The following is a 70,523-nucleotide window of genomic DNA, read 5'->3' as shown; positions in this document are numbered from 1 at the left end:
GAGGGGCAGTTGTGGTTGTTGAAGCTGCAGTTGCTGTAGTTGGAGGGTCAGTTGTGGTAGTTAGAGCAGCAGTTGTGGTAGTCAGAGCAGCAGTTGTGGTAGTAGGAGCCGCAGTTGTGGTTGTTGCAGCAGCAGCTGTGGAAGTTAGAGGTGCAGTTGTGGAAGTTAGAGCTGCAGTTGTGGAAGTTGGAGCCTCAGTTGTGGTAGTTGGAGGTGCAGTTGTGGAACTTGGAGCTTCAGTTGTGGTAGTTGGAGCCGCAGTTGTGGTTGTTGGAACAGCAGTTGTGGAAGTTGGAGGTGCAGTTGTGATGGTTGAAGCCGGAGTTGTGGTTGTTGGAGCAGCAGTTGTAGAAGTTGGAGGTGCAGTTGTGGAAGTTGGAGCTGCAGTTGTGGTAGTTGGAGCCACAGTTGTGGTAGTATGAGCTGAAGTTGTGGTTGTTGGGGGGGCAGTTGTGGTAGTTGGAGCTGCAGTTGTGGTTGTTGGAGCGGCAGTTGTGGTTGTTGGAGCCACAGTTGTGGTAGTTGGGGCTGAAGTTGTGGAAGTTGGAGGTGCAGTTGTGGAAATCGGTGCTGCTGTTGTTGTAGTTGCAGCCGCAGTTGTGGTTGCTGGAGCAGCAGTTGTGGTAGTTGGATATACAGTTGTAGAGGTAGTTAAAGCTGTGGTAGTTGGAGGGGCAGTTGTTGTGGTTGGAGGGACAGTTGTAGAGGTTTGAGCCGCAGTTTTGGTTGTTGGAGCAGCAGTTGTGGAAGTTGGAGGTGCTGTTGTTGTATTTGGAGGGGCAGTTGTGGTAGTTAGAGCAGCAGTTGTGGTAATCAGAGCAGCAGTTGTGGTAGTAGGAGCCGCAGTTGTGGTTGTTGCAGCAGCAGTTGTGGAAGTTGGAGGTGCAGTTGTGGAAGTTGGAGCTGCAGTTGTGGAAGTTGGAGCCTCAGTTGTGGTAGTTGGAGGGGCAGATGTGGTAGTTGGAGGTGCAGTCGTGGAAGTTGGAGCTTCAGTTGTGGTAGTTGGAGCCACAGTTGTGGTTGTTGGAACAGCAGTTGTGGAAGTTGGAGGTGCAGTTGTGATGGTTGAAGGGACAGTTTTGGTTGTTGGAGCGGCAGTTGAGGTAGTTGGATCAGTTGGAGCTGCATTTGTGGTGGTTGGAGGGGCAGTTGTGGTAGTTGGAGGTGCAGTTGTGGAAGTTGGAGCTTCAGTTGTGGTTGTTGGAGCCACAGTTGTGGTTGTTAGAGCAGCAGTTGCTGTAGTTAGAGCAGCAGTTGTGGTAGTCAGAGCAGCAGTTGTGGTAGTAGGAGCCGCAGTTGTGGTTGTGGCAGCAGCAGTTGTGGAAGTTGGAGGTGCAATTGTGGAAGTTGGAGCTGCAGTTGTGGAAGTTGGAGCCTCAGTTGTGGTAGTTGGAGGTGCAGTTGTGGTAGTTGGAGGTGCAGTTGTGGAAGTTGGAGCTTCATTTGTGGTAGTTGGAGACACAGTTGTGGTTGTTGGAACAGCAGTTGTGGAAGTTGGAGGTGCAGTTGTGATGGTTGAAGGGACAGTTGTGGTTGTTGGAGTGGCAGTTGTGGTAGTTGGAGCAGTTGGAGCTGCACTTGTGGTGGTTGGAGGGGCAGTTGTGGTAGTTGTATCTGCAGTTGTGTTAGTTGGAGCGGCAGTTGTGGTTGTTGGAGCGGAAGTTGAGGTGGTTGGAGCAGCAGTTGTGGAAGTTGGAGGTGCAGTTGTTGAAGTTGGAGGTGCAGTTGTTGAAGTTGGAGGTGCAGTTGTGGAAGTTGGAGGTGCAGTTGTGGAAGTTGGAGCAGCAGTTGTGGAAGTTGGAGGTGCAGTTGTTGAAGTTGGAGGTGCAGTTGTTGAAGTTGGAGGTGCAGTTGTGGAAGTTGGAGCTGCTGTTGTTGTAGTTGGAGCTGCAGTTGTGGTAGTTGGAGAAGCAGTTGTGGTGGTTGGAGCCACAGTTGTGGTAGTTGGTGCTGAAGTAGTGGTAGTTGGAGTCGCAGTTGTGGTTGTTGGAGCTGCAGTTGTGGTAGTTGGAGCAGCAGTTGTGGTAGTTGGAGCAGCAGTTGTGGAAGTTGGAGGTGCAGTTGTTGAAGTTGGAGGTGCAGTTGTTGAAGTTGGAGGTGCAGTTGTGGAAGTTGGAGCTGCTGTTGTGGTAGTTGCAGCAGCAGTTGTGGAAGTTGGAGGTGCAGTTGTTGAAGTTGGAGGTGCAGTTGTGGAAGTTGGAGCTGATATTGTTGTAGTTGCAGCCGCAGTTGTGGTTGCTGGAGCAGCAGTTGTGGTAGTTGGAGATAGAGTTGTAGAGGTTGGAGGGGCAGTTGTTGTTGGAGCTGCTTTTGTTGTTGTAGTTGGAGCAGCAGTTGTGGAAGTTGGAAGTGCAGTTGTGGAAGTTGGAGTTACAGTTGTGGTAGTTGGAGGGGCAGTTGTTGAAGTTGGATTTGCAGTTTTGGAAGTTGGAGCCACAGTTTTGGTGGTTGGAGGGACAGTTATGGTTGTCGGAGCGGCAGTTGTTGTAGTTGGAGCCGCAGTTGTGGTTGCTGGAGCAGCAGTTGTGGTAGATGGATATACAGTTGTAGAGGTTGGAGGGGCAGTTGTTGTTGGAACTGCAGTTGTTGTTTTTGGAGCTGCAGTTGTCGTTGATGGAGCTGCAGTTGTGGTGGTAGGAGGGGCAGTTGTGGTTGTTGGAGCTGCAGTTGTTGTAGTTGGAGGGGCAGTTGTGGTAGTTAGAGCAGCAGTTGTGGTAGTCAAAGCTGCAGTTGTGGTAGTAGGAGCCGCAGTTGTGGTTGTTGCAGCAGCAGCTGTGGAAGTTGGAGGTGCAGTTGTGGAAGTTGGAGCTGCAGTTGTGGAAGTTGGAGCCTCAGTTGTGGTTGTTGGAGCAGCAGTTGTGGTAGTTGGAGGGGCAGTTGTGGAAGTTGGAGCTTCAGTTGTAGTGGTAGGAGGGGCAGTTGTGGTAGTTGGTGCTGAAGTTGTGGTAGTTGGAGTCGCAGTTGTGGTTGTTGGAGCTGCAGTTGTGGTAGTTGGAGCCACAGTTGTGGTAGTTGGAGCAGCAGTTGTGGAACTTGCAGGGGCAGTTGTTGTTGGAGCTGCTTTTGTCGTTGATGGAGCTGCAGTTGTGGTAGTAGGAGGGGCAGTTGTGGTTGTTGGAGCCACAGTTGTGGTAGTTGGAGCTGAAGTTGTGGTAGTTGGAGGCGCACTTGTGGTAGTTGAAGCTGAAGTGGTGGTAGATGGAGGGGCAGTTGTTGTGGTTGGAGGGACAGTGGTTGTGGTTGGAGGGACAGTTGTAGAGATTATAGCTGCAGTTGTGGTAGTTGGAGGGGCAGTTGGTGAAGTTGGAGGGGCAGTTGTGGTAGTTGGAACCACAGTTGTGGTAGTTGGGGGGGCAGTTGTTGTGGTTGAAGGGACAGTTGTAGAGGTTTGAGCTGCAGTTGTGGTTGTTGGAGGGGCAGTTGTTGTAGTTGGAGTGACAGTTGTTGTGGTTGGAGGGACAGTTGTGGTTGTTGGAGCAGCAGTTGTGGAAGTTGGAGAAGCAGTTGTGGAAGTTTGAGCTGCAGTTGTGGTAGTTGGAGGGGTAGTTGTGGTAGTTGGAGCCACAGTTGTGGTAGTTGGAGCTGAAGTTGTGGTTGTTGGGTGGGCAGTTGTGGTTGTTGGAGCTGCAGTTGTGGTAGTTGGAGCCACAGTTGTGGTAGTTGTTGCAGCAGTTGTGGAAGTTGGAGGTGCAGTTGTGGAAGTTGGAGCAGCAGTTGTGGAAGTTGGAGCTGCTGTTATTGTAGTTGCAGCCGCATTTGTGGTTGCTGGAGCAGCAGTTGTGGTAGTTGGAGATACAGTCGTAAAGGTTGGAGGGACAGTTGTTGTTGGAGCTGCTTTTGTTTTTGTAGTTGGAGCAGCAGTTGTGGAAGTTGGAGGTGCAGTTGTGGAAGTTGGAGTTACAGTTGTGGCAGTTGGAGGGGAAGTTGTTGAAGTTTGAGGTGCAGTTTTGGAAGTTGGAGCTGCAGTGGTGGTGGTTGGAGGAACAGTTGTAGAGGTTAGAGGGGCAGTTGTTGTTGGAGCTGCAGTTGTTGTTGTTGGAGCTGCAGTTGTCGTTGATTTAGCTGCAGTTGTGATGGTAAGAGGGGCAGTTGTGGTTGTTGGAGCTGCAGTTGTTGTTGTTGGAGCTGCAGTTGTCGTTGATGGAGCTGCAGTTGTGGTGCTAGGAGGGGCAGTTGTGGTTGTTGGAGCTGCAGTTGTTATATTTGGAGGGGCAGTTGTGGTAGTTAGAGCAGCAGTTGTGGGAGTCAGAGCTGCAGTTGTGGTAGTAGGAGCCGCAGTTGTGGTTGTTGCAGCAACAGCTGTGGAAGTTGGAGGTACAGTTGTGGAAGTCGGAGCTGTAGTTGTGGAAGTTGGAGCCTCAGTTGTGGTTGTTGGAGCAGCAGTTGTGGTAGTTGGAGGGGCAGTTGTGGTAGTTGGAGGTGCAGTTGTTGAAGTTGGAGCTTCAGTTGTGGTGGTAGAAGGGGCAGTTGAGGTAGTTGGTGCTGAAGTTGTGGTAGTTGGAGTCGCAGTTGTGGTTTTTGGAGCTGCAGTTGTGGTAGTTGGAGCCACAGTTGTGGTAGTTGGAGCAGCAGTTGTGGAAGTTGGAGGTGCAGTTGTTGTAGTTGGAGGTGCAGTTGTGGAAGCTGGAGCTGCTGTTGTTGTAGTTGCAGCCGCAGTTGTGGTTGCTGGAGCAGCAGTTGTGGTGGTTGGAGATACAGTTGTAGAGGTTAGAGGGGCAGTTGTTGTTGGAGCTGCAGTTGTTGTCGTTGGAGCTGCAGTTGTCGTTGATGGAGCTGCAGTTTTGGTGGTAGGAGGGGCAGTTGTGGTTGTTGGAGCTGCAGTTGTTGTAGTTGGAGGGGCAGTTGTGGTAGATAGAGCAGCAGTAGTGGTAGTAGGAGCCGCAGTTTTGGTTGTTGGAGCTGCAGTTGTGGAAGTTGGAGCCTCAGTTGTGGTTGTTTCATCAGCAGTTGTGGTAGTTGGAGGTGCAGTTGTGGTAGTTGGAGGTGCAGTTGTGGAAGTTGGAGCTTCAGTTGTGGTAGTTGGAGCCACAGTTGTGGTTGTTGGAACAGCAGTTGTGGACGTTGGAGGTGCAAATGTGGTGGTTGAAGGGACAGTTGTGGTTGTTGCAGCGGCAGTTGTGGTAGTTGGATATACAGTTGTTGAAGTTGGAGCTACAGTTGTGGTAGTTGGAGGGGCAGTTGTGGAAGTTGGAACCACAGTTGTGGTAGTTGGAGCTGTAGTTGTGGTTGTTGGGGGGGCAGTTGTTGTGGTTGAAGGGACAGTTGCAGAGGTTTGAGCTGCAGTTGTGGTTGTTGGAGGGGCAGTTGTTGTAGTTGGAGTGACAGTTGTTGTGCTTGGAGGGACAGTTGTAGAGGTTGGAGCCGCAGTAGTGGTTGTTGGAGCAGCAGTTGTGGAAGTTGGAGAAGCAGTTGTGGAAGTTTGAGCTGCAGTTGTGGTAGTTGGAGGGGTAATTGTGGTAGTTGGAGCCATAGTTGTGGTAGTTGGAGCTGAAGTTGTGGTTGTTGGGGGGGCAGTTGTTGTTGTTAGAGCTGCAGTTTTGGTAGTTGGAGCCACAGTTGTGGTAGTTGTTGCAGCAGTTGTGGAAGTTGGAGGTGCAGTTGTGGAAGTTGGAGCTGCAGTTGTGGAAGTTGGAGCTGCTGTTATTGTAGTTGCAGCCGCATTTGTGGTTGCTGGAGCAGCAGTTGTGGTAGTTGGAGGTGCAGTTGTGGAAGTTGGAGTTACAGTTGTGGTAGTTGGAGGGGAAGTTGTTGAAGTTGGAGGTGCAGTTTTGGAAGTTGGAGCCACAGTTGTGGTGGTTGGAGGAACAGTTGTGGTTGTCGGAGCGGCAGTTGTTGTAGTTGGAGCCGCAGTTGTGGTAGTTGGATATACAGTTGTAGAGGTTGGAGGGGCAGTTGTTGTTGGAGCTGCAGTTGTTGTTGTTGGAGCTGCAGTTGTCGTTGATGGAGCTGCAGTTGTGGTGGTAGAAGGGGCAGTTGTGGTTGTTGGAGCTGCAGTTGTTATATTTGGACGGGCAGTTGTGGTAGTTAGAGCAGCAGTTGTGGTAGTCAGAGCTGCAGTTGTGGTAGTAGGAGCCGCAGTTGTGGTTGTTGCTGCAACAGCTGTGAAAGTTGGAGGTACAGTTGTGGAAGTTGGAGCTGTAGTTGTGGATGTTGGAGCCTCAGTTGTGGTTGTTGGAGCAGCAGTTGTGGTAGTTGGAGGGGCAGTTGTGGTAGTTGTAGGTGCAGTTGTGGAAGTCGGAGATTCAGTTGTGGTGGTAGGAAGGGCAGTTGTGGTAGTTGGAGCAGCAGTTGTGGAAATTGGAGGTGCAGTTGTTGTAGTTGGAGGTGCAGTTGTGGAAGTTGGAGCTGCTATTGTTGTAGTTGCAGCCGCAGTTGTGGTTGCTGGAGCAGCAGTTGTGGTAGTTGGAGATACAGTTGTAGAGGTTGGAGGGGCAGTTGTTGTTGGAGCTGCTTTTGTTGTTGTAGTTGGAGCAGCAGTTGAGGAAGTTGGAGGTGCAGTTGTGGAAGTTGGAGTTACAGTTGTGGTAGTTGGAGGGGAAGTTGTTGAAGTTGGAGGTGAAGTTTTGGAAGTTGGAGCCACAGTTGTGGTGGTTGGAGGAACAGTTGTGGTTGTCGGAGCGGCAGTTGTTGTAGTTGGAGCCGCAGTTGTGGTAGTTGGAAATACAGTTGTAGAGGTTGGAGGGGCAGTTGTTGTTGGAGCTGCAGTTGTTGTTGTTGGAGCTGCAGTTGTCGTTGATGGAGCTGCAGTTGTGGTGGTAGGAGGGGCAGTTGTGGTTGTTGGAGCTGCAGTTGTTATATTTGGACGGGCAGTTGTGGTAGTTAGAGCAGCAATTGTGGTAGTCAGAGCTGCAGTTGTGGTAGTAGGAGCCGCAGTTGTGGTTGTTGCAGCAACAGCTGTGAAAGTTGGAGGTACAGTTGTGGAAGTTGGAGCTGCAGTTGTGGAAGTTGGAGGGGCAGTTGTGGTAGCTGGAGGTTCAGTTGTGGAAGTTGGAGGTGCAGTTGTGGAAGTTGGAGCTGCAGTTGTGGTAGTTGGAGGGGCAGTTGTGGTAGCTGGAGGTTCAGTTGTGGAAGTTGGAGGTGCAGTTGTGGAAGTTGGAGCTGCAGTTGTGGTAGTTGGAGGGGCAGTTGTGGTAGTTGGAGCAACAGTTGTGGTAGTTGGAGCTGAAGTTGTGGTAGTTGGAGGGGCAGTTCTTGTGGTTGAAGGGACAGTTGTAGAGGTTGGAGGGGCAGTTGTTGTTGGAGGTGCAGTTGACGTTGAAGGAGCTGCAGTTGTGGTAGTTGGAGCCACAGTTTTGGTAGTTGGAGCAACAGTTGTGGAAGTTGGAGATGCAGGTGTTGAAGTTGGAGCTGCAGTTGTGGTAATTGGAGGGGCAGTTGTGGTAGTTGGAGGGGCAGTTGTTGTAGCTGGAGGTGCAGTTGTGGATGCTGGAGCAGCAGTTGTGGTAGTTGGATATACAGTTGTAGAGGTTGGAGGGGCAGTTGTTGTTGGAGCTGCAGTTTTTGTTGTTGGAGCTGAAGTTGTCGATGATGGAGCTGCAGTTGTGGTGGTAGGAGGGGCAGTTCTTGTGGTTGAAGGGACAGTTGTAGATGTTGGAGGGGCAGTTGTTGTTGGAGGTGCAGTTGTCGTTGATGGAGCTGCAGTTGTGGTAGTTGGAGCAACAGTTGTGGTAGTTGGAGCAACAGTTGTGGAAGTTGGAGGTGCAGTTGTGGTAGTTGGAGACGCAGTTGTGGTTGTTGGAGCAGCAGTTGTGGTAGTTGGAGGGGCAGTTGTCGTAGCTGGAGGTGCAGTTGTGGATGCTGGAGCAGCAGTTGTGGTAGTTGGATATACAGTTGTAGAGGTTGGAGGGGCAGTTGTTGTTGAAGCTGCAGTTGTTGTTGTTGGAGCTGCAGTTGTCGTTGATGGAGCTGCAGTTGTGTTGGTAGGAGGGGCAGTTGTGGTTGTTGGAGCTGCAGTTGTTGTAGTTGGAGGGACAGTTGTGGTAGTTAGAGCAGCAGTTGTGGTAGTAGGAGCCGCAGTTGTGGTTGTTGGGGGGGCAGTTGTGGTTGTTGGAGCTGCAGTTTTGGTAGTTGGAGCCACAGTTGTGGTAGTTGGAGCAGCAGTTGTGGAAGTTGGAGGTGCAGTTGTGGAAGTTGGAGCTGCAGTTGTGGTAGTTGGAGGGGCAATTGTGGTAGTTGGAGCAACAGTTGTGGTAGTTGGAGCTGAAGTTGTGGTAGTTGGAGGCGCAGTTGTGGTAGTTGAAGCTGAAGTTATGGTAGTTGGAGGGGCAGTTCTTGTGGTTGAAGGGACAGTTGTAGATGTTGGAGGGGCAGTTGTTGTTGGAGGTGCAGTTGTCGTTGATGGAGCTGCAGTTGTGGTAGTTGGAGCAACAGTTGTGGTAGTTGGAGCAACAGTTGTGGAAGTTGGAGGTGCAGTTGTGGTAGTTGGAGACGCAGTTGTGGTTGTTGGTGCAGCAGTTGTGGTAGTTGGAGGGGCAGTTGTCGTAGCTGGAGGTGCAGTTGTGGATGCTGGAGCAGCAGTTGTGGTAGTTGGATATACAGTTGTAGAGGTTGGAGGGGCAATTGTTGTTAAAGCTGCAGTTGTTGTTGTTGGAGCTGCAGTTGTCGTTGATGGAGCTGCAGTTGTGGTGGTAGGAGGGGCAGTTGTGGTTGTTGGAGCTGCAGTTGTTGTAGTTGGAGGGACAGTTGTGGTAGTTAGAGCAGCAGTTGTGGTAGTAGGAGCCGCAGTTGTGGTTGTTGCAGCAGCAGCTGTGTAAGTTGGAGGTGCAGTTGTGGAAGTTGGAGCTGCAGTTGTGGAAGTTGGAGCCTCAGTTGTGGTTGTTTGATCAGCAGATGTGGTAGTTGGAGGGGCAATTGTGGTAGTTGGAGGTGCAGTTGTGGAAGTTGGAGCTTCAGTTGTGGTAGTTGGAGCCGCAGTTGTGGTTGTTGGAACAGCAGTTGTGGAAGTTGGAGGTGCAGTTGTGGTGGTTGAAGGGACAGTTGTGGTTGTTGGAGCGGCAGTTGTGGTAGTTGGATATACAGTTGTAGAGGTTGGAGGGGCAGTTGTTGTTGGAGCTGCAGTTGTTGTTGTTGGAGCTGCAGTTGTTGAAGTTGGAGCTGCAGTTGTGGTAGTTGGAGGGGCAGTTGTGGTAGTTGGAGCCACAGTTGTGGTAGTTGGAGCTATAGTTGTGGTTGTTGGGGGGGCAGTTGTTGTGGTTGAAGGGACAGTTGTAGAGGTTTGAGCTGCAGTTGTGGTTGTTGGAGGGGCAGTTGTTGTGGTTGGAGTGACAATTGTTGTGGTTGGAGGGACAGTTGTTGAGGTTGGAGCCGCAGTTGTGGTTGTTGGAGCAGCAGTTGTGGAAGTTGGAAAAGCAGTTGTGGAAGTTTGAGCTGCAGTTTTGGTAGTTGGAGGGGTAGTTGTGGTAGTTGGAGCCACAGTTGTGGTAGTTGGAGCTGAAGTTGTGGTTGTTGGGGGGGCAGTTGTGGTTGTTGGAGCTGCAGTTGTGGTAGTTGGAGGGGCAGTTGTCGTAGCTGGAGGTGCAGTTGTGGATGCTGGAGCAGCAGTTGTGGTAGTTGGAGGGGCAGTTGTCGTAGCTGGAGGTGCAGTTTTGGATGCTGGAGCAGCAGTTGTGGTAGTTGGATATACAGTTGTAGAGGTTGGAGGGGCAGTTGTTGTTGAAGCTGCAGTTGTTGTTGTTGGAGCTGCAGTTGTCATTGATGGAGCTGCAGTTGTGGTGGTAGGAGGGGCAGTTGTGGTTGTTGGAGCTGCAGTTGTTGTAGTTGGAGGGACAGTTGTGGTAGTTAGAGCAGCAGTTGTGGTAGTAGGAGCCGCAGTTGTGGTTGTTGCAGCAGCAGCTGTGGAAGTTGGAGGTGCAGTTGTGGAAGTTGGAGCTGCAGTTGTGGAAGTTGGAGCCTCAGTTGTGGTTGTTTGATCAGCAGATGTGGTAGTTGGAGGGGCAATTGTGGTAGTTGGAGGTGCAGTTGTGGAAGTTGGAGCTTCAGTTGTGGTAGTTGGAGCCGCAGTTGTGGTTGTTGGAACAGCAGTTGTGGAAGTTGGAGGTGCAGTTGTGGTGGTTGAAGGGACAGTTGTGGTTGTTGGAGCGGCAGTTGTGGTAGTTGGATATACAGTTGTAGAGGTTGGAGGGGCAGTTGTTGTTGGAGCTGCAGTTGTTGTTGTTGGAGCTGCAGTTGTTGAAGTTGGAGCTGCAGTTGTGGTAGTTGGAGGGGCAGTTGTGGTAGTTGGAGCCACAGTTGTGGTAGTTGGAGCTATAGTTGTGGTTGTTGGGGGGGCAGTTGTTGTGGTTGAAGGGACAGTTGTAGAGGTTTGAGCTGCAGTTGTGGTTGTTGGAGGGGCAGTTGTTGTGGTTGGAGTGACAATTGTTGTGGTTGGAGGGACAGTTGTTGAGGTTGGAGCCGCAGTTGTGGTTGTTGGAGCAGCAGTTGTGGAAGTTGGAAAAGCAGTTGTGGAAGTTTGAGCTGCAGTTTTGGTAGTTGGAGGGGTAGTTGTGGTAGTTGGAGCCACAGTTGTGGTAGTTGGAGCTGAAGTTGTGGTTGTTGGCGGGGCAGTTGTGGTTGTTGGAGCTGCAGTTTTGGTAGTTGGAGCCACAGTTGTGGTAGTTGGAGCAGCAGTTGTGGAAGTTGGAGGTGCAGTTGTGGAAGTTGGAGCTGCAGTTGTGGTAGTTGGAGGGGCAATTGTGGTAGTTGGAGCAACAGTTGTGGTAGTTGGAGCTGAAGTTGTGGTAGTTGGAGGCGCAGTTGTTGTAGTTGAAGCTGAAGTTATGGTAGTTGGAGGGGCAGTTCTTGTGGTTGAAGGGACAGTTGTAGATGTTGGAGGGGCAGTTGTTGTTGGAGGTGCAGTTGTCGTTGATGGAGCTGCAGTTGTGGTAGTTGGAGCAACAGTTGTGGTAGTTGGAGCAACAGTTGTGGAAGTTGGAGGTGCAGTTGTGGTAGTTGGAGACGCAGTTGTGGAAGTTGGAGGTGCAGTTGTGGAAGTTGGAGCTGCAGATGTGGTAGTTGGAGGGGCAGTTGTGGTAGTTGGAGGCGCAGTTGTGGTAGTTGAAGCTGAAGTTATGGTTGTTGGAGGGGCAGTTCTTGTGGTTGAAGGGACAGTTGTAGATGTTGGAGGGGCAGTTGTTGTTGGAGGTGCAGTTGTCGTTGATGGAGCTGCAGTTGTGGTAGTTGGAGCAACAGTTGTGGTAGTTGGAGCAACAATTGTGGAAGTTGGAGGTGCAGTTGTTGAAGTTGGAGCTGCAGTTGTGGTAATTGGAGGGGCAGTTGTGGAAGTTTGAGGTGCAGTTGTTGAAGTTGGAGCTGCAGTTGTGGTAATTGGAGGGGCAGTTGTGGTAGTTGGAACCACAGTTGTGGTAGTTGGAGCTGAAGTTGTGGTAGTTGAAGTCGCAGTTGTGGTTGTTGGAGCTGCAGTTGTGGTAGTTGGTGCCACAGTTGTGGTAGTTGGAGCTGAAGTAGTGGTAGTTGGAGGCGCAGTTGTGGTAGTTGAAGCTGAAGTTGTGGTAGTTGGAGGGGCAGTTCTTGTGGTTGAAGGGAAAGTTGTAGAGGTTGGAGGGGCAGTTGTTGTTGGAGCTGCAGTTGTCGTTGATGGAGCTGCAGTTGTGGTAGTTAGAGGGGCTGTTGTGGTAGTTGGATCCACAGTTGTGGTAGTTGAAGCTGAAGTTGTGGTAGTTGGGGGGGCAGTTGTTGTGGTTGGATGGACAGTTTTGGAAGTTGGAGCCACAGTTGTGGTGGTTGGAGGGACAGTTGTGGTTGTCGGAGCGGCAGTTGTGGTTGTTGGAGCGGCAGTTGTGGTTGTTGGAGATGAAGTTGTGGTAGTTGGAGGCGCACTTGTGGTAGTTGAAGCGGAAGTTTTGGTAGTTGAAGGGGCAGTTGTTGTTGTTGGAGGGACAGTTGTTGTGGTTGGAGGGACAGTTGTGGAAGTCGGAGCTGCAGTTGTGGTAGTTGGAGGGGCAGTTATGGTAATTGGAGCCACAGTTGTGGTAGTTGGAGCTGAAGTTGTGGTTGTTGGGGGGGCAGTTGTTGTGGTTGGAGCGGCAGTTGTGATAGTTGGAGCTGCAGTTGTGGTAGTTTGAGCTGCACTTGTGGTGGTTGGAGGGGCAGTTGTGGTAGTTGGAGCTGCAGTTGTGGTTGTTGGAGCAGCAGTTGTGGTTGTTGGAGCCACAGTTGTGGTAGTTGGAGCTGAAGTTGTGGTAGTTGGGGGGGCAGTTGTTGTGGTTGGAGGGACATTCGTAGAGGTTTGAGCCGCAGTTGTGGTTGTTGGAGCAGCAGTTGTGGAAGTTGGAGTTGCAGTTGTGGAAGTTGGAGTTGCTGTTGTTGTAGTTGGAGCCGCAGTTGTGGTTGCTGGAGCAGCAGTTGTGGTAGTTGGAGATACAGTTGTAGAAGTTGGAGGGGCAGTTGTGGTTGTTGGAGCTGCAGTTGTTGTAGTTGGAGGGGCAGTTGTGGTAGTTAGAGCAGTAGTTGTGGTTGTAGGAGCCGCAGTTGTGGTTGTTGCAGCAGCAGCTGTGGAAGTTGGAGGTGCAGTTGTGGAAGTTGGAGCTGCAGTTGTGGAAGTTGGAGCCTCAGTTGTGGTTGTTTGTTCAGCAGTTGTGGTAGTTGGAGGGGCAGTTGTGGTAGTTGGAGGTGCAGTTGTGGAAGTTGGAGCTTCAGTTGTGGTAGTTGGAGCCGCAGTTGTGGTTGTTGGAACAGCAGTTGTGGAAGTTGGAGGCGCAGTTGTGGTAGTTGAAGCTGGAATTTTAGTAGTCGGAGGGGCAGTTGATGTGGTTGGAGGGACAGTTGAAGAGGTTGGATGGGCAGTTGTTGTTGGAGCTGCAGTTGTCGTTGATGGAGCTGCAGCTGTGTTGGTTGGAGGGGTAGTTGTTGTAGTTGGAGGGGAAGTTGTGGTAGTTGGAGCAGCAGTTGTGTTAGTTGGAGCCGCAGTTGTGGTTTTTGGAGCAGCAGTTGTGGAAGTTGGAGGTGCAGTTGTGGAAGTTGGAGCTGCAGTTGTGGTAGTTGGAGCCACAGTTGTGGTAGTTGGAGCTGAAGTTGTGGTAGTTGGGGGGGCAGTTGTTGTGGTTGGAGGGACAGTTGTAGAGGTTTGAGCCGCAGTTGTGGTTGTTGGATCAGCAGTTGTGGTAGTTGGAGGGGCAGTTGTGGTAGTTGGAGGTGCAGTTTTGGTTGTTGGAGCAGCAGTTGTGGAAGTTGGAGGTGCAGTTGTGGAAGTTGGAGCCACAGTTGTGGTGGTTGGAGGGACAGTTGTGGTTGTTGGAGCGGCAGTTGTGGTGGTTGGAGCTGCAGTTTTGGTTGTTGGAGCGGAAGTTGTGGTGGTTGAAGCTGCAGTTGTGGTAGTTGGAGCCAGAGTTGTGGTGGTTGGAGCCACAGTTGTGGTAGTTGGAGTCGCAGTTGTGGTAGTTGGAGTCGCAGTTGTGGTAGTTGGAGTGTCAGTTGTGTTTGTTGGAGCTGCGGTTGTGGTAGTTGGAGCCACAGTTGTGGTTGTTGGAGCCACAGTTGTGGTGTTTGGAGGGACAGTTGTTGTGGTTGGGGGGCCAGTTGTTGTAGTTGAAGCTGAAGTTGTGGTAGTTGGAGGGGCAGTTGTTGTGGTAGGAGGGACAGTTGTTGTGGTTGGAGGGACAGTTGTAGAGGTTGGAGCCGCAGTCGTGGTTGTTGGAGCAGCAGTTGTGGAAGTTGGAGGTGCAGTTGTGGAAGTTGGAGCTACAGTTGTGGTAGTTGGAGGGGCAGTTGTGGTAGTTGGAGCCGCAGTTTTGGTTGTTGGAACAGCAGTTGTTGAAGTTGTAGGTACAGTTGTTGAAGTTGGAGGTGTAGTTGTGGTGGTTGGAGGGACAGTTGTGGTTGTTGGTGCGGTACTTGTGGTTGTTGGAGCGGAAGTTGTGGTAGTTGGAGAAGCAGTTGTGGTTGTTGGAGCTGCAGTTGTGGTAGTTGGAGGCGCAGTTGTGGTAGTTGAAGCTGAAATTGTGGTAGCTGGAGGGGCAGTTGATGTGGTTGGAGGGACAGTTGAAGACGTTGGTTGGGCAGTTGTTGTTGGAGCTGCAGTTGTCGTTGATGGAGCTGCAGCTGTGTTGGTTGGAGGGGTAGTTGTTGTAGTTGGAGGAGAAGTTGTGGTAGTTGGATCAGCAGTTGTGGTAGTTGGAGCCGCAGTTGTGGTTTTTGGAGCAGCAGTTGTGGAAGTTGGAGGTGCAGTTGTGGAAGTTGGAGCTGCAGTTGTGGTAGTTGGAGCCACAGTTGTGGTAGTTGGAGCTGAAGTTGTGGTAGTTGGGGCGGCAGTTGTTGTGGTTGGAGGGACAGTTGTAGAGGTTTGAGCCGCAGTTGTGGTTGTTGGATCAGCAGTTGTGGTAGTTGGAGGGGCAGTTGTGGTAGTTGGAGGTGCAGTTGTGGTTGTTGGAGCAGCAGTTGTGGAAGTTGGAGGTGCAGTTGTGGAAGTTGGAGCCACAGTTGTGGTGGTTGGAGGGACAGTTGTGGTTGTTGGAGCGGCAGTTGTGGTGGTTGGAGCTGCAGTTGTGGTTGTTGGAGCGGAAGTTGTGGTGGTTGAAGCTGCAGTTGTGGTAGTTGGAGCCAGAGTTGTGGTGGTTGGAGCCACAGTTGTGGTAGTTGGAGTCGCAGTTGTGGTAGTTGGAGTCGCAGTTGTGGTAGTTGGAGTGTCAGTTGTGGTTGTTGGAGCTGCGGTTGTGGTAGTTGGAGCCACAGTTGTGGTTGTTGGAGCCACAGTTGTGGTGGTTGGAGGGACAGTTGTTGTGGTTGGGGGGCCAGTTGTTGTAGTTGAAGCTGAAGTTGTGGTAGTTGGAGGGGCAGTTGTTGTGGTTGGAGGGACAGTTGTTGTGGTTGGAGGGACAGTTGTAGAGGTTGGAGCCGCAGTCGTGGTTGTTGGAGCAGCAGTTGTGGAAGTTGGAGGTGCAGTTGTGGAAGTTGGAGCTACAGTTGTGGTAGTTGGAGGGGCAGTTGTGGTAGTTGGAGCCGCAGTTTTGGTTGTTGGAACAGCAGTTGTTGAAGTTGTAGGTACAGTTGTTGAAGTTGGAGGTGTAGACGTGGTGGTTGGAGGGACAGTTTTGGTTGTTGGAGCGGTAGTTGTGGTTGTTGGAGCGGAAGTTGTGGTAGTTGGAGAAGCAGTTGTGGTTGTTGGAGCTGCAGTTGTGGTAGTTGGAGGCGCAGTTGTGGTAGTTGAAGCTGAAATTGTGGTAGCTGGAGGGGCAGTTGATGTGGTTGGAGGGACAGTTGAAGAGGTTGGTTGGGCAGTTGTTGTTGGAGCTGCAGTTGTCGTTGATGGAGCTGCAGCTGTGTTGGTTGGAGGGGTAGTTTTTGTAGTTGGAGGAGAAGTTGTGGTAGTTGGATCAGCAGTTGTGGTAGTTGGAGCCGCAGTTGTGGTTTTTGGAGCAGCAGTTGTGGAAGTTGGAGGTGCAGTTGTGGAAGTTGGAGCTGCAGTTGTGGTAGTTGGAGCCACAGTTGTGGTAGTTGGAGCTGAAGTTGTGGTAGTTGGGGCGGCAGTTGTTGTGGTTGGAGGGACAGTTGTAGAGGTTTGAGCCGCAGTTGTGGTTGTTGGATCAGCAGTTGTGGTAGTTGGAGGGGCAGTTGTGGTAGTTGGAGGTGCAGTTGTGGTTGTTGGAGCAGCAGTTGTGGAAGTTGGAGGTGCAGTTGTGGAAGTTGGAGCCACAGTTCTGGTGGTTGGAGGGACAGTTGTGGTTGTTGGAGTGGCAGTTGTGGTGGTTGGAGCTGCAGTTGTGGTTGTTGGAGCGGAAGTTGTGGTGGTTGAAGCCACAGTTGTGGTAGTTGGAGCCAGAGTTGTGGTGGTTGGAGCCACAGTTGTGGTAGTTGGAGTCGCAGTTGTGGTAGTTGGAGCGTCAGTTGTGGTTGTTGGAGCTGCGGTTGTGGTAGTTGGAGCCACAGTTGTGGTTGTTGGAGCCACAGTTGTGGTGGTTGGAGGGACAGTTGTGGTGGTTGGAGGGCCAGTTGTGGTGGTTTGAGCTGCAGTTGTTGTAGTTAGAGCTGCAGTTGTGGTTGTTGGAGCTGCACTTGTGGTAGTTGGAGAAGCAGTTGTGGTAGTTGGAGAAGCAGTTGTGGTTGGAGCCACAGTTGTAGTAGTTGGAGCTGAAGTTGTGTTAGTTGTAGGGGCAATTGTTGTGGTTGGAGGGACAGTTGTAGAGGTTGGAGGGGCAGTTGTTGTTGGAGCTGCAGTTGTGGTGGTTGGAGGGGCAGTTGTGGTAGTTGGAACAGCAGTTGTGGAAGTTGGAGGAGCAGTTGTGGAAGTTGGAGCTTCTGTTGTGGTAGTTGGAGGGGCAGTTGTGGTAGTTGGAGCTGAAGTTGTGGTAGTTGGGGGGGCAGTCGTTGAGGTTGGAGGGACAGTTGTAGAGGTTGGAGCCGCAGTTATGGTTGTTGGAGCAGCAGTTGTGGAAGTTGGAGCCGCAGTTGTGATTGTTGGAGCGGCAGTTGTGGTAGTTGGAGCCACAGTTGTGGTAGTTGGAGCCGCAGTTGTGGTTGTTGGAACAGCAGTTGTGGTAGTTGGAGCCACAGTTGTGGAAGTTTGAGCCGCAGTTGTGGAAGTTGGAGGTGCAGTTGTGGAAGTTGGAGCTGCAGTTGTGGTTGTTGGAGCTGCAGCTCTGGTTGTTGGAGGTGCAGTTGTGGTAGTTGAAGGGACAGTTATAGATGTTGGAAGTGCAGTTGTGGACGTTGGAGCTGCAGTTGTGGAAGTTGGAGCGGCAGTTGTGGTAGGCCAAGCTGCAGTTGTGGTGGTTGTTGGTGCAACTGTCGTTGTTGTCGGGGCTGCAGTCGTTTCTTTCAGGACAACGGTTGTTGTCGTCGCAGCCATCGTTTTTGTTGTTGAATTCCTTCCTGTTGTTTGGGCAGCTGTTGTTGTAGTTGACAGGCAAAATACTTCATTAATGATGATCACATCTGAAATTCTATTATTTCATTTTGCAAATTATTTATAAATAACATGCTGCTATAATCGTTCGCAATGGATTATTTTTTATTTATTTAACTATTTGACTCTTTACCTCTGCTCTTACATTAATAACGTACAAAGTCTAGTCTAGTCATGTCTAGATTTAAATGTAAATTTATTTATTTAGCATTTATTTGTATTTAATATCTTAAATTGTCCTTATCTGTAAATTACATAACAAAACAATGTAGCCGGGTCACAGAGGTTTTCTATATATATATATATATATATATATATATTGGCATTTTTATGCTTTATTGATAGTGTAGAGACAGAGTTGAAATGGGGCAGAGAGGGGAGTGACATGCAGAGAACGACCGCTTGCTGGAATCAAACCCGGGTCCGCTGCTGGCCGAGGCCCATGGGGGGGACGCCCTACCAACTGAGCTAAGGGAGCCCCCTGGGTTTTCTATTTTTAATTGATTTTATTCAAGAAAATGTATATCTCAGATATTCTCTGAGAAAAAAACTCTGAAATATATTGTTTTTCCGTCGGTGAAAACATCTGTTAATTTTAAAAGGTTTGATCAACATATTTGGGGTTTGATCAACATCATCAAACCCCAAACGTGGAGTTGGCCTACCATGGATGACCTAATTTAATCATACTTTGACATTATATTACTAAACGTTCCCGGTGCACAAATGAATCACTTTATCCAAGCAATGGTGTGGTGTTTTCTTTTAAAATAGAATCAATTTATTTCAAAGTGTATTTGATGTACTAACGCTTATTACCATTATGTAGCAAGCTGACATGGTAAATTATGTGTCAGGAGACAGATATCTTGTTCACAGATCACTTGGATATGTAACAATATGAGTTTTTTCTGAATAAAACAAAGAAAATCCATCACCGCCTCCATTTTTCTCTCTCACACCATCGTGGTAAACAGCTTCTTTATACTGCTGTACCATACCATTGTAATTTTTACAACATCAAAAAAAAAACTACTTATACATTTTAGATTAGGCTTTCTATTGCCTCAGAAAACATGGACTTACCTATGCTGGAGAATGCCCAGATAAGGGACAAGGAAAGGATAAACTTCATGGTGAACAGCCAAGCACAGCAAATACGTTTTCCTTTATAGTGATACTACACTTATTTGGGCAGCTGTACTTTATATACTGCAGAGGTATTACATAAATGACACATGCATGCCTACAAACATAAGAGTTTGGGTGTGATCCCGGTTTTACAGTGTCACCATTCAGTGTCCTAAGAGCCAGTTGGGGGTTAATTGCTGAATTGTTCGAAGTAATGCACCTGTGAATTATCAGGATTTATTTTTCTCCACCCATGTATTCAGGTTTTTCCTAGGGCAGGCCTGTTGGTATATTTTGCCATGAATGATGCAATAAAAGCAATGAAAAACCGGCCTAACTAGCTTCTGAGACGAGAAATTGTCTCATCTCATATTCAACCGCTTATCCGGGTTCGGGTCGTGAAGGCAGCAGCTCAAGCAGGGAACTTGTTCTTCCCATTTTAGAAATACAATTTTAAAATCCCAGAACCAAGGTCAGCTATAACAAATATAGTTTTAACTTCTGAGGTTAGGATAGACTCAGCATTGGCCCCTCTCATCTGCCTTCATATGTTCTTATCTATACCAAAGTTTTCTTAGAAAATAAATTATCCTGCCACGAGCAATATAAATTAAGATTTTGAGTAGAGTTCACAAGAAATGAAAACACTAAGAAGGTTTTGCTACAAAATGCCCTTGAATAATAGGATCAATATGCTGGAGAAGGATTGACCAGTTTTACATTGCCTCACTCTCCTTGCCACTCCTAAAATGTTGTTCAGCATTCAGTAGAAGTAGAGGGGTGACGCAGGGGTGATACCAGGGAAAACAATGTCTGTCCTCACAAGTAGTCATTTAGGCCATTATGCAGAAGGGGTGTGAGATAATAGGTCATACCTTTGCTTTGGTAGGCTATAATCTAGGGCATTCCTTTCTGTAATTATTACTATTGAAATCGTGTGTGCTGCCTAGGGTGCCAGCAGCTGAACGTTTGCCAAAGACAAAAGAGATATTTTTAGTAATTAGTAATGTCAGACACCGAATATTACAGTATTGATTTCCAATGAATGCATCACACAGTTAAGCTGCACTTTTCACTAAACACCTAATGCTGAACAAAGTATACAGAAAAACGTGCTTGCTGTTGTGAGCTGACTGTCACAGAACCTACTCACTTCTTTTTCTACATGTTAATAACGTTTGAATAACCAGATTACTTATTTCCCTTCAAACATTATTATTATTATTATTTTTTTAAAGATATTTTTGGGCATTTTTATGCTTTATCGATAGTGCAGAGAGACAGGTGAAATGGGGCAGAGAGGGGAGTGACATTACAGGGCTGTACAGTGCGACTGTTTTGATCGCATTTGCTACTGAAATTGATCACGTGCGATGATGAATACAAGTACACTCGCACGAGTGCTAATGAGCAGATGCTGTATGTTTGAGACACAGAGGAGTGCTGCTCAACGCAGTGCTTAGAGGGCTCTACATTAACACTCTCCAAATTCGGGTAAATGTAGTCTTAGGCAAGTAAGTTATTGAGTCCACCCTCCACTTTGGCTGGTGAAAGATGTGTGCTCGGGACCTGTGCTTGTGCGGAGATTCTAGCGTCTAATACACTTTACCAACGGTAATAACCGGAAGGAGACGGCATGCAGTTAAGTTAGCGCGTGTGCAAACAGAACATTTCCTGTGCGCCTTCACATTAAAAGCATGTTACTAGCCAAACGTGAGTTGACTTTTTTGAAGCCGGTAAGAACAGGAAGTTCGCACTTCACAGCCCTGCAGTGCGCTAGCTTGAAAATCAACTGCTTCAGCTGCAGAGAGCAGTCAACAACAGTAGTCTATGTAAACAAAGTTTGAAATAACTGATAAGCCACTGAAGAACTACTCCCAACACATTCACAACAACCTATTTAACTTATCCTAAATTGTACCAATATGTATACTTATTTATTTAATAGGCTATATGTTTTAAAGTTATAGGTTTTAATTAACAGAAGGACATTTACCAAAAAATTTTATTATTATGAATATAATAATGATATGTATATACAAAAAATATATAGATATTAATTTTATGGGGAGAAATAATTCTGAATCAGCAAAAAATTGCAATTGGCAGGCAGGTTAGATTATTTTGTCTAAATTACAATCAGTGCACCCCTATTCATTTTTCTACAATTATTACTGCACACACTAGGATATGACATTAATTGAGAATTTCAAATGAGACCAAGATGACAGGCTAAAAGGTAATTAGAGCTAAATGCATGGGTTAAGGTTATGAAAGTTTTCGATCATACTTTGTGTGCTACTGAATTTATTTTTGTGCTACTGATTTTTTTTGCTTGCTAGCACCAGTGCTACCACCTAAAAAAATAAGCGTACAGCCCTGGACATGTAGAGAACGATCGCGGGTGGGAATTGAACCCAGGTCTGCTGCTGGGCCCGGCCCGGGAGGGGGACGCCTTACCAACTGAGCTAAAGGCGCCCCGACCTTAAACATTATTAAAAGTCCATTCTCAACTCAGCTCCAAAAGATCAAGACCACCAATTCAGGCATTCTTTTTATTGATAGATAGCTGTAAATCCAGAGAAAAAAACATATACAAACACATGTCAGTAGTTTCAGTTAAATACAAGTACAGTAACAGTGAACAAACAAGCAGAGCAGTTATTTGATCTTTTACTGTGCTATTTTGTATGTGGAGCATCTGTCTGTCTAAATCATGTTTACATTACTGCAATAGAGCAACACTGACTGACACTGTATGAATATACTTATATATCATATCTTGAACATCATCAAAACCAGGATAAGACATAACATGGACTAGCAGTAACGTAAAAGCTAATAATTGACTGATGTTCATGAGAAGTTGTGTGAAGTTGAAAAAAGTTAGTCCCAAGAAAATGTAGGGTGCAGCATTGTTTCAATATGTGATAGATCATTAAGTTCATGATGTCAACCTTGTTTGTTTTAATTTTTGTATGTATTAAAGACAATTATAAAAGGGTTTATATTATATAATATATGATCATAGTGTAATTGAAGGATACGAGACATTGACTCTTGTTAAGGATCACCATTGTGTGTTGAATGCATAAAATAAGGTGTAATACGCTGTATGGGGAAAAATGTTATTCACAGGAAATTTGAAGGTAATTAGACACGCAGGAAATTGTTTACTCAGAAATACTGTTTGATGACTGTTGATAACTGCAGTTTTTTTTACAGCTTTTAAGGCCAGTCACAGCATTTGCAGCTTTCCCGGAAAACCAAAGTAGCTTGACAGTTTTGGATCCAGGTGATGCCATTGGCACAGTTGTAAAAAGAACCTGGAGCATCTGGTTTGGCATATAGCCCCCCGGTCTTTTTAGCACAGAAGTTGTCTTTGTCTGGGATTTCAGATGGAGCGGTAGTTGTAGGTCTGGGAGGAGGTGAGTTGGGCAAATTTGTGTCTGTAGTCGGTGTCACTGGAAGATCTTTGGACATAAGTAAATCATTAGAATTGTATACAATCAGAATGAACAACAGGTCAAAAAGTGAATGCTGTGGGGATTATGACAAAGTATTTTAACCATCAGTATATGATTTCTACTTACCCGAGGCTAAAAGAGAGCGGAGATAGCTGATGAGGGGGTAGTTTCCTTCTTCACAGAACTGACCATTAAAGTCATCTAGATCCAGAGCCCAGATAAAGGCTCCACCAAATTGGTTGTCTTTTAGGTAACGCACCTTAATAAACAACAACAGCAATGTGTTAATTTTATCATTGTATTTAACTTAACTTTAGAATTGAGTCGCATTCTTATAAAAGAAACACATGACTACCTTAGCCTCATAGCTGTCCTTGTTATCATATCCGACCCACTCATTTTGTTTGACGGCATATGGAACTTTTTGGTCCTCAATCAAGTGGATACTTGCCCCTTGAAGAAAAGGGCATATCTAAAAGAGACAATTAAAGTTTAAATTGCAATCAAACAATGTATTAAAGTTCCTTGTGATAACAAAACAGTTTTTATTTTCATCACTAACTAATAGTTAGAGAGCGAGATAAATGGTTGCACCTCATAATAGGACCAGAAGCCAGCCTCCTTTGTAAACGCACCAGCAGCAGCCGGACCACTGGCTGGTGCTCCAACCTGACTGGATTGGGTAGACAGTCGAAATGTTCTCCCATATGTAGCAAAGCCCATATTCAGCTTCTCTACAGGTGTTCCCTTGTCCCGCCAATACCTCATGGCAAAGTCCTGAAATTTGAAAAAGAAAGAGATCAAACTTCCTTTTAAAAGTAGTGCAGAGTGCAGAACGAAAATGCTCATAAATTCACGATTCAATCCATACTTTTTAAAGCTATAGTGCGTAACCTCTGTTGCCCCCATGAGGAATTCTGAGGAATTACAACAACACTGTCGTCGGCGCATCTACATGAGGCAAGCCGTTGGTGATCATGCATGGTGATCGTTGATATTTATCAACAGTAGAAACAATGTAGTAACATGCTTCATGAACATTCTGATACATTTTCTAAGTCTGTGTCCATTGCACTTTTTTGCATGTTGCAAGTATTCATACATCCACTTTTCTACCTCAGCTGAGCATAAAATGTTTTGATTTTTTTTTCTTGGATGTATTTTTCTTGAACAAAGCAAAAAGTTTGCAATCGCGGAAATGAGGGAAGCATTTTTTTTATATTTGTTATGCAGCTAAATAAATTCCTCCCTATACTCACAGTATTTAAGTAAATGTTGTCCCCGGTGTCTTGGGGTCCATTGTATAAGGGGCTTTGATGTCCTGTCACACTCTCCCAGGAGCCATGAAAGTCATACGTCATCACATTAATGAAGTCCAGGTACCTGACAAAATGCAAGAATCAAGTTCACCAAAACATGATGACATCTAATCATGGGGATTATGTTGAGCAAAACATTTTAGTGTACTTTGCCATCTCTGCAATTTCATAACCAGCATCGATGGTTCCTTTGCCAGCAGGCACAGCAGCAGCAATCAACAATCTGGGCCGCCCAGTTGCTGTTCCCTCAGCCTCGTAGGCCTCTAGGAGTTCCTGTGCAACACAGAGTTGTTGAAAAGTCACGTCATGGCTCATGTTAATCATAAGTTCTAAACTAGCAAAAACAACTCTGAATCAAACCTTGCATAGTAGAGTGAATCTTTGCTTGTCTTCCGCAGTACTTCCTCTTGCAGCAGGGTATTCCCAGTCCAGGTCTAGTCCATCAAAACCATATTGTCTCAGTAGTTTGATAGAAGACTGGATGAATGTATTTCTGTTGGCCTTTGTCGACACCATTGAAGAAAACCTGGGTAACATTTTGGGGAAAGAAAAACACTATTAAAAAACATATTTTATACGTATGTATCTTTATTGATAGTTTTATTTATTTTTTAAATCTCACTTTGGGGATCCAAAGTTCCATCCTCCGACTGCCAACAGTGTTTTAAGTTTCTGATTCCTGAGGGAATTTTAAAAATTAAGTTTGCGGCTGGTATTATTTTTTATACCATTTCGGAAGAGATAATGTTAGAAAATCTTTGACTAACCTTTGTTTGAGTCCATTGAATGATTTATAGAGTGTGTCATCGTTCCATTCTATCTGGACCAATTCATTTGCCTCGCTGATCCCAGAAAAGGCATAGATAAGGTGGGTACACAGGTTTGGATCAATATTAAGAGGCATAAACTTCCCATTGCCAGGTCGGTACTGGGACCAGTTAGTGAAATAACAAACCAGTCTGGTAGCCGAGACTTAAAACAGAAGAACAGAAATTGTTTTATTCAAGGAATCCTCATCAACTCCACAAACATAACACACATAAACATATGATCGTATTTGATGGTCTGTTCAAAAGAGTATTTATATAACTTGTGAACTCACCCAAACTGCCAAGGTAAAGACAGAGACCTACAAAGTTAGGATTTAGTTAGTGTAAAAAATTAGGTAAAAACACATCAATCAATCAAGATCAATTCCATGCTTTTAAATTGTGCCATACCTGCAATTAGAATTAGCTTGCTCATTGTCGTTGTGTTGGGTGGGATCTTGCCTTGCTCTCAATAGCCCCCTTTCCTTGTAGAGGGTTAGGGGTACAACCAAGGTAATCATTTACCGGGGATAAATGACCGAGAGTATAGGTCACAAAGCTGTTTCCTCATCCAAGTAAGTCAAATAAGAGACAGACTAAAAAAGTAAACATTACTTAACATATTGAGTTAAAAAAAAAAATCTATACTGCATAGTAACAAAAACGTTTGAGTAACCCTTTGAAATACATACATTCCATCAGTGCCGGCTCATACCATATTAGTGCCCTAGGCTAAATTGGGATTTGGCATATATACTGTCATGGCAATTACACATTATCAATCAAAATGTGCTACATGAGCCCAATTCAGTATACTTTTTTTTACTATAATTTTCAAGTAAGCATGACCATATAAACTACTAAGTAATTAACTGATGATGTTGCTGACCAATGTCTGTTTATCCAACTTGAAACTAAGTTCACCGCTGTAGCCAGTTCTATCTCCTCACCGGTGAAGTCTCCTCAATACTCTCAGTCCTGCTGCCACTCAAAAATAATATGTAGATAAATAGTGAAAACAGCATTTCAACTTACACAGTTTGGTCTGAAGAACAAGTCTAAGGTGTTTTGCCTCTTTCTGGTTGGTTTACTGGTTGGTGTCTGAAGAGGACAGAAGCAAAACGTACTAGTTGGTAAGGTGAATTATGCATGAGCTATTTCCATTGTTAGAAATGATACCGACACTATTCAACAGGACCAACGCATTGTCGCCACCCCTGAATGGTCTAGCATGGCCTCATGAGTATAAAAAGACAAAACAAAAGATCAGCACACAGTCATGTGCATTTAACAAAGCAACATTTCAAACTAAAGTATTTGAAGTTTGGTGTCTCAATCACGTACGAAATAGACTATTTGCTGTTTTAATGTGGTCCATTTAATTTCTGAACCTTGGTTTGGATTCAACCACTCTGGACGAAAGCAGTAATTAAATTCCCAATTTATTATATTCTACATTATATTACTGAGCTCCAACATATTTTGCATTACAATTTAAAAAACCTAGTTGAATCGTCATCATAAGGCACCAGTATATGCCTTTAAATCGACACATGCAATGGTTATATTTTTTCAAGTTAGAGTGCCACCTTCTGACCAGTCTACGGTACTGTAGTAAACATTGTTGCTGTTGAGTGCAGCTTCATCATTATCAGCTAGACCCAGTGGGCGTACTAATATAGGAAGCAAATATTGACTGACAGCTGGCAAGAAGTGATAGTGATACACTGCTTTCATCTTTTTCATATTATCTCCATAAAAGTAGATGTGAAGGGTAATATTTATTTTATTACCTTGACTTCAAAGCTCTGCCTGTTATCAGACTCAACCCACTAAATTCCCTCTACAGGCATATGACACCATTTGCTCATCAAACCAATGACTAATGCCTCCTTGGAGAAAAAGTGCAAATCTGTAGAAACGGAAGGAAAATGACTATTGAACTATCCTCAATGCGATTTGTGATTTTTTAGTTTGAAAGATCCTTCTATGTTGGGTTTGTGTTGATTAATAAGTCTACATCAAATTCAATTTTGTGTTGTATTAAACTGTCAGTGTTGCTCTCAGACATTTATGGTAGTTGACATGCGGATGGACTGAATTTGGGGTATATCTCACCACATGAAAGTAGCCACCAAACTTTTATCCTGCAATATGTAAACCCCTTAAATAGGGGTGTGAGATATTCATCCTCTACGATAATATCTTAAAAAATATTGCAAAATAACAATATCGAGGAGGCTAGGCTTACATCACTCATTTAAAAGAAACAACAACAAAAACATTTTAAAGCCAATATTATCGGAGGGACTTTGCAGTGAATGGAGGAAGGAGACAGACTAACAGAAAGAGGGAGGGAGAGAGGGCTTTGCTTCATAAGAGTTTTTTTTTACTCACCAACAGAAACGCTCTCATTAATCCCTGCTGCTGTCTGCTCCACTACGTGAGAGTCTTACCCAATTAAGATGAGCTGTCTTAAGGTGGAGCAGCTATCAATAAATGGATGGTAAGCTACTTAACACAATGTGCTGCCTGACTCGCGTCAGGAGAGTAGCCTATCAGCGCAGTAACCCCCGCCCCCAACATTGCCCAACCCTCAAGTTAATAAAAGAGACCTGTTTTTCTTGAATAAGTTGTTTCTGTTACATAAGTACTGATATCTAACATGCTTTACACTAATTGACTGCACCAAATATTGCACTTTTTTGTATTTCTGCACATGACATTAAATAATTTGAAATCTTTTGGTGGTATTGTTGAAATAAATAACACTTAAAAAAAACATCAACAACACATTCGTCACACACAAATGAAAAAAATTCTCTACATGAATAACCAAACCAACCTACCCTCAAAACTATAAAGTTGGCCTATGTTTGGTTGCAACATTTAGGCTTAGTTCATTCTGCTCTCATCACTGCAAAAGCACTGAAATCATTACAAAAAAAGTTCTTAATCTTTGAACTAAAATCTGTTCCTTCAATTATTTCCAACTTCTTTGTGCCTTGTGTCTTTCTTTGCATTAACTTTTTTAGGTCTATTTTTATTTTTTATTTTTAGAAACAATACAGAAAGCAGGACCTTTAAGGCACACATTGAAACAGGATGCTGCTGCTCCTCTTTATAAGAATGTAGAAGAACTACAAAAGGTACCCAACCTGTTTTTTCATGGGGTCCAAATACTTTTCACAGCCACACCCAGACACAAGTAGCAGGTGCATATGTTTTCCGTGAGCAGGAACGACCGAGGAAATATAATCCAGCCAAAACTGTTTAATATCAAAACCCAATCTTGTCACCATTTGGCACACAAAGGGTTTATAGGATGGATTATGTTTGAAACAGTAACATTCCGCTGTGCTCAATCTGAAACATTATGAACATTTCTGCTTTTCTACTGCTTTTGAAATGGCCATAAGCGGAGCCGCGGCTCTGTGTAAACACCCAACTTTGAATAGATATTGACATAAATATCTAAAAATCTAAAAAAAAAGTTTAGCTTAGTTAGGTTCTTGGCTTCCAAAGACCATGGGTCCCCCAAGTGGCTGGGCCCTAGAAAGCCTTCCCACTTTCTACCCCTTGTGGGCGGCCCTGGGTGTAACTGATGCTTAAAGATCTCCTATTATACTACTTTTCTGGTCTTAATTTCTTTTTAAAAACTGCTATAGAGCAACCTGACACGAATCACATCACAAAAAACCATGTAGATTTTCGGGAAACGCTTCCTCTCATCTGGGCGATTCAGCATGCCCTGTCAACACTGTGCTTCGGCCATCTCGTGTTTGTGCAACATTTAGGGTCATAAAGGTCAATCCTACACAAAGTATTGTTTGATGAATGATAAAACAGATCATCATCATCTGTCTTTTCTCTCAAGCAAAGGAGCATGTTAGTACAGGCATTTTGTGAGAAAATATGGGTAGACCTCTCAAAAATTGCAACAGAAACCATTTCAACTGTTTTTGACTCATGATGAATAATATTATGTAATTAATAACATACTAAAAGTCTTAAGGAATCCAAGTGGTGGAAAGTTATTTTCTAAACCATACCTTTATGTCAATTTTCGGCTTCCTAAAGTACTGTTTTATGGTAGAGGGGATATGTGCAAAATTGTTAACCTTTTCAGAAAAGCTTGAAACTTGGTACACTTATACAGTTTGGGGCTCTGAACATTTTCAGATATTAAGCCATTGCAAAATTTAATCATGGTTGCCATGGAGACCATTTTACTTTCCGCCATAGCCTAATTATGCATTTTTCATCATAACTCCTGAACCAAACATAATACCACATAACTAGTGATGTCTAACCCTATTTTCATGTTCAGGGATTACTATGATACCACACAACATCAGAAACAGTTAAGGTCAATAGCTAAGGGTGAATCCAATGTTAATTTTTATTTATTTATACATACATTCTTTTCTGATATCCACACAAATCGTTCATTACTGTCCATATCAACCGACAACTTTGTTTAACAAGAGATGTGGTACAATGCATGTGAAAATAAATGATCAACTATGAAGTCATAATATTTATTTGATTTAATTTTCTTGCCATAAATGTATTAAACGTTTTCAAGATAACAATGTCAAGTTATTTTTAGGTAATTTTTGCTTTTATTAGTTAGAGAGAGAGAGATCAGAACCATATGACCCGACAGCAGACCTGGAACTCATATGGAAAACTGCTGTAAGTTGTTCCAGGAGTCAGGTGCACTGAAGCTAAAAGCTGTCTTTCCCAGCTCAGACCGGGCTTGTGGGACATAAAGCATAAGCATGTCAGTGGAGCGGGTCTGATAAAGCCCATCTGAAACGAGCAGCATTTCTGTTAAATAACGAGGAAGCTTCCCAGTCAAGGCTTTGTAAATAAAAACATGCCAATGTGCATCACGTCTCTCTTTAAGGGAGGGCCACCCAACCTTCTCATATAAAAGACAATGGTGTGTGTCATAAGCATCTCCTGTGATGAACCTTAAAGCAGAGTGAAAAACTGAGTCTAGGAGTTTAAGACATGAATGTGATGCATGCCGGTAGACCACATCACCGTAATCAAGGACAGACATAAAAACTGCCTCAATAATCCTTTTCCTACTGAACAACGGGAAGGTGGCTTTATTCCTATAAAAATATCCAATCTTTTGTCGCAGACGACAGACAAGATTTTTTATGTGAAATGTAAAAGAGAGTTTTTCATCTATCCGCGGCTCTGTGTAAACACCCAACTTTGAATAGATATTGACATAAATATCTAAAAATCTAAAAAAAAAGTTTAGCTTAGTTAGGTTCTTGGCTTCCAAAGACCATGGGTCCCCCAAGTGGCTGGGCCCTAGAAAGCCTTCCCACTTTCTACCCCTTGTGGGCGGCCCTGGGTGTAACTGATGCTTAAAGATCTCCTATTATACTACTTTTCTGGTCTTAATTTCTTTTTAAAAACTGCTATAGAGCAACCTGACACGAATCACATCACAAAAAACCATGTAGATTTTCGGGAAACGCTTCCTCTCATCTGGGCGATTCAGCATGCCCTGTCAACACTGTGCTTCGGCCATCTCGTGTTTGTGCAACATTTAGGGTCATAAAGGTCAATCCTACACAAAGTATTGTTTGATGAATGATAAAACAGATCATCATCATCTGTCTTTTCTCTCAAGCAAAGGAGCATGTTAGTACAGGCATTTTGTGAGAAAATATGGGTAGACCTCTCAAAAATTGCAACAGAAACCATTTCAACTGTTTTTGACTCATGATGAATAATATTATGTAATTAATAACATACTAAAAGTCTTAAGGAATCCAAGTGGTGGAAAGTTATTTTCTAAACCATACCTTTATGTCAATTTTCGGCTTCCTAAAGTACTGTTTTATGGTAGAGGGGATATGTGCAAAATTGTTAACCTTTTCAGAAAAGCTTGAAACTTGGTACACTTATACAGTTTGGGGCTCTGAACATTTTCAGATATTAAGCCATTGCAAAATTTAATCATGGTTGCCATGGAGACCATTTTACTTTCCGCCATAGCCTAATTATGCATTTTTCATCATAACTCCTGAACCAAACATAATACCACATAACTAGTGATGTCTAACCCTATTTTCATGTTCAGGGATTACTATGATACCACACAACATCAGAAACAGTTAAGGTCAATAGCTAAGGGTGAATCCAATGTTAATTTTTATTTATTTATACATACATTCTTTTCTGATATCCACACAAATCGTTCATTACTGTCCATATCAACCGACAACTTTGTTTAACAAGAGATGTGGTACAATGCATGTGAAAATAAATGATCAACTATGAAGTCATAATATTTATTTGATTTAATTTTCTTGCCATAAATGTATTAAACGTTTTCAAGATAACAATGTCAAGTTATTTTTAGGTAATTTTTGCTTTTATTAGTTAGAGAGAGAGAGATCAGAACCATATGACCCGACAGCAGACCTGGAACTCATATGGAAAACTGCTGTAAGTTGTTCCAGGAGTCAGGTGCACTGAAGCTAAAAGCTGTCTTTCCCAGCTCAGACCGGGCTTGTGGGACATAAAGCATAAGCATGTCAGTGGAGCGGGTCTGATAAAGCCCATCTGAAACGAGCAGCATTTCTGTTAAATAACGAGGAAGCTTCCCAGTCAAGGCTTTGTAAATAAAAACATGCCAATGTGCATCACGTCTCTCTTTAAGGGAGGGCCACCCAACCTTCTCATATAAAAGACAATGGTGTGTGTCATAAGCATCTCCTGTGATGAACCTTAAAGCAGAGTGAAAAACTGAGTCTAGGAGTTTAAGACATGAATGTGATGCATGCCGGTAGACCACATCACCGTAATCAAGGACAGACATAAAAACTGCCTCAATAATCCTTTTCCTACTGAACAACGGGAAGGTGGCTTTATTCCTATAAAAATATCCAATCTTTTGTCGCAGACGACAGACAAGATTTTTTATGTGAAATGTAAAAGAGAGTTTTTCATCTATCCGCGGCTCTGTGTAAACACCCAACTTTGAATAGATATTGACATAAATATCTAAAAATCTAAAAAAAAAGTTTAGCTTAGTTAGGTTCTTGGCTTCCAAAGACCATGGGTCCCCCAAGTGGCTGGGCCCTAGAAAGCCTTCCCACTTTCTACCCCTTGTGGGCGGCCCTGGGTGTAACTGATGCTTAAAGATCTCCTATTATACTACTTTTCTGGTCTTAATTTCTTTTTAAAAACTGCTATAGAGCAACCTGACACGAATCACATCACAAAAAACCATGTAGATTTTCGGGAAACGCTTCCTCTCATCTGGGCGATTCAGCATGCCCTGTCAACACTGTGCTTCGGCCATCTCGTGTTTGTGCAACATTTAGGGTCATAAAGGTCAATCCTACACAAAGTATTGTTTGGTGAATGATAAAACAGATCATCATCATCTGTCTTTTCTCTCAAGCAAAGGAGCATGTTAGTACAGGCATTTTGTGAGAAAATATGGGTAGACCTCTCAAAAATTGCAACAGAAACCATTTCAACTGTTTTTGACTCATGAATAATATTATGTAATTAATAACATACTAAAAGTCTTAAGGAATCCAAGTGGTGGAAAGTTATTTTCTAAACCATACCTTTATGTCAATTTTCGGCTTCCTAAAGTACTGTTTTATGGTAGAGGGGATATGTGCAAAATTGTTAACCTTTTCAGAAAAGCTTGAAACTTGGTACACTTATACAGTTTGGGGCTCTGAACATTTTCAGATATTAAGCCATTGCAAAATTTAATCATGGTTGCCATGGAGACCATTTTACTTTCCGCCATAGCCTAATTATGCATTTTTCATCATAACTCCTGAACCAAACATAATACCACATAACTAGTGATGTCTAACCCTATTTTCATGTTCAGGGATTACTATGATACCACACAACATCAGAAACAGTTAAGGTCAATAGCTAAGGGTGAATCCAATGTTAATTTTTATTTATTTATACATACATTCTTTTCTGATATCCACACAAATCGTTCATTACTGTCCATATCAACCGACAACTTTGTTTAACAAGAGATGTGGTACAATGCATGTGAAAATAAATGATCAACTATGAAGTCATAATATTTATTTGATTTAATTTTCTTGCCATAAATGTATTAAACGTTTTCAAGATAACAATGTCAAGTTATTTTTAGGTAATTTTTGCTTTTATTAGTTAGAGAGAGAGAGATCAGAACCATATGACCCGACAGCAGACCTGGAACTCATATGGAAAACTGCCATCCTGTTTGTCTCACAAAGGCCAGCATGGTCTAGTATGATGCAATTTGAACAGCATGGCAATCACCCTGGGTAAACATCCTTTGTGTTTACCCCATTGGTTGATATGAGACGTAGTGACCCTACATGCATCTACTCTGCATGTAAGTTCCTATGTGAACATGCCCACTGCCACAATTCCACCCCAATCATCAAATTTTATCAACCATTGGTGGAAGGCATTTTCTTATGAAAGCAGCTAAGCCAGAGGTTAGTGACTTGGGGGCTTCCACACTGATATTAGTTGTTGGGGTCCATTGGGCATGTTATGGTTGATGCTGGGAAGAGGAAGTGATAATGATTTTCTATGCAGCCGTTGTGCACATTATGACAGGGAAGATGTTTGGATGGGATTTGCATTGAAAGAGTCCCTAATTGACTGATTCTGCCTGATGCACTTGTTGTAACTCCCCATTAGCTACAAGGAGATCCAAAATACTATGATGAAGAGATGTCATCAGCAGATGATACCTGCTGGAGATCGTTTATAAAACTCTGGTGTCAATTAAGTTGCTGCAATATATGCAAAGCTGATAGACAATGTCTGCAGAGAAGGCATGCCATTCTGATGTGATTCTCAGAATAAGATGACTTCTCAAATGCAAAACTGAATCCTTAAAATCCATTGGTAGACATATTTTGCAAGTTTCTGAGAATCGGGAACTTCACCTTGAAACAATATCAGAAATGCTTCCTTTCATGGCAGTATCAGGGCATAATCTCTACACAAAATCAGCTCACATCTACAGTATGTGCAGTCTGTGCAAGGTCCATTAGCACCATCCAGATATTAACCAGAGATCTGTAGGGGGATTCCATGTGGAGTGATCGCCTATGGGCTGGCATGTCCATGGATCTTGAGCTTGTTCTAATGACAGTATGAAAACCAGTGGTGGCATCACAAGATTGCAAGGTATGACATGGCTGCAACATCTGACATGGCTTCACTCCATGCCAGTTTGTGCTGAAGTTAACAACGCACACAGTTCCGAACTATCTCCAAGAAAGACACAATTACAGGGGGTGCTCATGGCACAGTGGTTATGCCGCAGAGGACCCGGGTTCAAATCCAGCCTGGTTAAGTTCTCTGCATGTCTTCCCCTCTTTGCCCCATGTTAACTCTGTCTCTCCAAATCTAATGTAGAAAAAAAATATTAGAAAGACACAATTACTGCTTGGATCCAAGCGTGTGCAGTGTCTCGCACCTTTCTATGGCAAAAGCCATCAGAAACACCATTTTGGTTAGCATGGATGGACAAACTACTGCTGAGAACACATTCAAGAAGAGGGGTCGGGTGATCACCATCAGTACAAAGATCCTCAGTGAAGATCGATTGTGAAGCAGTGCAGGTGGATCTTCACCTACTTTTCAAGCGACACATAATTGCTGCAAAAGGTTCACAGGAACTGGGATCCATGTTAAGTATGAACTGTGCAGTCCTCCTCCAGCCCTGTTTGAGACCTTCTTACTGCTTCGACAGCCACATAAGCCACTATTAGCAGATGCCATTTGGGCGCTCCACACACCTGACCTTCCAGGAGGGTAAGGTCATATTTAGTATGCTCGATGGTGGAGCACTTGTTATGCGCATCGCCTGGACACGATGATTTACATACAAAGACAAAGCAGCCGACGTCATAGGTGAGAACATGCTGGTTACCTTGAAGAAAAACAAGTTCCTTTCCAATCAAATCAACAAGCAGCTGTTCATCAACATGCTCAGTGGTCACCAACAGAAAAGGAACTGTCAGACGTACCTGTGAGGAAACGGTAGATTTCAGCCCTGTGAGTCCACGGAATCTTTCGCCTCCGTGAGAATGGTGACTGATTTCCTCACTGCAATCAGGTGTGTGTGCACTGATTGGCTGATTGAACCCAGGTGTGAAGAGATTATATATGCCCTGAGACCCCAGTGCTCTGTGCTGCTCATTGTCTCACCTTAAGAGGTAGTGAGAGGTTGTATCCTAGTGCCCTCTGAGTTTAAGAGAAAATAATTGTTGAAGTGTTTGTCTGTCCGTTCAGCTGCTTGGCAGTGATGGTTTTGTTCTCACTTTAGTTTGGTATTTTAAAGTAGCCTGTGTGGCTTTTTGCTTTCTCCCCCTCCCCTTCTTCGCTTTAGCGATTCAGTGGTTATCCCTCTGGGGATAACTTTTAGAAACCCCTTGGTCCGCACCTGTGTCCCAAACCCCCTCCCTCCCCCCAGTCCTCACAGTACCATGCCACAAGTGATGCTGATTGGCTCATAGACAGGCCCGGTTCTAGAAAGTCAGACTTGGGTGGGCCTGCAGAAATTTTGGGTGGGCACACTGGGCAGGGAGACCGAAGATGCGAGTGCGCGCAGAGCGCGCGAGCCGAATTTTTTTGCCGATGTAAGATCTCTGCGTCTTCTTTTTGGCGCATTTACTGTGAATTGTGTAGAACACAATATGCAAACAAACTTTGAGTGTTGTTGTGTGGGAGATTTGATTCTTGGATATTTTTTTTCGAAAATGTTTATGAATAACATATAATAATATACATTATATTCAACATAATGTATCTTTTTTTATTATTATTATTTTAGTATTAACTGTAGGCAGCCTGAGCTGATAGAAGAGGAAGCTTTGGGACTGGGCAACCTGGATTGTGGTAGTCCAGAGCTATATACTACACACTATATAGATAAAAAGTCCACTATTGTGATGTCCAGCTAGGTGAAAATAGTAGCCAGCCGAGGTCACAACCCTGCTAGGGGGGTCCGGGGGTATGCCCCCCCGGGAGATTTTTTTTTACCTTTTTAAAGTGAAATGCATGAATTTGGTAGCCTGGCATTCCCAGACCTGCCACTAGGCGCAGGCAAATTAAATTTGCTGCGCGTGTTGGTCTGGACACCCTCCGTTGAAGCTTATCAAGAATACCAGAAATCTGGTATAACGTTTCAATTGGTTCTATCTAATATGGGCGCGCCAGAGCCCTTTATATGGTGCTCTGGGGAGGACGTAACCGGATGACGACAGTGACGTGCATGCGACGTCGAAGCTGTGATAGTAAACATCAAAGATGGCTGCGGATATGTTGTGTGAGTTTGAGACTGCTTTGGCCTCGACCCTTAACGAATTGGAAGACGGGACTCATAGCTTTCACTAGCAAGTAAGTGGAATGTTCTGTTTTGCCGACCGACAACGGCAAACGTTTAATTGAACAGTTTAACAGCTGTTCGCTAAACGAACGGGGCTTACGTCACTTGTGCATCGCTCTGATTGGTTGTAGTGCTATCCAACTGCGTGCAGTGGCATTTGAAATGCACGAGTAGGAGCCGCCCCTAGAGTTGGAAATTACTATTGATCGTCGCCAGACCCTCTATCGTTCAAGATATCAGGGTCAGGATTTCCAGGCTATGAATTTGGTGCACTTTGAGAGGAAAATTAAGAGGCTACATCTGAGGAATTTTGTGTGAACAAATAATTTGGAGACACTGGGTCGGATGAATTAGAAGCTATTGAAGAAAGACACATGGATTTTCCATAGAAATATAAATTAGAAATAAAATATTATGCAGGGTCCTCTGGGATGGGCTTGGTGCTCTTTTTCTTTTACGGGACATATTTTTCTGTAATATAATGAATTCATTTAATGCAGTGAGAGGAACGAAGCAGAAGAACTCTGTTGTCCAGTTATAATTTTTTCCACAGACGAGGCTCAAATAGGCTATAGACTATACACAGTGCATGGGCAACTGAGGGCAGCCCCATTTTCAAATATTTTTAAATAAACTCAATACACACTGTGCATGCCATGGACTTGAACGTGACGTGATCAGTTAACCTCGGATTACCTCCCAGATGAACTGATTCAATCATTAAGATATTAATCTACCAAACCATTGTATTCCTTTTATTGTATGATAATTTACATTTACATAATATGATGTTGGTATCAAACATACAAACTAAAAAAAAAAAAAACTAAAAAAAAAATTGGGGGGAGGGGGGCCTGGCAGTGGGGACCCTAAGCAACCGCTCATTTCGCTTATGCCTCGGGCCTAGTGGGTCTGGACGTCCACCTAAAAAAAAAAAAAAAAAAAAAAAAAATTTGATAGGGGGGGCACAGCCCACATTTGGGGGGGCACGGCCCACCCTGGCCCCTGGCTACAACCGGCCCTGCTCATAGAACAGAAAGCAGTGGAGTTTGCCACACAACAAACGCTGTGCTCAATAGGAAAGGAGCTCCCCTCCAGAAATTAGAAACCAGTTAGTTTTAAGCCCTTTTGTGAGAAGCTGGCCTCTATAACCTTCTCATGTATAGTATAGCTACTGGGTCCGCCACCTACGTCAGCAGGAGCAAAGTATCACAGTCAGCGTCCAACAATGGAAGGGAACAATAGATAAACAAACTCCTCCTCACAAATAGGGATTGTGGGGTGCTTGTCCATATCAAAACTGTCCCACTAACACCTCCACAGATACTCTTATGGGTCATCTGATGCACATGCAAGACGGACTGTGACAACCGAAAGTGCATATGCAAGAAGCATGGCATTGAGTGCTCTGTTGCATGTGGTACCTGCAAAGGATCTGGGGGTGCAAAATCATCTCAGGTTGGAGATGATTTTGAGGAAGATGATGAGGAAAACCAGACTATGTTTGAGAAAACTTGCTCCAATGCTTCATTCACTGGTTTGAATATGAAGGTGTATTGAATTCTGAGATCCTATGTAGTATAAATGTGTGAAAAAAATTAAAATCGGTTCATCCTAGCCTGAGAAAAGGCAGAAAGAGTGTTTTTTTAACCCTATATTTCTCTTTCTCGTGACATCACAGAAAGAGAAATATAGGGTTAAAAAAAACTTACTTTGTAAATATTACTGTGATGTCACAGTAAAAGACATCACAGTAATATTTACAAAGTAAGTTTTTTTTTTAACCCTATATTTCTCTTTCTGTGATGTCACGAGAAAGAGAAATATAGGGTTAAAAAAAACACTCTTTCTGCCTTTTCTCAGGCTAGGATGAACCGATTTCAATTTTTTTCGCACATTTATACTACATAGGATCTCAGAATTCAATACACCTTCATATTCAAACCGGTGAAGTAGGCCTTAAAAGTAAAAGTCGATCTGAATACTAAGTTGAGTTTTTTTATTAGTCAATTACAAAAGGCTACATTGAAATATGTCTTTTCACATTTCCTCTCTCAAGTTACCACACTCCAGAGGGGGTCAGAGGGCAATGCATAGTCATGGTATGCATTGATTTACCCCTTTCACATTGCATTAGTACTGCTCTGGCTGCACTTTGGATTAGTAGTTCTTCTGTGCACCAAAATACTTTCATATTAAAATGTATGTTTATCAGTGCAACAATTTATGTTAATTTGTGCCAGTTTAGCATTCACAAATAGTTGTGTTTTTTATATTGTTATAGTATTTTACATACATTTAAGCCTATGTCTTTGTTAGAGAACACAATTAAAACTCGATACACAATGTTTATGCAACATAGGCCCCAATTGTAAAGTCACAGCGATGTTTTTAGATTTTGGGCTTATATTTTTGGAAAAACATTGGATTCACCCTTGACTATTGACCTTTTTTTTTTAAAGATATTTTTGGGCATTGTTATGCTTTATTGATAGTGCAGAGAGACAGAGGTGAAATGGGGCAGAGAGGGGAGTGACATGCAGAGCACAACCACGGGCGGGAATCGAACCCGGATCTGCTGCTGGGCCCGCCCCGGGGGGGGGGGGGGGGGGACGCCCTACCAACTGAGCTAAGGGCGCCCAACCTTAACTGTTTCTGATGTTGTATGTGGTATCATAGTAATCCCTGACCATGAAAACATAGGGTTAGACATCACTAGTTATGTGGTATTATGTTTGGTTCAGGAGTTATGATGAAAAATGCATAATTAGGCTATGGCGGAAAGTAAAATGGCAACCATGATTCGATTTTGCAATGGCTTAATATCTGAAAATGTTCAGAGCCCCAAACTATATAAGTGTACCAAGTTTCAAGCTTTTCTGAAAAGGTTAACAATTTTGCACATATCCCCTACCATAAAACAGTACTTTAGGAAGCCGAAAATTGACATAAAGGTATGGTTAAGAAACCCCTAAGAAAATAACTTTCCACCACTTGGATTCCTTAAGACTTTTAGTGTGTTATTTATTACATATTCATGAGTCAAAAACTGTTGAAATGGTTTCTGTTGCAATTTTTGAGAGGTCAGGTTATATAATGCCTGGACTATGTGGAACCGGAAGCTTTTTATAATTCCTGATTGTTCCATTGAGTAAGAAACTGAGGAGGGTAGTATGATGTGGCTTTCCAGTGATGTGTGTTCTATAGATGTATAGTGTTGTACTGGACTGTAGATTTTTGTTCTTGATTTGATCTATGGATAAATTAATTAGATACATGATACATGATACATCTTCAATTTGAAGCATGCCACCTGTGCACAAAACCTTAATAAAATAAATTAATGTTGATTTCTGCAAAGCTTAGACTAGAAAGCTTATAACATTGATCTATATACCCATTGACTCTTGTGAAACAAATCAAATAACATAATATTTGTAAAGACACTGATTTCTTTCTATTTTTGGTCTTCATCATAAATAGCACTGTTTGTTGCAGCCAGTCTTTACCTCCTGAAGACTTTGCATCAACTGGGAACTCAACAAGGGAATAGCCTTTTATGTTATTCTATATTTGACACAACTTTGTCTTATATTCAAGTGATTGGGGCGGCAGTGGCGAAGTGGGTAGGGAGATCGGCTCTGGAGTGCAGGGTCGGAGGTCGATTCCCCGCCTACCCGCCACATGTCGAAGTGTCCCTGGGCAAGACACTGAACCCCAAATTGCTCCCTATGGTTCAGAAAGCGCCTTGCATGGTATTTGAGTGTGTGTTAAGAGATATGTAAAGTGCTTTGGAAGCGCATTGTGAAGCGCCTTGTGACCCTGGTCTGTGAAGGGCGCTCTATAAATAAAGCTTACTTACTTACTATTACAGAGGTGCAATAGTAAAAACTCAATATCAGAGTGCATTGTTTAAGCTTAAACCCAGACAAATTGTGAATGGTTCAAACAAATTATAATATTCATATTAAAAAAATGGGAAAAGGCCCAGCAAAATGTAAGAATTCAGAGTGATATCAAACATACTAAGAATAAATATGTTTACTTTATTTACATGTAGGACATAACTGTGGTTATACACAGATGATGTTAAGGGTCAAATAAACTAAAGCTGTTACAACAAGATTAATAATTTATTTAAATATTCGTGGTGAGTGAAAGGGGGAGACAGCTAAGCCAAGTTGATGGAGAAACATGAGAACTTTCTGAGTTTACAGTTGGCTGCTTGCTGTTGCGCCGATGGTTTGAAGCTTGCCTGTTGGCTGTGCAGATGAATCGTTAGTCCCTGGGGATCATGTATCATCCTTCAGCCATCACCAACAACCCTTTATACTCCAACACTGTACTTTCAACACTGGTTGTCCAAAGAGGAGATTATCTAAGTTCAGGGTCTATACATTGTTACTCCTCTGTACCTGAAAGTATAATATGCAACCCTCATTTCAAACAGCCAACATACAAAAATAACACAAATGTCATTATTGAAATTAGCTAAAAGAAAAACAAAACATGTAATAATATTAGTTAAACTGGCCTTGCAAATGCTTTTATCAACATGATAAACTGATCCACTTCTGTCTGCTCTGTTGTACAACCTCTCTTGACAGGATAACTGAACATGTTTGTACTCGTGCATAACAAACAGCATTTTTATTTACAGGAAATGCAGTACTAAAAGTAAAGCTTGCTTTTCATCAGATGAATAGGCAAATCATCTCTATTCCACCATGTTCCCCTTTAAATGCATGAAGGTTGTTGGCCTGCATGGACACAGAGGGTAACAGCACCTCAGGCTCCAGCTGTTTCCTCCAGCACCACAAGGTCCTAAGTTAAGGTGGAGGGCATAATTAGGGTAAAGTCACATGGAAAATAGCTGAGCTGAACTCAGGGAGGCAGATTGATGTTTGTCTTTATGCCAGTGAGTAAATAGTATTCATTGGAGAGTGGATCTCCAGAGTTCCACCAAAGTCCAAATCCCTGACATCTCTCCTGGTTCCTGTGTACTGGCCAATGAAAGAGCCGTCCTCGTTGAACGGTATCTCTCCTCCTTCACCATAGTCAACTAGACTGTCATCACTGTCTGATCGCTTCATTATTGCCTCGATAGATGGCTGGCTTCTTTGAAGCCCTCTTTCCTCCTCTCTTGAAAATTATGCAAAAAAAGAAAAACTAGATATTAGATGTATATTATTTCACCGATAGAAGACTGAAAGTTTGGAGGATAAAACTAAACCTGATGTATCAATAAATTCAAAATGTTCATGTACATACCGCCGGGGGTAAGGCAGAGTAGAGACACGCGCTATCCTAAAATTAAAAAGGGAGTTCAGGATAAACTCGTATTACTGTTTATTATATTACATTTCATTGATCATCCACTCTTACAGTCTCACAACAGTTCAAGTATTCAGTTGAATATACTCTTTATAGCTCCACACATCTGTCAGTTACTTACTGTATAAGCCAGATAGCACATAACAACCCGTATAGGATCATATAGTTTATACGTCAATAATGTCAATGTGTCAATATTTATTCATACCTTTCAAGAGACCTTGAGTGGTTCAGAGGGAAAAATCACGGTTGAGTTTTTTTTGGGGGAGGGGGGGGGGGGGGGGGGGTAAAGGTTTAGATAGAAAAGGTAGAGTAAACAGAAAAAAAAAGAAAATAATGTAAGTTTTATCAAAGAGTTATCATAAATAAATTCAAAAGTGCTGTAACCAGATTTGATTTGTACCTGTGCAGAATCAAGCTTAAATTGAATTTGAATTAAAGGCACCCTGTGAAGTTTTTAACCACTAGTAGCGCTGTGGAGCAATGTTTTATGAGTGTTTGCAAGCATGATAAACATTCTTACTTCGGATTTCGAGCTGTTCAAATTATCCATAGTGTGTGGTGAAAATGTGCGAAGACACATAGCAATGCACCAGAAAAGGCAGCAAAGAAAAAATTGAATCTAACAATGCAGGATTTTAAATGTTCTAAAAATATCAACTTGAAAATGAAAGAAATGGGCACAACATTTGTGTCAGGCCTCAATGCACTTTCAGCTTTTTGCTGAGTATGAATGTAAACTTGAGGTTTGTTTGTTTCCAAGAAAACTTCACAGGGCAACTTTAACTCCCCAAACAGAGTCATTATGCACAGCTACAGAGCAAACAATGGATGTAAATACATGGCTACTGTTGTTACAGTTTTCAACAATGATAGTTACTGTTATTACCATACGATTATATAAAGTCTAGTACGATGTAAAAAAACTAAAATCGACATTTGCTCTGGTGGCAGCAGCAATGTTTGATATGGGTGTGTTTTTTAAATAGATTTTTCACCAGCTGTCCACTGTAACACTTACCTGTAGTCAAATGAACCCTCCTGATCTTTGTCATCCACCAGCTCCAATGAAATATCTTTTTTTTCCCGTACTGGAATTAAAACAAAATATACACTGTTATAAGAGATACCATGTTGTGATTTTGGACATCATCACATATGAGGGACCACGACTGCACCTGGGTATTTCCCTCCTCGGCTCCTCTTGATAAAGCAGACTATGAGTAGGATGAGCACGATGAGAGCGACAGCACACATAATCCCAATGAACCAGCCTTGAGTGGTGATGTCCACCTGGTCCTGAGCATACGCTGTGACAAACACAAGAGCAGGTGCACACTCATATAAGTAGACACATAATCTAGATCAACATTCAATTAGTGCTTTAAAGTGTTTATTAAGCGGACAACCAAATGTGTTGATGTGAGGAGCATGCAGTAGATTACTTTCAGTGGTGTAGTGGGGAGACTCCTCTGTGTACCATTCCCCTATCCCGATCCGAGTTCGTGCTGCCACGGAGAATCTGTATCTAGTGTAGCGGTCAAATCGCCGGACTGAGAAACTTGTTGTATTTGGAGGGAACTCCTCAACTTGCAGCTCCTCTCCCCTGGTGGCATTCACTGTGGAGAGAGTGCAAACTTCAGTGTGCAAGGAGGACTCTTGATGCCGGAAGAGTGCACACATCTGAGCTATTAAGTACCTTACCTGCTGGGACAGTGCCCACACAAGTGTTCATTACCCTCTCAAGAACACACTTCAGTTGTATTTTGGTCTTTGAGTGCCTATTTAAGTGCGCTATTATGTGCTACTGGGGATGTGGACTTAAGTGTCCATGTGGAAACCTTTGCCTGCTTCAGTGAAATAAACCTTTTCCTTTGCTGCTTTATGCTTTGAGAGTGTGAAGGCAGGGGAAAATCTATAGAGGTATATGGGATTGTTGCAGAAGTTGGGCTGGCATACCCGTCCGGTACTTGAGGGAATATCCAGTAATGACTCCGTTGGGTTCTGCTGGCAGGTCCCAGTCGACATAAATACTGTCTAGATGACGCTGTTGGATCCTGAAGGATGACGGAACAGATGGTACTGCAGATAAAAGGAGCACAGTAGGAGACAACACACATAAACTTAGGAAATAAATGTTAATTTGTGATTTGCTTGTGCTCGGTAGAGGACACAGATGCTCTCTTGTTCCTCAGATGGTAAATGAGTGACTTGACTTACCTCCTTCAGGTGTTGAAAACTGTATGTTATTACTTGCTGGTCCTTCAAATCGATTGTTTGTAACTACTATATACATCTTATAGTTGCTATAGGGAAAGAGCCCATCGACGACCCCAGAGGGCTCTGGACCATTTTCTGTAAATTGTTTCGACTTCAGCCCTCTATTGACCCACAGCCACCTCAGCTGGCTGCTGTCCCTCCAGAAGTAGACCTGAGAAAAGGGCAACAGCACACCTTGCATCTTGATTCATTTTCAGTAACAATATTCCAAGAAAAGGTTAAATTCCCCCACAATACCAAATTATGCTTATAATATTTTCTTACTGGTTGCATTAAATTCAGCTGGCCAAATGACTGCCTGTATGAGCGGGTACATGTTACTGCATAATGTATTGAGAGGAAGTGGGGGCTCCTAATAGGACGAAACAGGACGTGTTGTTGTTCTTGCCTTTCATCCATTTTCCTTCACATGATTTCATTTACCTATGCTGTTTACAAGGCGTTAATTTTTTCGGTACCATTTGTTCAAATTGACTTGTACTGTTCTCATATCTCTGTCGACTTCTTAATCCTTACAGTTAATAAACAATAAATTAAAAGTGAACTCCTTTCCACGCTGTCTCTGTCTATTTTTAGCTCATAATAGTCTTTTGATTGTCGGAATGGACCAGGGATACTCCCTGTACAGTATGTCCTCTTTGTCTATTGTGTCTATTATGTAATGTACGTCCATTATCCCATTATATAATTATACAACTAAACAATGGACACACCTTGTATTCCTTCAGTTCTCCCATAAGAGATTCACGTGTCACTGGGTCCCAGTGCGCAGTCACCTGAGTGCTTTCGATGTCGGACACTCTCAGGTTCAGGGGTGCAATTAAGGGACCTGGGGGAAACAGAGCTTGTGTTTGCTATCAGTGAACACAAAGACAGGTTTTGAGAAGGACTACCCTTGTACTTAAATCAAGAAGGGGTTTGTTCAAAACACTTTTTTGTCTTGATTCCCAGTGCAATACTATTCAGGTTACAGCAGAACTGTTAACAGAACAGTGTGTTCTTTGCTTTGTATCACTGCCGACCAACTTAACTAGTTATCACAATGTTTGACAAATATGAAAATAATTTGAGTCAAATGCTACGGCCTTTGCAGTCCCCACAAAGTGTATAATCCATTCTCTTAAAACATCAATACAATATTATTTTTAAACCCCATTCCTAAATATCTAAAGGTAAATGTCTCCCTTTTTTGGATTTGGAGAAAAAGGCACATGAAAAAAAAAACTATGACAAAAGATACATTAGAAAAAAGGTATGAGAGATTATACTGAAACTGTAAAAAGCAAAACTTGTTTTTAAAAAGAAATGTTCTCACTTCATATAAGTGGCTAGGAGTGCATCGTTCTTGCAGTTAATTCCCCAGTGCTATTAAACCATATTGCTATTTAATGATGTAATCAAAAGAGTGCCAGTCAAATTCTAAAAAAAATATGTTTTGTTCAAATGTGGAGGCAAGTGTTTTGACATGCCTTGGGAAGTAGAGCACATCTAACATGAATATTTTTGATAGTATACGTTTAAATAGACTTTAAGACTCTTCATGTTAGTTTTCCCCTCCATTGTTACCCATCAATGTATTATTTCATTTTCATTTCATTTAACTTTTATTTATCCTCGAGAGACCAATTGAGGGGTGACCCTCATTTTCAATGACGTCGAGTCAAAACAAATTCAAAACAACAATACAAACAAAATATTCAATGCAAAAACATCAAATACACAACAAGTGAAGAGAAGAAAAAACAAAACGATTGAAACATTTACAGAGTGGGGAAGAGTGGCAGCAATTAAAAGGCATAAAGTACAATATAGTCTAATTAAAACAGTTACAAGTAGAGTTTGGCAGATCCAAGATAGTCTGTTTAAATTGGCCAAAGGATATGAATGTATTTAGTTTAATTTTTAGCTGTAAGTTGTTCCAGGAGTCAGGTGCACTGAAGCTAAAAGCTGTCTTTCCCAGCTCAGACCGGGCTTGTGGGACATAAAGCATAAGCATGTCAGTGGAGCGGGTCTGATAAAGCCCATCTGAAACAAGCAGCATTTCTGTTAAATAACGAGGAAGCTTCCCAGTCAAGGCTTTGTAAATAAAAACATGCCAATGTGCATCACGTCTCTCTTTAAGGGAGGGCCACCCAACCTTCTCATATAAAAGACAATGGTGTGTGTCATAAGCATCTCCTGTGATGAACCTTAAAGCAGAGTGAAAAACTGAGTCTAGGAGTTTAAGACATGAATGTGATGCATGCCGGTAGACCACATCACCGTAATCAAGGACAGACATAAAAACTGCCTCAATAATCCTTTTCCTACTGAACAACGGGAAGGTGGCTTTATTCCTATAAAAATATCCAATCTTTTGTCGCAGACGACAGACAAGATTTTTTATGTGAAATGTAAAAGAGAGTTTTTCATCTATCCAGATGCCAAGATATTTATATTCAGTGACTCTTTCAATATGAGATCCATTATTTGTGTGAATAATAAGATCATTAAAATGTGTAGTTTTTGCTCTGGAGAAACACATATATTTGGTTTTGTCTGTATTAAGAACAAGCCTGAGGTCCACTAGACAGTCCTGCAGGGTGTTAAAAGAGCTTTGTAGGTTCTCAATAGATTGGTGCACCGAATCGGAAATGCAATACAGTACTGTGTCGTCAGCGTATAGATGGGCGTGACAGTTTTTTAGCGATGAAACAATGTTATTTATATAAATTGTGAAAAGAACTGGACCTAAAATTGTATTATGATACAGTGGATTCAGGTACTCACGGTCTTCTCCAGAGTAACCTATGACAACTGGAGACTCTGGACCCAGCCCAAAGTCGTTGACAGCCTGAACCTTGATATCATAAGGAGTGAAGGTGTCGGCATCATAGATGTAGTATTTTAGCCATTTTGTGGTTGCGTTCTTCCATTCCTCTCTGGAATCTCTCCTTTTCCACCACACCAGATACTTCAGATGGGGCCCGTTCCACTCTCTGTAGGTCAGAGGCTAAACCCCATGGTTAACAGTGATCAGCATTGTTTAATTATATTGTTATAAAACATGTATTATCCAACATCCAAGAGAGTGTTACAATGATGGGTTTAACCCCAATTATTACCTCCCAGCTGATGGCCATGTTATTCCTCCACGTTCCCACGCCCTTTACATTCTTTGGGACAACATCTGGGGCTGTAGAGAAATACAGATATAACATCATTAGCTTTAAAGGGATATATCAACATTTTGGGAATACACTTATTTGCTTTATGGTCAAGAGTTTAATAAGGATATTGATACCACTTATTATAACAGTTAAATATGAAGCTATAACCAGGAGATGTTAAAATTCCTTGGTATAAAAATTGGAGCCAGGCTTGCTATCTGTCCCTGCTTCCTGACGTTATTAAAAGCTAAGCTAACCGTCTTCTGGCTGTTATCTTTCGTATCAGCGAAGAACATGAGAGTTGTATAGATCTTCTTTGAAGGGAAACAAAAAAAAATCCCAAAATATCGAACTGTTCCTTAAAAAAAAATATCATATGCATTATGGTATTTGCTATGGCTTAAAATATGCCACTGACAACAGGTATTATCAGGAGCATTAAACCCACGTGCACCGCTGCTCTGGAAACGACTTGACGGACGACTAGGGCGGCTCATTCCAATTTCATTGATAGCGATAACCCGGAACTCGTAGTAGGTAAAAGGTGTTAGATGCAGAATAACAGAGTTGAGGTTCCCTGGGTACGTTGATAGGTTTCTCCACTTCCCAGGCAGCCAGTCATCGTCATCATACTGCACCAAGTAATCTGTTACAGGGCAAAACTTTTAGGAAATAAATTCAAGAATGTCTGGTAAAAAGTAAAAATTCCCAAAAACAATACAAATAGTTTTTAATTTTTGTGGGTTTATTTACTTCAATTTCCCTTACCTGTTATAGGATTGTGGTTACTGTCTCCGGGGACCCAACTAAGTCTCACACTACGTTCATAGGGATCTGACAACTCCAAGTTAGTCGGAGGATCTGGGCGGTCTACAAACAAAAAATACACCAACAATTACTGTAGAAAAAGGCTAACATTCCTTATGGAGGATGAAATGTTGTTTATTTAAATATGTCATACCCATCACGATTAGACGTGCCGAGGCAGACTTCGAGTCCAGTTCACTCTCGATGACACAGGTGTAATTGCCCTCGTCCCCTCTGTTTACATTAGTGATGACCAGATTCGATTCATCCAGAGAGATTCTGAGGATTGCATAAAAGTGAACAAAAGTGGTAAGATCTAGATGCCCATTGGTTCACACTAAAAAAACAACTTAAATTTCCACAAATATAATTATTTATTATTATTTTTTGCATATCCTCTCTCAAGTTACCACACTTCGGAGAGGGTCAGAGCACAGGTTCAACAATAGACCAGTAAACCTGGAGCAGTTTGAGGTTAAGTGCCTTACTCAAGGACACAATAGTAGAGATTGTGGGTATCGTTCGTGACAAAACCAGCCACCACTAGTCCCGTGATGGAACCAGCGACCTCATGGTTACTGGTCGGCCCCTCTTTTCCTCTAGGCCAAGGGTGTCCAAATTACGGCCCGCGGCCCGCTTTTTATTGGCCCGCGGCTGATTTTAAAAATATAATGTAATATGGCCCCTTTAATTTTTTTTATTTTTATTTTATCTTTATTTATTTTCTTAGTCAACCCACTAGCAGTGGTGTCAAAACTGATTGATTGGCCCGCGGCACATTTAAAAAATGTAATTGAATATGGCCCTTTTACTTTTTAAATAATTTAAATGCATTCATTATATTACAAAGAAATATGTTCCATAAAAGAAAAAGAGCACCAAGCCCATCCCAGAGGACACTGCACAATATTTTATTTCAAATTAATATTATTACAGGGTTTTTCCTGCATAGAGAAATTTTCGGCGGCCCCCAAAGAGGATTTAACCAGGGTCCAGCGCCAAAGGAAAATCACTAGCGCCAAAATGATAAAATTTGAGAGTAAATATAGCCATTTAAAACCTCTCTAAATTCAGCCCAATTTAAGTCATCCTTTTGAGGGCCTAGCCCGTAACTTGAATTTCAATTTCGATTACTATTACGGCTTCCCTCAATCATGAAAACAAAATAATCGTATTTAAACTGTCATTGTTCCGCACGCCGGGGCATGCAGGCTTTTAAATGCAGCGAACCCTTTCAGCCGTGAGCTCCGCTCGGCCCCGCCCTCACCTGATAGTTAACTTTCAGCTGGTTCAGAGAGTAGGAGGCGCATTGCCGGGTATTTTGAAAAACTTCGGAGGACGGCAGTAAGTCAGCTTTTGGTCGAGAAGAAAGGTAAAACTAATTGTGTTTTCGGAAAATACTTCAGACTCACAACAGACTAAAATAATGTGATATGTCACACGCGGACACTCGAGTCACATGACATATACGCGACCGGAGAGAGAGAAAAAAAAGGCATATGCGACCATGTCTGACTCTGCACCAAAACATCAAAACATCCCGACCAATTTGTTAATTCACTTTAGGTCAAATCAAAGTGGTCTATAACCAAGCAATAAAGGAACAAAAAAACACAGGAGTTTAAAGCTCCTTGACTCCTGCCACCACAACCAGGCCCGCCGACACAAATGGCTGGGCCCCTGAAAACCTCCAGTCAATGGGTCCCCCTTACTCATACTTTACTTGTATCAATGTGTGTGTGTGCGCTCATCCCTAAATAAACACATACATGTATTTGTAGATAGACTAACTATCTTATCAACCAGGGATGTGCAGCGAGAGTTTGGGTAGTAGTAGCTCAAGTGAGAAAAAGGACTCTTTTGTGATTATTTTACTGTATATGTTTTTAAAAATAGTACCCTAAAACTCACGCAATTGCTTAATATTCAACAGATTTTTACAAAATAACATTGGTTTTCTTGAGTATTCACTAGGTTTATCACAGGAGCAGGCAACAACAAAGGACACTAGTACAGATATTGGTAACACTTTACAATAAGGTACACAAAATTGTAGTAGCTACTACATACCTACTACATAGATATGTGTTACCTACTACATAGGTTTTTTTTTTGTGCTACCTATGTGTTAGGTAGCACATAGGGTTTTTTTTTTTTGCTACCTATGTGATAGGTAGCACAGTTTTTTTTTGTGCTACCTATGTGTTAGGTAGCACATAGGGTTTTTTTTTTGTGTTACCTACTACATAGATTATTTTTTTGTGCTACCTATGTGTTAGGTAGCACAAAAAAAAACCCTATGTGTTAGGTAGCACATAGGGTTTTTTTTATTGTGTTACCTACTACATAGGTTTTTTTTTTGTGCTACCTATGTGTTAGGTAGCACATAGGGTTTTCTTTTTGTGTTACCTACTACATAGGTTTTTTTTTTTGTGCTACCTATGTGTTAGGTAGCACAAAAAAAACTTATGTGTTAGGTAGCACATAGGGTTTTTTTTATTGTGTTACCTACTACATAGGTTTTTTTTGTGCTACCTATGTGTTAGGTAGCACATAGGGTTTTTTTTTGTGCTACCTATGTTTTAGGTAGCACATAGGGTTTTGTTTGTGCTACCTAACACATAGGTAGCACAAAAAAAAAACCCTATGTAGTAGGTAACACAAAAAAAAACCCTATGTGCTACCTAACACATAGGTAGCACAAAAAAAAAACCCTATGTGCTACCTAACACATAGGTAGCACAAAAAAAACCCTATGTGCTATCTAACACATAGGTAGCACAAAAAAAACCCTATGTGCTACCTAACACATAGGTAGCACACAAAAAAAAACTATGTAGTAGGTAACACAATGAAAAAAAACCCTATGTGCTACCTAACACATAGGTTTTTTTTTGTGCTACCTAACACATAGGTAGCACAAAAAAAAACCTATGTAGTAGGTAACACAAAAAAAAAACCCTATGTGCTACCTAACACATAGGGGTTTTTTTGTGCTACCTAACACATAGGTAGCACAAAAAAAAAACCTATGTAGTAGGTAACACAATAAAAAAAAACCCTATGTGCTACCTAACACATAGGGTTTTTTTTTGTGCTACCTAACACATAGGTAGCACAAAAAAAACCTATGTAGTAGGTAACACAAAAAAGAAAAAACCTATGTAGTAGGTAACGCAAAAAAAAAAACCCTATGTGCTACCTAACACATAGGTAGCACAAAAAAAAACCCTATGTGCTACCTAACACATAGGTAGCACAAAAAAAACCCTATGTGCTACCTAACACATAGGTAGCACAAAAAAAAACCTATGTAGTAGGTAACGCAAAAAAGAAAAAACCTATGTAGTAGGTAACGCAAAAAAAAAACCCTATGTGCTACCTAACACATAGGTAGCACAAAAAAAACCCTATGTGCTACCTAACACATAGGTAGCACAAAAAAAAACCTATGTAGTAGGTAACACATATCTATGTAGTAGGTATGTAGTAGCTACTACAATTTTGTGTACCTTATTGTAAAGTGTTACCCAGATATTGCCTATGCTGCGGGCCGCCCCTGAGGTGCAGTAAAGAACTGGTCAGACTACATCCTTATTGTGCCACACCTGGGTCTGGTCTATGCAGTATGTTCAGTATGTGACATGAAACTCATGGAACATTTTTCAAATTGTACCTGGCTGCTGGTGTCAACCTGAAGACATAGATCAAAGACTTTGGACCTTATTGTCCCCAAAGGGAAATTCTTTAACACAAAAATGTACGTTAAGACATTTAAACCTGTTTGTAGACTCAGGAAAACAACAGAGTAAATACTTTTCACAATTCATAGAATAACACCCAGACACAAGTAGCAGGACGACTCAGGTAAAATAATCCAGCCAAAACTGTACAACAATATATCAAAACCAAATTTTGTAACCATATGGCACACAAAAAAGTAAAGGAAATGATTGCATAATTGTATTAAAGAACTACACTTATCTGATATGGAGACACCTGAATTCATCAAGGAAATCATTTTACTGTAACTCAAATTTAAAAAAGCTCTTCAAGACTAGATTATTTTTTGAGAGTTCAAATTAAATGGATGCTGGGCTGAAATATTCTGCAATTCCTGGGAGAACAAATTGATATTTATTTTGTGATTAACACATTACTACAACTAGGTGGAAAGCCAACAAAGCATACTGTTTAAGGGGTCAAATTATAAGTTATACAAGTTCCCTGGCCAGCCTCCATTCCCCCTCAGCTCAGTTTTGTGGTACCCAGTCCATCTGCCCTTGGTAAGGGTGGGGGAGTACATCATGTTATGAATGAACTTGGCGAATGTTTGTTTATGTTTATACTAACCACGTAAATATTTGTCTCTCAGAGCCAGTGCCCCGCCTAGCCCGTTCCCTGAAACGTCAAAATTGTAAATATAAACAGCTAATGGCTCTGAGCCAGGCTTTTTAAAATTGGTGATAGCGACTTTTTTTCAGCGTGCCGTGCACACAGGACGGACATAAAGTGGAGGGTAGCAGAGGAGTAGATATTGGCATTTTACCCAAGTTACAATATTTAAAATGTTTGTTTTGTCGTTATAGTTGTGTAAGTTTTAAATGGTTATAGTGAATATTTCTGTTAAAAATAATGTTAGGCACAGTTAGGTTCTTAGCCTCTGAAGACCATGGGCCCCCCAAGGGCTGGGCCCTAGAAAGCTTTCCCACTTTCTACCCCTGACCACAACAGTTAATACTGTACAATATCCAGCCAGCTCCTTGAGACATAAATAAAAGATGCCCTCACATTCCTGTTAGCAAAATACGTGCCCTATCAACACCATTTGTAACGGGTTATTTTTAATTTGACACATTTGTTTTATTAAATTTATTAAACATTCTAGGTCAAATGGGATAATACTGTTTCTGATCCTTTTCATGTGGCGAATGGGGTCCGTCAAGGAGGAATCTTATCTCCTATTCTTTTTAATGTATATATGGATGACCTTTCAAGACAGCTAAATGAATGTAAAACAGGATGTATTGTGGGAGATCAAGTTGTGAATCATCTCATGTATGCTGATGACCTGGTTTTACTTTGTCCATATTCTGTTGGGTTACAAGAGCTGTTGAGGATATGTACACAATATGGAAGAGATTTTGACATCAACTATAATGCCAGAAAGAGTAAGGTCGTTGTTGTGAGATCTAGAGAGGACAAAAAATCCTCTTTTCCTGTTTTCCACCTCTCAAATGGACTATTAGAAATATCCAGGGAATTAAAATATCTAGGACATGTCTTCTCAGATGATCTCATGGATGACAGTGACATTCGTCGTCAATGGTGTAAAATATATGCACAGGCCAACATGATGTTGAGGAAATTTTCCATGTGTTCCACAGATGTTAAGTGTGCTCTGTTTAGGGCTTATGTCACGCCGCTGTATACAGCTCATCTGTGGTCCTCTTACAGAGTGAGAAGTATGCAGAGGCTTAGAGTGGCATATAATGATGCCATGAGGTTGTTGCTGCGTGTTCCTAGGTGGCACAGTGCTAGCCAGTTATTTGTGTCCACTAATGTACCTACATGTCAGGCACTGTTGCGAAAGTTGATGTTCAGTTTCATGTGTCGTTTGGATTTGTCAGAGAATGGCATCATTATGGGCTTAACCAACCCTATGATGGGCTATCGGTTCACATCCAGGCTTCGAAAGCATTGGCATGATAGCTTGCACCTATTTTAGTACAGTATTTTATTGAGTAATGTATTTTAATGTGTTCTATGTGTGTGTGTATGTTGGATGTGAGTGGACCATCTGAGTCCTTAATAAAGATTATTATTAAAAATATGTTTCACTTATTTAGCCTATTTCTATTTTCCTTGTTTTCAGTTCAATTAGGCCTACGTTTAAAGTCCAAAGTCATGGTGTAAAAAGAAACGACTTTGTTAAAAGTTAAATAAATGCATGATGTTCTTAAATCAATGATTAACTGTCTTTAATAATCGTGATTACACAAAGTCAATCAAAATAATCATGATTATGATTTGTTTTTCATAATCGAGCAGCCCTACCTTCTTTCCATGGTTTAGATCAATTAGAAACAGTCATTATTAGTATTTTGACTTCATATCTACAGGTTCTTTATTGTGATGTTATCAGTCAGTAAGCTCCATGGTAACACAGCGATTGACAGGCTAACCTAAATGCTCTGTAGCTGGACAGAAACTGCCCTCTCCCAACCCTACACCCCTCTTAAAATACAATAACGTTTTGCCTTTACTGTTGCACATAGTTGCGAACCCAAAAGAAGTTAGTCCGTGTACTGTCCCCCAAAGGCCCATTCTGAGCCAGGAAAAACCCTGTATTATGGAAAATCCATGTGTCCTTCTTCAATAGCTTCTAATTCATCTGACACAGTGTCTCCAAATAATTTTTTCGCACAAAATTCTTCAGATTAAGCCTCTTAATTTCCCTCTGAAAGTGCACCAGATTCATACATTTCACTTTAAAAAGTTAAAAAAATCCCCCTAGGAGGGTCGGGAACTCGGATGGCTACTATTTTCACCCAGCTGGAAATTGGAGGCAATAGCATAAAACAATGGGTGTCTGAAGGCATATAACAATAGTCAATGATTTGGGCAACGCTAACATTGGAGTGGGGGCCCCTAATCAAATTCTGCTTAGGGCCCCTTGGGCTTCGGCCAGCTCTGAGGGGGAGTGTGTCTGTTTAATTTGCAAGGAAAGTGTTGCCGTGAAGACGGAATACAATTTACGAAGACACGATGAAACTAAACATCAGAGCAGCTACATGTCCTGATAAATGTGTTATTTTTGCCAAGTGGCCCAGCCCTTCGTAGATTTTTCTGTATGTGGCCCTCAGTGAAAAAAGTTTGGACACCCCTGCTCTAGGCCATAATAACGAGCCTCTGGTTTGCTATCTATGCAAAACCCAGGATTCATGTCAGATAAATAATGTTTTCAAAGGTGCTGAGAGAGAGATAGTGTGTGTGTGTGTGTGAGAGAGAGAGAGAGAGAGAGAGAGAGAGAGACAAAGAGAGAGAGATAAGGGCAGGGAAAGACAGAACAACACACCAAACCCTAATTCACCTGAAGAACAGCACATCTTAAAATATTTTGCAACACAAAGTCGAGACAACCCAAAAGGTTGCTAGGGTGGGGATGGGAATTGAGATCTCAAACCGAAAAAAAAAATAGATTTATACTTCAATAAAAAGATGTACCTCCATCCAAAAGAGAGTAGCTTTTTCTCTTTCATCCAGGAGGTCGTGACAGGAGTTGTGACGTCTGCTTGTACACCGCACTCGAAGCGGACATCGGTTCCACGGATGACTTTCATACTCTGTGGTCTTTTGACAATTACAATGGGCTCTGAGAAGAATGGATGAAAAAGCGTTGCCGGATCACATAATCAACAAGTAGTTGGGTCAAATTGTATCTTCGGCTCAAATCATTTTTACATTTAGATGTTCACCTTTGACCTCTATTCGGACTTGACTCTCATCTCGTCCTGCAACGTTGCTGACTACACACAGGTAAGTTCCCTGATCATCAATCTGAGTGCGTCTTATCTCCAGAGTCCCATTACTGTGCGTCTTAAAACGATTTCCTTCCAGATTCCCCTGACCATATTTGGACCTGAGTGAGCAGCAAACACACGCACGCACACACAAACACACACACACACACACACACACACACACACACACACACACACACACACACACACACACAAACACAGACACACACACACACACACTAAGGGTGAGCTTATGCCTGAACTCACTCTTTGCATTAAAGGGTGAAACGGCATATTCTCACCATCGCAGTTCAGGCACTGGAGAACCAAAGTAGCGACACTCTAAGAAGGTCTGGCTGCCCTCAATCACCTTGATGAGTTCATTCCTTGTCCCGAGAATATGTGGCGTTGCATCTATAAAAACATTGATAATTAGCGCATGTTGACAGCTGTACATCTAGTTGCGTCTACACCTTGCTTGCTTGAAATGTACCAATCGCTACATTTTTAAATTGTACAATTATCCAGCCGTTCTGCAAATGTGTTCAGTAAAAGCTTATTGTGTACAGAATGTAGTTTTTTAGCAGTTACATTTGTATTGCTTCATGGTTATTTTTCTTTTCTCTAAAGGTCCTAAAAAAGTATTGTATCAGCTTCCTATATGAAAGATGGGGCCCTACAAGAACACACTTATTTCTCCTGAAGTGGTTTTCAAACTTCATTCTCTGGTAACCATCACTTTTGTAAATGCTTTTATATTATATATATGTGTATGTTTAAAGAAGCAGGTGTCAGTACACTGAAATGTATTTGGGTTTGTAGACTTAAATGCTAAAAAAATATACCATTCACATTTTTTCACAATTCATGGCTGGGCCATGACTGTGAAAAACAATGTTTAACACTGTAAATGTATAATGGATGACAGAGTGGTAACTTACGTAGCACGTTGACAAAAGCGTTGGCGAATAAGTAGCCATATTGATTGGAAGCATTGCACTGGTAGACTGCATTGTTTGCAGCGGTCACACTGCGTAAAGTCAGTGTGTCTCCTGACACCTGTCTGTTAGGCTGTGGTGTAGCAGCTAGAAAATTAACACAAAAAACAAGCAAGAGAGAAGAAATACAACAGCAGTTGATGTTATTTTGAATTACATTTACTACAAGGCATGGTCTCCAAAAAACGTACTTTCAATTGGTTCCCCGTTGATGAACCAGCTGATTGTTGGACGAGGTATCCCATCAGAACGACATGCCAAGCGTCCATTTTCCTCAGGAGCCAAAACCAAATCAGAGGGCTTCTCTAACCAGAATGGGGCCGCTGTCAAACACGTGTAAGTTAATATCAACATTATTATGAGAAAGTGTGTCGGTAACACTTTACAGTACATTAATTAGTTAGTTAAGGCTTAGTTCATGCTATTAAGGGTTAGTTAATACATCATATCATTGGTAACTCATTCTTAGTTAAGCATCAACTAAGCGTAATGGTTAGTTACTGCTTATTAAGCACTAACTAAGCCTTAACTAACCGTTAATTCATGTACCCTTATTGTAAATGTTACAAGTGTGTCTCACCTTTGACCTTTACGGTTATTGTGTGCTCAATGTATCTGAGCTTATTGGTAGCAGTGCAGACATATTCGCCCGCATCATCGAAAGTTGCCTTTGGGATTTGAATCATCTTGTTGAAGTGTTTTACTTTCATGCGCGGCGTCACCACCAGGTCATAACCATCCTTGGTCCACGTAACTTGAGGAGTTGGCCTTGATGAAGATAAACAAAGCTTTCCATGTGAAATCAAAGTAGATTTATACTGAACAAGAAAGGTACAGACACATAACTTTTTGTCGCATTTCAATCTTGAGTTTACACTCACACTCCTGCAGCGATACACTCCAGGAGCAGTTCTTCCCCTTGCAGGACCATTATGGAGCTGGTCGAGCCTGTAGGAGACAGCCAGGTGGGGGCAGCCTCTACCACTGTACGAGCTGCATAAGGAACAAAAAGGAACACATCTGTCACACATGCTCAAAGTGCTTCTCAAACCTTGTTCGACCACAAAACAACACAAGTCAACAATGCCAGTTAACTCAGAACATAGAAAAAGGACAGCTGGAGCCAAACACACTTTTACTTCAACGACTACATTTAGTTGGAGCAAATTATCTTTTTTATTTTAGGGTAAAGTCGAAGATAAAACAAAAGTGTTGAAAAATACATTAGAATGTTTCAGTACAGCTGTTTGGTTGGAAAAGGTATGGTCAGTATTGATGAACAGAACATATAGTTAGGGTGCAAAAGTGTATTTTGACAATAAACAGTAGCCTATGCTAATGCAGCCGTCAACTGAACGGTGACATTGTATTTACGCAAGACTATACATACTGTATAAAGGCTAAAAAAAAATTAGACACAGAAAACATGTAAAAACACAATCCTACTCACTTGTTAACACTTTCACCACTACAGGCATCTTCTGCTGGATGACATTCTTGTAGGGGAAGCGGGCATTACAGCAGTAATCAGTAGCAGAGTCATTGAAGAGGACGTTAGAAAAGTACAGATCTCCGTTAACTCCCATGGAAACCCTTTGGGTCTGCCGCACGGCCTGCATGGTGGGGAAAGCTGTCTGAATGGGCCAGTTGAAAGGTCTCGCATATGAGCCTGAAGTGAAACGTAAAAGAATGTAAGTGAAAATGTCTTGTTTGTTTAACAGCTCATTAAAATGCCTATCGTTGAGGCTCACTGAACCAAACTATCATGTAACTCCAGTGAGACACTCACAGCTGGACATCCAGTAGGTGTCAGGTCTAGGGGGGCCAGGTGGAGGGTCACAGGACAGGACCAGAGGCAGCCCCTCACTGACTACAACAGGCTCCAGAATCTCTCTTGGCCACACAGGAGCTCCTACACATACACACGCACGCACATACACACACATACACACACATACACACGTACACATGTACACACACACACACACACACACACACACACACATACATGTCTCCACTGAGCAGGATAGTTTGGTTTGTTGTTTTATGACAGTGTACATGAATAAATCTTAACAGCAACCACCTCTTAGATGTCAGGCCCCATACCCATTACTGATTTGGTTTCAAAAAAGCTAATCAACTACAAGATAAACATAAAGTATTATCTGCACGATGGCATTTTAATCCAAAGTCCAAATGTGTTACTCTACATGCCAGAGGTACATCAGTGAGTAGATATACTATATACTGTAAATCCTGATCTTACTGTATAGTCGTAGCCTAATCTTGTTGGAGTATGCAGAGCCATATTCATTGGAGGCAATGCACTGATACTCTGCCTCATGCTGTTCTGGATTATTCCAGGCATAGATGTCCAGGGTCCCCGAGCGCCTTCGCATCGACGCATGAGGGTCACGTGCCACATTGTAATACTTCCCATTACGCCTCCACGAGAAGCTTCAAGATGGAGCCAGAAGTTTAAAGAAAGACAGAAAAACGGTGAGTGAAGATAATAATATCAGTGTGATCAAAGCTGTCGACTGGGCTGCTTGGGCTCTTACATGGGATGAGGGTTTCCTTTGGCTTCACATTCTATGACCATGGTGTCTTTAGGGTCAACAATATGCTCCTTCATGGATTGCTTTATAATGGTCGGGGGCTGCCTGACTGCATGCAGAGAAATCAGTATGTTCAAACTGTGATAAGACAACATATATCACAAATGACAACATGCAAGTTCCGTTACTGACTCACCTTCCAGAGGGATGTCCAGAGTCCAAACACTCTGCCATAAAAGTAGCAGCAGCGTCGGTTCGACCAGGGCCCCCATCTTCACAGTGCATGGAATCCAGCAAACACTTTGCCTCACCAATTGTCCTGCTCTCAAATTAAATAAAGAACAATAGAAGAAATCTACTGCAATACATTCATGCTATGCTTGGTTAAAATCCAGAACAAGTATACTATATAAGAAACTTCTTATCATTGATTTTACTGAACATCTGACAGTGTAGGAAAAACTACTCATATCTTTGAAAATAAATAAAAACATAGAGTACACAAAACGTACATAAATATTATCAGCAGAATATACTTAGAGAATATAAAGAAAGAGAACTCACTGTTTTATTATATCTTAAATTATAAGATTGTTATTACCGATTTCTTAAAGGGCAAGTGACATTTCAATGCAGCAGCTCTGTAGTTTAATCCAGTGATCCCCTGGAAAGGTACAACACATAACTCTAAGGGGCCTTGGGATGATTAATACAAGATTTCGTATTAACTTCTCCTAAATATTGTATTACTTGACCTATTGTGTGTCAAAGTTATTTAAATTAAACCATAATGAAGAATAACTAATCTGCTAAAAACTCAGACTTTCTCATAAAGAAAAGGTATGGAATAACCGGTTTAATATATCGTATTGTGTTGTATATTGTTGTCTCTTTCAGAGTGCTTAGACTTAAAGCTTTAAATCCCTTTAAATCTGAAAAATAACTATCAATGAAATAAAGAAGAGTAGAAGTGGCATCAAATTAAGTACCTCAGCATTGTCCTTATTGATACTGCCAATCAGATTATCTAACTAATGTTTTTTTAAATGTGGTGATTAAACTGTGTTTCATGAAGTGCCATGATGAAAATCAACTTCTTGAATGTCTGACAGGATCAGATTGTAGCAAACTATATGCAACAAAACAAAAAAAATCCTAAAAGCACAACGTAGGATGCCTCTTTTCAAAATCTTTTCATAATGTGCTTTCTATAAATAAACAATGAACGGTGCATGGGTCACATTAGTATGATCAGAACGAAAAGTTGTCAGTACGTACCTCTGTAATGTATGGTCAAATCAGGGCTCTCTCCTCCCCCATCCCCGTAGCTTCCCCAATGCTCCGATAATTCCAATCCAAAAAATTATTCTTGTTTGTGCAGTAAACCAATTAATGTCTTCAGTCCTTCAAATATCAGGTCAAGAACCCCCAGAGGAGTTGATACACTTGAGTAATGGAGTTTCTGTCTGTCACTGCCACTTACACTCTGCCCACCCATCTCATGAATAATGAATGAGCGCCATACACCACCTACTCATCACCCACTGCACTTCACTGTTCTGACCAGGCTCTCAAAATGCTGAACAATTCATCTTCATCAAACACAGTCACAAAGTTTGTCGGCACAATAAGTAAACTGACATTTAAAAATAAAATAGAATCTTGTCGTTATTCTACAAACAGTTGTGGAAGGAAATCACGTATTTTACTTCTGTCTTGTTTTTTTCACTCTCCTCACTAAATAATGTTTGCTTTGACCTGGTCCAGTTTTGATAACATCAGTTTGGTTTATGCCAACTGAATGCACAAAACAATTTGCATTCTTGTTGGTTTTGATGACATCAAAATGTGGGCTTCATTGTTGACTGGAGGGAACCGGGGAACAGAGCATGAAAGCAATGTTTGTTTCTCTCATATGAATTTTACATGCGGCAAATCTCAAATCACATGACTCCAGCGCTATAGCCCTGGACAAAGCATGAAAATAGCCAACATTCAAATTGTTCTCACTTACAGCTTGTTTATTACTTCTCACTGTAAACCTTCTGTGATCAAAAATAAAACATCTTAAATTCCCCTCACAAAGCCCTTGTATTTTTCAGTTTTCCATAATACGAATTTGAGCTTATGATCTTTTTTGTAAAACAGATTTTTTAGCCATTCACATTCATATCCTCAGAGGAAGAGGTCATTACCATTCAGCTGCAAAAAATCTACGGGGGAAGGAGCAGTTTTCTTTTCTAGAAACAGTGCCAAAGACGCAGGAGAAGCTGTATTTGTGTGAGACAAAAGCTATTCTCACGGCTGTCGACAGAGTACTGACCTGTGTAGGCTTTCAGGCATGCACACAGGGCTGCATACAAACCAGCACTGACTGGGCTACACAATAGCTTGGTGGTGGGGAGGGTGATGAAGTTAAACTGGCAATTATAGTTTGTATAAATAATATTACTCATCATAAGGGATGTTACATCTTTTCATTCATATTTGAAATGAGCATGAGAGAACTTGTGACGTAAACCTGCATCCTCTGGCACTGGTGCCACCCTCTATGCTCACAACTGACACCCAACTTGACTTGCCCAACACAGAAAACAAAAGCAGAAGGGGTATGTCAAGCTTCTTGGCTCTCAGAATGGGCTTCCCCCCCCTGTACATAGAACTGAAGCAGGCCTGGCAGTGAGCAGTGATCAGTGCCATGCACCAGATTGCACAGTGAAGGGGCCGAGAGGCAGACAGAGCCAGCTCAGTGACGACAAGAAGGTCTCTATGCTCGTGGGTCTCCTTTGGCACGTGTGCCCAGGGCTTGGATAAGAGCAGATGGCCTGTGGGAGAGAGTATTCAGCTGCACAAGCTGCCTGTTCAGACTCAGAACACCTATCATTTGTACTGTGACGTCACTGTATCAGGGAAAGCACAAGAAGAGGATAGAGAGAAACTCCTGGAAGAGCAGGACACTGTGCCACATTAAGTCACTGGCACTGTGCAATAAAAAAATGTTGTCTCACCAACTTGCGACACGGGGATTGTGACCCTATGGCAAGGTAGCACTAAATTAAGGCAACAACGTTGTAGTTTCTCAAAAGCATCCTGTAATAGGAATACTCATATCAGCTTCATTGGTCTAGTATGTGTACACATACAAAGGATGTGTTCCTCGTTTTCAATGTACTCACACACAGTTCCAGGAACAGAGAAAGCTAAAAATAGACAAAGGCTACAGCTAGAAACAAGGACAACAAAGATTGGTAAAAAAACATGTGCTCATGCTTATAGTCTTACAATACCAATACTAACCTTGAGATGTTAAGTAAGTATAACCTTTCCCATGTTCACCATTAGTTTTGCCTGTTGGCAAGCTAACATTTCCTAATGGGTTCATTCCAATGTTCCCAGGGCTCAATGTTCCAAGGTTTATATTGGACCAAATAGGACATAATTAATCCCACAGCCCTATGTTCCTGAAATTGGTGATTAGGTACAGTTCAGGCATCACAGCTGGGTGGTTTGGGATAGGGTAAGGGGACAAGGAGAGGTTAGAATACCAGTGAAATACACACACACGCATGCACACACACACACTGGGCACATTGAGCCCTGGGAATATTAATACGCTCCCTCGCTAATCAGCACTTAACAAAAAAATACGGATGAGTTTGATGTATGGTATGAAATAAGTTTTTAAGGTGTTTGGTGATGACACATCATCTGAATGGAAGGTGTGAATGCTGATGCAGTTGTAGACCCATCCCACTTCTCATCTCAGACTATGACATCACTAAAACCTTGACTTCCATTGACAGCCGTCTTGAACGACAGCTACCAAGGACTCAAGCACTCCTTTGAATGCTTATTCACTATGCTTCTGTGTCTTGTGTCCTAAAGTGCTCTGATACTCGCTTGATACCCTACAGCGAATATTCAAATTAACCAAACAAAGAACAACAGGTGAATGTCAGGGGTCCTACCTTTGAGGGTAGTTTAAGCGTTTTCTCAGCTCCTTGGTCCCTTTTTTTCAATCGTTGCAGTGGAATCAGACTCCTACTTTGGTTTCATCTTCTGTCACATGGGATTCTCAACATCTTCTTCACAATGAGCTTCACTTTTTCCAGCAGCATCTGGTGTTAGTGTCATTTTTCACTCCATCATCTTAAAGCAGTCAACAGGCAAGATAACGGAGACTCATGTGGCCCATCAGGAAGTCGCTCCAGAGCCTGGGTCACACGACTGACAAACAGGGCCTGAGACTATTATAATAAATCCATTGTGAAATCCACACATACATTTAACGTCATCTCCACTGTGACGGAAGAATGAAGTTAAACAGAACTTAAATGAAATGCATTAGTTGTTGGATACGTTTTAAGGTGTCATCCATCTCCTATCTAGCACCAATCAACTACATTTTGTGTAAGATTTCATTATTATAATTTTTGTTGTGCTGTTGATTTTCAAAGTGTTAGATGGGGGGTGGTTTACTGACCTTGTAGCTTCACTCTGGCTGGCACGAATGCACACTCTTTCACACAAAGGGTTTCTGTCTGGGACAAAGTCAGTCCATTGTGGACAGGGAAGGCACATCAACCACACACACGAGGGAGGGATTTAACCCATCACATGCAAGTGATTGGGTGGCTTCTTCTTCATTGATAAATTCTTACATCATTTACCAAGACCAGGCTGATTTATTGATGGTGTAAAAGAAAAAAGGGATGGTGGATTTATGCATTTAGTAATGGTTTAAAAAAATTAAACAACAAGGAACAGAGTCTTCATAAATATGGATTTAATCAAAACAAATGCCTGATTGGACAATAATATACAACATACATCAGCTGTACGGTCACATGAGCATATGATTTATAGCTTACATTACAGTCAACAACACTGATAAGTGCAACATTTTCAGAAATACTGTAGTAATAATCGGGTATTGAAAAATATGTCACATTACAGAGAGCTGTTTTAATAAAGTGCAAAAAAGTGAATGGGCTTATGTGTTCAGTGTATCTATGATAGCAAAGTCATCAGACAAAATGGTATATGCAAGTGATGAAAACATCCTAATGATTAGGCATACAGCGTAACAGGAAGTGGACAAAAAACAGAAACATCGAATGCCTTGACCATTTTGATAGAGCTTAGCAGAAACTATTTGGCTTCTTAGTTTCTATAGAAGAATCTTGCCTAGAAAAAATCATCTAAAATCTGATGCAACCTGCTGATTAGTACGTTACCTAACTAACCCACTTAGCTGGCTTGGTAATTGTAAGTCCAGCTACAAAAACTATACACAATTCACATAGTTTGGCAGAAAACCGCCATACCAAAGAGAACTGTGGTCAGAAAATTTGACCCTGAACAATGTATTTAATTAATACACTACAAACTACAGTCTGAAATAACAGTTTGTATACACATGTATAGGGGCTTCAGTGCTTTCTCTGCGTCTACACCGTTTGTGTTCAGGTGACGTTCGGAGTGCTCTGTGTTTTGGCAGTGCTGACAGCACCACACACAATCACTGTAATTATTCACATAAAGAAGAAGAATATATTCTTGGAGGAAAAAATACTGAGGTTTTAAGGAAAAGTCACATTATTACAAGGTATCCTGAGGGGGACATGTATGTTTGCACCACATCCATCAAACGTTTACAAGAAATGTCAACCAAAATGTGAAACGTGTAACATTTTTACATACTGGTACATTATGTTCTGTGTGTGTGTGTGTGTGTGTGTGTGTGTGTGTGTGTGTGTGTGTGTGTGTGTTGTGAAAAGGTTACAACTTATAATATGCAACCCTGTATTGTAAAGTTTCTTATTTAAACAGTGGACCAACCAACAGACTGACATTGCCATCCATTGAACCTCGCCATTATCTTGGCTATGACCATCGAGTTGAAGGGACACCTTTAAGGTTTCAACGGCCAAAACATTTATTTATCTTTTTTTACATCAGGGTTGCTGTACTTTAAAGTGTTTCTGTTATGTTGTTAACAGCATGTACATCTTTGCATCTTTGCATGAAGTATGCATCCATTTATAAAAAAAAAGATGTACCTACTCACACCCATCTTTGCTTCATCTCCCAGGCCCTCTCATCCATCCAGTCCTTAGTTCTGCTAACAGGTGAGCGCTCTGCCCCGAGCACCAAACACAGCCTGGCCAGTTTGGGTCGGTTTCTCTCCAGGTAGTTCTGGGTGTCTCTTTGCAGCTGGTGCATGGCCTGTGGTCGGCTCTCGTCGAGGGACACCACAGCACTCAACATAGGGTTGAAGCGGAAGTACACGTCTGGAGCTAGCAGATCATCCAAAAGTGTGTGGACCCCTTCAGTGTCAGTAGCACTGCAGATCAGGTTGCTGATTTTGGCCCTCAGGCTGGTGGAGGTGGCAGTTGCCCTCTTAGCGTTGTCATATCGACCGGTGCCAAGGGACAGCACACACTGGAAAGGCTGGTTGGGCCACAATAAACGGCTCTCATGGACAGCCAAGGAACAGGGATTGTTCAGGAGAATTCCTCCATCCTACGAAGACACACAGAAATAAAACCAAAGGTGGGTATTGGTATTGGTAAAGTATTTTTATTCAATTCTAACCAACTCTCAGTCATGTGTGAGCCAATACACACAGCCCTTTCATATTCAGACAGATACACATTTTTCTATTTAGTTAACTTACAGTTTGAATATAACTAATAATTATACACAGCAACTTTAGTTAACAGCAAAACCAAAACACCTATTTCTTGATTTCATTTAGTCGTTGTTTTTCTATTAACTGAAGGAAGGGTATATATTGTTTTGGGAGAGCAGAAAAGGGGCTTTACACTTTTTCTCAACTAAGATTATTGTTTTATATCCTTTTTTCTTTAAAGTTGCATCGAACACATGGCTTATGTGTACAACACATAAAGGTCATAAAAGGCGAATTTGACTTAGGCAGACACAATTCTGACAGCATTTTAGAAATTGGTGGCTGTGTGAAAATCATTGTACCGTCAACAAATAATTGGGTTCAACCATTTTAAATTCCTTATGCATGCAATACTATCATATTATTTTAAGTTCATTTTGGAGAGGGTTTTGCAATTTTCCTATTAATAAGAAGGTCCACAGAAAAAGGAGAGCCTTGCTTTTTTAAATAAAGTGAAACATTATGTCCACCCCTACCTAAATTATTTTCTTACAGTCTCTTACCACTGATTCTACTTAATGAGTAAATGTGAGGAGTATATCTTTTGCAACATAATTTTGATTCTACGAAAAAACAGGTTTTCCCTACCTGATGAATGTCACTTTGTAAGGTGAACTCCTGGAAGTATCCTGGGGCTGCTGATGATGCTCGCACTGCCTCCCACATCTGGCAGCCTGAGGCTCCTGAGTAGCGGCTGAGGGAGCCTGGTATGTGGTTGTAGTTGCGGAAGACGAAGGCTTTTGGACTGGTACCCCAGTTTACCACTGCGCTGACGGCTGAAACCTGAGCAGAGACCAACAACACTTCCTGAAATGTTTACACAACCTGTGCAATTTTAATGCTGACGTAAAACTTGACGCTAATTGTTTTTAAGTCTACACAACAATGCAACAGTATTTCATCAGTGCTATGAGCCAGATGGTGATTTTATAAACATTCATGGAAATCAACTTACATGGTGATTGCATAAGTCTTACCTTGGGACTGTTCTCATCTCTGGCTGTTTTAATAAGTAGTTTATCCCCCAACTTTTCTCTAAATAGGATAAATACAGAACATTCTGTCACCACACTATACTGCTAAGTTATTAACTTGTTGAGGGTGTTTAGGCTGTATTCCGTGCATACCGTAGTATTTTCTCCCAGGTCTCAGTGCTATAGTAAGAGTGACTCCAGCCCATCTTCACGGTTCCAACCAGTGGGTTCTGTCGAAACACCTCAGAGCCAAAGCGACTATACATTTCAGCGCACTCCTCAAGAGAAAAATGGGCCAGACCCAGCATGAAGGCTAGAACGGCACCTTTATTAAACACATGCAGGGACACACCAGTTAGAAATAGAATTATAGATTCAGACTGAGAGGCATCGAGATGTTGTCAGAATACACAATATTGTTATTTTTAGTAACCCGCTGTTTTGCTGCTTGTCACCTGTGCTCACTCCACAGATGTAGTCAAACAGCTCGTGGATCTTCTTGCCTGTCTCAGCTTCCAGTAGCTTTAATACCTGCAAAGGCACCACACCTCTGGAAAAGACAAAGACGAATGATTGATACAATGTAAAATAATAAACACATGAATATTGTCTTTTTTAAGATAATTTTTTGGCATTTTCAAGCTTTATTAGATAGTACAGAGAGAGGGGGTATGACCTGCAGTAAAGGTCCACAGGTCAGATTTGAACCCGCGACCACTGCAATGAAGGCCTGAGCCAATATGGTACACGCTCTATCCACTATGCCACCGAAGCGCCCCATTTACACACAATTCTAAGCGGAATCAAGTTCTAATGGAGTGTAATGCTGTGTTCCATAGAACTCGTAAGTGAAGGAGTTCCTAGTATAGTTGTAATTTCCGATTTCTGAACTCAAAAGTGTTCCAGGCAACGCTGTTTAAAGTCAGAGTTCATTCTCAAAAATTCGGAGCAGATCCATCTACCCTGACTTTGAGGTTGGATGTCGGAAATTACAATGAATGGACAATTTTCCACTTCCGAGTTGTATGGAATGCAGCACAAGTTCTAAAACTTTTTGTTTGTATTCTTAACACAGAACCCTTTATGTATCTTGTGGTTTAATAAATTGGGTAAATAATTGAGAGATATCATTTTCTGACAGGTACCTTGTGCCACCACCATCAATTGAGAGAACTCTAATACCACGACCTTTGACTGCATCCACATAGCCGATGAGAGCAAAAGATTCTCTTAAGGCGCTCTGAAGCAGCGGGTCATCCCTGTAGGTTCGTCGCTTTCTCAACAATGTGACCGCCATTTTCTCCTGGAAACAATTACATCTTTAAAAATCCACGAAGGGTCATGCCAGTTTGTTTTAAGGTTTTTTGTAAAGGTTTAAATTCAGACGAACCTGCCACATTAAAGCCTTGCATGATGGGTAACGGATTACATGGTCATTTAAGGCCTCCACACAGGCGGTAAGAACTTCTGGAGATGAAGCCTGTGCCAGATTGTCAATCAACCCTAGTGACACCACCTCTGCCTGCCTCCGACTCATGATGAACTGAGAACATACAACCAGAAATGACTTGCAAATGATGAGAGATTCCACAAGGGACACAATAAGTATAGCTTTCTAGAAAGATGACCAATTCCTTCTTATATTTACAGTTTATCATATTCTGCAACAACCTAACATCACTAACCTAACAACTTGTTCCCTCAACTCACCTTTTTATTCAACGATGCCTGAGGGGATCTTATGGCAGGTTTGGATTTATCCTGCTGTGCAAAGGGGCCCAGATTTACATAGGTACCAAGTAAGTCAGGGATGGCACTTGTGGGGTGGCGAAGGCAGTCCATAAAGGACACAGTCTTCGGTCTCTCCGATATAGCAGATACAGTGTCCATCTGTATTTGGAGATTTCTATCAATGTCCTCATCCAAATCACTTTGACCGTTGAAATACTCATTGATGTAACCAGCCAACTTGAAGTAGTTTTCCCCAAAGTTAGTAGTATTATGGCTGCTGTGGAAAAGGCCGCCATATTCAGGCGCATTAGGTTCTTCTTGCTTCCGGTGTGACATGGCAGCTTGAGTTTGTGAGGTAGATTGTGTTGCAAATTGTTTTTTGTATGGGCTATTCTTTTCCACAGGAAGTTGTTGTCTCCTATTGTGATCGACATCATCGGTAACCTTGGCCTCAAAGTATTTATTTACGTGTTTTGCAAACTGAAGGTAGCCCTCGTCCCAGCTGCGGGAGATGCTTTTAGGTTCAACTATTGCCTGACCAACACCTGATGCAACTTGAGACTTTTCAGCTTTGTTAGAGTTCATAATAGCAGTGTTTTGCATTGTTCTCCTCTTCTGCCTCCTTATTGTCCCTCGAGTGGCAGACATGGGTGCCAAGTTCTCCTGGATTTCAACTTTTGTAGAACTTCGGGAGAAGGCTGTGTTAATGTGGCTCGCAACGTAACTGTAGCTCTCACCGAATGCGGTCGCCAAAGAGCTGATGTGAAATAGCTGCAGTCTGGTCCTTTCCTGGGTCACAGGGCTTGTTCCTGAGCTCTCAGTTTTGTCTTTGCATTTCATGGTCTGCGTTGTGTCTTTTTCCTCAAATATTTTACGCTCTCTGATGGCCCGTTGACTTTGACTGCGTCTCTGTGACCTGCCAATATATTCTGGACCTGTGACAGGGTCAGCATTTTCAGCTAGGGGTTCATCGTCCTGCCTCTTGAAATAAATGTTGATGTGTCTAGACAATTGATTAAATGATTGACTAAGGCGTCCTCCTAGTGTACTCAAAGCAAAGCTATTCGGTGCCTCCTCAAAGATCCCAATTGGAGCTTCCGCTTTAAATGTATTCTTATTCGAGGATGAGTAGAAACGCACAACCTGGAGATGTTTCGCTTCTTTGGTAACATTTCTGAGGAAGTTGTGAGTATTAAAGTCTATATCACTGTGTTTAGACTTTTTAAAAGTAACATTTATTTTCAATCTGGAAGGATGAGGAGGTGACAGCAGTGAATAACTGTGGAGGTCCAGGCAGAGTATTCTTTTAGCCAGACAAGGGTATTTTCTGAGAAGGGTCTTCAAAGTCTTGTTCACAGAACATGAACACAGGCTGGTATTGAGGTAGCGACCCATCTTTGCCTGATGTGGTGAGCAGAAGTCAGTCAAAGTCCAAACGATGCTTCAGGCCAGGGCAGCATTTTCAAAAGGCATCTAGGATGATAAACAGGACAAACACATAAGAACAGGATCAAGAGTCTAACATCAGCATGCTAATGTATCACAATAAAGAAGAATGCATGTTGATGCTTAGCAGGGATCATTTTTACCATGTTCACCACCTTAGATTAGCTAATTAGCTTGCTAACATTTCCTTATGAACACTGAAAAGTATAGTGCTGAGGCTGATGGAAACGTTATTCTTGCAGGTATTTGGTCATAGACCAAGGTATTGGAAAATCAGGAAATCAAAGTTAACAACTAATCCTAAGGGTTAATTTGAACGCATGTTCCAAATGTTATGACAATCCCTCTAATATGTTTAAAGACATTTCAAAAACAACTACCAATGTTAACCTATTGGTGTATGGAAAATCAAGGAATCACCAATGTCAACACGATACATCACCCGGAAACCATAAATGTCTTTGCATAATGATGCATAGAGAACATGTTGATATTCTGAGTGGAAATGTTGACATGGGGATGTCACAACGGGAAAAGTGATTTGGATACCTTCTCTGGGGACCTTGAATATAGGGAGCTAATTTCATAGCAATCCATCCTACAGTTGTTTAGTTGTACACTAGAGCAAAGTGGAGCAACAGGCGGACATTCCCATACCTAGAGCCACACTGATGGCATGGCTATAATACATGTCTATTGTTTACAAACAAAACTACATGCTAATTATAATAACTTAAACCTAATCGTTCATAAAAAAAAACAGTTTTCCTTGGAAAAACAATGAGAAAAAACTTCAGATAAAAACAAGTGTCCAGCCATCAGGTAAGTCTGCATGTGTGTTTGGAGAAGAGGCACATCCTTAAACAGGTAGCTATTAAAAGGGAGAGGTCATGTTTCACAGCAGCCTTACACTTGTTTCCTAGAACTATGTCTACTCATGAATGTAACATGAAACATAAGAGGAATAACATCAGTATTCATGGCCTTTAAATACATTTACATTCTGCCCAGAACTATATGTCTGCAAAGTGACAAAGAAATTTGAAAAAAAGCATTTCCCCTTAGTTGCTGTAATAAAATTGGCGAAATAGGAGTTCACCTAATTACTATGCAAAATAAGTTGCGTTCACTAACTTTGGTTTCCTTACAAAAGAGAAAGGCAGAGAGCTAGGGCATGCAATAGTCAAACATTTACTATTGTTGTGTTCCACTTAAGGGAAGGTCATGAATCAAAGAAGCTTATAGGTCCTCTAACCTTGACGGAAAAACGTCTGAAGAAAGCATTCACTAAAGATTTACCTGAAACAGAACAACTAGTTCCTCTGTCTTCACAATTCATCTTCAATCAATTCTCTATTCTTTGAAATCCAGTACACCTATTCTGACAAACTGTAAGTAGCACTATTTCTTCTGTGTTTTGATCCCCTCTTTCTTGAAGTAGCCGTCTTTAATCTCATTGGTTAAGCTGGGCCGAGGGGGTGGACAGGCACAGCCAATGCTTTGTGAGACCACGCAGGCTTTAGAGTCATGTGTTGAAACTGCTGACTTCTTGACTGGAAGAGCATGTCTAAAATTAGGGAGGGGGCTATAACTCTGAGAGCCAATGTTAACTTCTTACGTCAATCAGATCCCACACATGTCCCTTCAAAACAGGCTCTATAAGGTCACTAGCACTTTAATTCCTAGAAAGCCTGACCACAAGGCAATTACAAGGCTGTAGTAGTTAATAGATATAATAAAATGTGTCTATGTGATAGTACAGAAAACAATGGGGGAACAAATGTGCCACTAGAACTAAATTACACTTAGTGATTCATAGATTACTCCGCACATTTAGTTATTACAAGGTACGAACAAGGTGCCAGTGGACTTTGTTTAAATAAATAAATAAAGTTGAAGTTAGTTTACTCTATCACTATACTGTAGCCTTATTAATGTGAAAAAGCACTGTGGGCCCTACTCCTGTAAACTGCAACAATGAAACCGTAACTTTTCAGGAAGTGTTCCAGGATCACATTTTCCTGTGAGAAACGTTGTGTTTATTCAGTTATGA

General features: G+C 42.2%; 3 protein-coding genes across 5 annotated transcripts; all 3 read right to left on the bottom strand.

Moving 5' to 3' along the window:
• Window positions 1-20,514: 20,514 nt before the first annotated feature.
• LOC307253206 (acidic mammalian chitinase-like) lies at window positions 20,515-26,074 on the bottom strand. 3 transcript variants are annotated; one of them, XM_080031120.1, is made up of 13 exons: window positions 25,958-26,074; window positions 24,596-24,661; window positions 23,972-24,045; window positions 23,854-23,880; window positions 23,519-23,723; window positions 23,374-23,430; window positions 23,112-23,277; window positions 22,900-23,024; window positions 22,692-22,815; window positions 22,027-22,209; window positions 21,788-21,904; window positions 21,559-21,691; window positions 20,515-21,438 (listed from the first exon to the last, which is right to left on the bottom strand). In XM_080031120.1, exons 3-13 carry the CDS (start codon window positions 23,994-23,996, stop codon window positions 21,194-21,196), a joined length of 1,407 nt encoding a protein of 468 aa, XP_079887246.1. In that variant the 5' UTR covers window positions 23,997-24,045; window positions 24,596-24,661; window positions 25,958-26,074; the 3' UTR covers window positions 20,515-21,193. The 3 variants fall into 3 exon arrangements, with proteins under 3 accessions (XP_079887246.1, XP_079887248.1, XP_079887247.1); XM_080031122.1 differs by having other exon boundaries at window positions 23,972-24,040; XM_080031121.1 differs by having other exon boundaries at window positions 24,596-24,650; window positions 25,958-26,047.
• Window positions 26,075-39,886: 13,812 nt separating this feature from the next.
• Window positions 39,887-57,926, bottom strand: nfascb (neurofascin homolog (chicken) b; the record flags this gene model as incomplete). The annotated part of the gene is made up of 25 exons (XM_080030398.1): window positions 57,822-57,926; window positions 57,629-57,734; window positions 57,334-57,524; window positions 56,857-56,979; window positions 56,518-56,736; window positions 55,949-56,060; window positions 55,648-55,835; window positions 55,259-55,390; window positions 55,011-55,154; window positions 54,372-54,483; window positions 54,025-54,188; window positions 53,774-53,921; window positions 46,701-46,825; window positions 46,508-46,609; window positions 46,188-46,385; window positions 45,695-45,765; window positions 45,360-45,582; window positions 43,304-43,419; window positions 42,531-42,741; window positions 42,270-42,392; window positions 41,756-41,929; window positions 41,489-41,620; window positions 41,332-41,401; window positions 40,248-40,283; window positions 39,887-40,118 (listed from the first exon to the last, which is right to left on the bottom strand). The coding sequence occupies exons 1-25, from the start codon at window positions 57,895-57,897 to the stop codon at window positions 39,887-39,889; spliced, it is 3,528 nt and encodes a 1,175-aa protein (XP_079886524.1). The 5' UTR covers window positions 57,898-57,926.
• A 5,765-nt stretch (window positions 57,927-63,691) lies between these two features.
• On the bottom strand, window positions 63,692-69,788 carry LOC307252603 (calcium-independent phospholipase A2-gamma-like; the record flags this gene model as incomplete). The annotated part of the gene is made up of 9 exons (XM_080030315.1): window positions 69,770-69,788; window positions 67,004-68,497; window positions 66,684-66,836; window positions 66,439-66,596; window positions 65,749-65,843; window positions 65,447-65,618; window positions 65,297-65,354; window positions 64,908-65,102; window positions 63,692-64,150 (listed from the first exon to the last, which is right to left on the bottom strand). Exons 2-9 carry the CDS (start codon window positions 68,417-68,419, stop codon window positions 63,692-63,694), a joined length of 2,706 nt encoding a protein of 901 aa, XP_079886441.1. The 5' UTR covers window positions 68,420-68,497; window positions 69,770-69,788.
• Between the last annotated feature and the right edge of the window lie 735 nt (window positions 69,789-70,523).

Source organism: Ammodytes marinus (assembly GCF_949987685.1).
Source record: "Ammodytes marinus genome assembly, chromosome: 7".
Taxonomy (NCBI): domain Eukaryota; kingdom Metazoa; phylum Chordata; class Actinopteri; order Uranoscopiformes; family Ammodytidae; genus Ammodytes; species Ammodytes marinus.
This window is presented reverse-complemented; position numbering and strand designations above follow the sequence as displayed.

Excerpts from the sequence above, each read along its gene's own strand:
- LOC307253206 (XM_080031120.1), bottom strand. The coding sequence starts at position 23,996 with ATGAGCAAGCTAATTCTAATTGCAG. Across the intron at positions 21,905-22,026 it reads GCTTCTGGTCCTATTATGAG|ATATGCCCTTTTCTTCAAGG; the intron begins GTGCAACCATTT and ends TGTCTCTTTTAG. Across the intron at positions 21,692-21,787 it reads AGGACAGCTATGAGGCTAAG|GTGCGTTACCTAAAAGACAA; the intron begins GTAGTCATGTGT and ends TTGTTTATTAAG.